Below are 68,292 nucleotides of genomic sequence, written 5' to 3'. Positions count from 1 at the left end.
CGTGAGAGCACTGCCTGTGCTCTGACTGCCCTCCTGCCTTCTCCCAGCTTTCAAAGGGCACCCACACTCCCCTGACCTCCAGAACTGTAGGAGGAGGCATCTCTCGATATGGGGTGGAGAGTTCAGTGCTCGCTACTCCTCTAGCGGCTCAGTCTTGGTGACTGGCAAGTCCGATATTAACGGTTATAGATACTTTCGGTAATGAATATATAGCAATTGCTCCTGGTTCCTGCTTATATGTTTTTTAAAAAATAAAGTGTGTGATTCACTTGCAGGACAGGAGCAGTTGATCTGTTGATGCATATTGTATCCCTCTGTATACGTTATGTATTCTTCCGTGTGGTCCTTCTAGTGGTTGACGCTGAAGCCATCCCAGGTGGCGGCTGGCAGAAGGGAGAGAGCAGAGCACAAGACCCCCCTTCTGGGGGCAAGGGATTGCTGTGACCTGCTCCTTCCTTCTCCCACCTGCCAAAGGGATGGGTCAGCCAGGCTAGCACCGTGTGCTGCAAGAGCCACCTGGACCCAGAAAACCCCGTATGCCTGGTTATATTATGATACATCACGGAACAGTGGTGTTTCATGTTAGTAAGCAAAATGCTTTTTAACTATTGTTTGTAATCTTATAACTTTGCACATTTTGTAAATTACGTGAGAGTTTGGTTTTTAATGGGATGGGATTCCTGGATGATGCTGGTTTTCCTTCCTTCTGAGGTCGCTGTCCCATAATTAGGAGTGGGCTGTTTTAAAGTGCATGGCACAGTAAAAACACTTTGGAATGTCTTGTGATCTTTCTTCTTCCTCTTCCTCTTCCTCTTCCTCTTCTTCCTCCTCCTTCTTCTTCTCTCTCTCTCTCTCTCTCTCTCTCTCTCTCTCTCTCTCTGAAGCAATAACAACCGATTGTGATGCACAAATAAAAGGCCCTGGTTGTTCACATCACTCTCGTCCCCTTAATTTATTTGTTGCAATTGTATATCCCGCTTTTCCTCCCAAGGGGCTGAAGGTGACATATGTGATTCTCCTCCTATTGTATCCTCACAGCAACCCTGTGAACTAGAAAGGTGGTGGCTGGTGGACGTTTACCCAGTGAGCTTCATTGCCAAGAGGGGATTTGAACCCCAGTCTCCCAGGTCCTGGTCCAACACTCTAACCACTATACCACACTGGCTGTCAGTGGTTGGAACCCACTGCTGCTGAAGCAAGGTGCCTTCAGGTAGAAGCAGGAGGGTGAGAGGCAGTTTCTGTGGCACCCCTCCTGACACGCCAATGCTGCCCCTAGGGCTTGTTTCCTCTGTCATGGAAGAGGGGAGGGTGTGGCTGAGAAATCCTGGACTCCTGCATCATTCCAGGCGTGGCCCATGAAGCCCCTGTGAGGCGTGTGTGTGTGTGTGTTTGTGTGTGTGTGTTTGCTGCAAGATTCTAAGAAATACATTCTCTCCATTTCCACCCCAAACTCTAGCAGCAGCTCTCGAATCATGAAATGGAGCCCTGCCTCTCCAACTTAAACCATGGAACTCACTCCCACTCGAGGCACTGAGGGCTGCCAACTTGGATGGCTTTGAAAGAGGAATGGGCAAATTCATGTAAGAGTGTCAGTGGCTACTAGCCATGATGGCTACACTCTGCCCTCCACAGTTGGAAGCAGCAATGCTTCTGAACCCCAGTTGCTGGAAACCACAAGAGGGGAGAGGGGGCTCTTGTGCTTGGGTTCTGCTTGTGAGCTTCCCATGGGTGCATCTGGTTGGCCAGTGGGAGAACAGGATGCTGGACCAGATTGGCCATGGGCCTGATCTAGCAAGCTCTTCTCAGGTTCTGACATAACAACTGAATGGCTTCAAAGTTCTCCAAAAGCCACTTTTCTGAGTTTCTGCTGCACATGGTGAGAAGGGTCCTGCTTCTGATGGATTCATCACCAAACTTCTGAGTGCCCAGGACTCCTCGTGTGCCTCCAATGCCAGTGTGGTGTAGTGGTTAAGAGCTGTGGACTTGTAATCTGGTGAACCGGGTTTGCATCTCCGCTCCTCCACATGCAGCTGCTGGGTGACCTTGGGCCAGTCACACTTCTCTGAAGTCTCTCAGCCCCACTCACCTCACAGAGTGTTTGTTGTGGGGGAGGAAGGGAAAAGAGAATGTTAGCAGCTTTGAGACTCCTTCGGGTAGTAATAAAGTGGGATATCAAATCCAAACTCTTCTTCTCCTGCTCAGCTACAAAGAGCAGAATTGGTTAATCAAGTTTTATCCGGACAAATATTTTCTGTCTCTCCTTACTTCATAAATAAACATAATTTAAACCCAAGAGGGAAACTGTGCGAGGTATGCCCTAAAAGCAGAGGGTTGTTTTCAGCTGAGGAGGGGAGAGTAAATTCCCCTCCCCAGCTGGACCCCCAAGTGCCCCCTCACAAGTCTGAAAAAAGAATAGAAATAGGAAACTGCTTCCAAGCCTAATTTCAGTGCTGGGGATGGGACTCTGGTGCCAGGCAAGGCCTCTTGAGGGGCCATGTGAACCCATGGGTGCCATGTTGGTGACCCACGATGAAACTCTTCGCCTGTTGACGTCTTGTGAGGAGAGGTTGGCGAAAACCTGCAAGGGACAGCCACAGCACTGGTGGTCAGGCATGTGCTCCATCTGCAGCTTGTCCCACGTTCCAATCTCTGGCGCTTCCCATTACAGGAGCAGGTGGCAGAAAAGAGCCAACTTTGCCTGAGATGGCAGGAAACTCCTGCCAGTCAAAAGTGGGTAATGCTGGAGCTAAATGGAGCAACAGTCTGGCCCTGGTATGAAACAGCTCTCCCAGTGTACTTTTGCTGCTGCTGCTGCTGCTAGTGGTAAAAACATAATTAAAAAATCACACTGTGGTTTTGGGGGCAGGAAATAAGCTGCTCTCTGTCTTGAGGTGGGAGTTTCCTTGTTTGTGTCTCCGCTTCGTACTCTGTACGCCGAGCTGAGCTTTGAACGTTGGACTTTCCTCATCATGGGATGTGCCCAGTTTTGTTCAGTCTCGGGGGGTGGGGGAGGCACTGGGCTTTCCTGTGACTTCAGAGGAACTTCAGCTAAACTAAAACTGCAAGCACACCTTCTCCACCCAAGGCCTGTCAGAGGTTCAGCCAGAGGCTTTCAGGACTCCCGCCTTCCTGTCCGAAGCATTTGAGCGAAAGACTCTGCATTTAATTCCTTAGCCACCAGCTCAAGCCCAACCACTGGCCCATCTACTCTCACAGTAGGAGGTGACATAAGTTTATAAAATTATGCATGATATGAAGAAAGTATATAAAGACATTTCTCCCCCTTCCTATAACTCATGGACATCCACCGAAGCTGAATGCTGGAAGATTAAGGACAGACAAAAGAAAATCTTCTTGCAGCTCACAGTTATACTATGGAACTCACCCCCACAGGGGGCAGAGATGGCCACTTTAAAAGAGGATTGCAAGTTGCTGGAAACCATAGAAGGGGAGAGGACTCTTGTGTTCGAATCCTGCTTGCAGCTTTCCCACAGGCATCCGGTTGGCCACTGTGAGAATAGGATTCTGGGCCGCATGGGCCACTGGCCTGATCTAGCAGGCTCCTCTTATGCTCTTAGGACCACAACTGATGGGAGCTGTGGTTCAAAACACCTGGAGGCTGCCAGGCTAGGGGAGTCTGCTCTGCAGGGAGTACTTTCCTAGCCCTGAAACCTGCGATCCCAGGGGTTGGAAACTTTTGCAGGCCAAGCAGGTGTTCTGCAATGCAAGGCTAGCTAACATGCCATGTTGGGACCGGTTGTGGTAGGGGAGAGATTCCTGCTACTCTTTATGGAGGTAGAACATGGGTAGGCAAACTAAGGCCCGGGGGCCGGATCTGGCCCAATCGCCTTCTAAATCCAGCCTGCAGACGGTCTGGGAATCAGCGTGTTTTTACATGAGTAGAATGTGTCCTTTTATTTAAAATGCATCTCTGGGTTATTTGCGGGGCATAGGAATTCATTCATTTCCCCCCCAAAAAACATAGTCCGGCCCCCTACAAGGTCTGAGGGACAGTGGACTGGCCCCCTGCTGAAAAAGTTTACTGGCGCCTGATGTAGAATCTCCCTTCTCCCCTCCCCTGAGCCTAGGCTGGCTGGGTGGGTGCAGAGGCAATGAGCAAGGCTCTTTCCATCAGCAGATCCTGCCTCAGACTGCCTCCCTCTCCTCCTGGCTTCCCCCACCCCACCCTCAGGCCTGTCTGGTGGCTCCCACCCTCCCAGAGGCCTCTCGGGCCTTCTCCTTTGGCGGTGCTGAACTTTCCCTTGAACCCAGCCAGTTGCACTGTGAGGGGTTTTCCCAGCCCCAGAAATCACCTGACTTCGAAGCAACTTCCTGGAGCCTCTGTGCTGTTGCTCTTGCTGCGTGGGTGAGCAGCAGGGCAGGGCTTGTTGGGACTGGTTTCAGATTGTGTCTGTGGAGACGTGAGGCAGGGAGCTCAGCCCATCACTCAGCCTCTTGGCTTGGAGCAGCTCAGTGGGAAGGCAGAAGAAGAAAAGGGCTTGCAAATACCTGCGATTTGGGTCTCTCTCGGTCTACCCATTGTGGGGAAAACCCCACACCCATTTCAGCTGGAGTTTATGTAACTGCTCTGAAATGCATTTGTTTAATTTATTGGTTGCACTTTTGTACCACCCCTTTCCTCCAAGGAGCTCAAGGTGGTGTACATGGTTTCCCCCCTCATATAATGAGCACAACAACCCTGTGAGGTAGGCTAGACTAAGAGGCAGCGGCAGGCCCCAGGTCACCCAGAGAGCTTCATGGCTGAGGGTGGGGGAGGGATGTGAACCCTGGTTTCCCCGGTTCTAGTCCAACACACTAACCACTCTAGGAGCCAGTGTGGTGTGATAGGGTGTCGGTCTATGACCTGGGAGACCAGAGTTCGAATCTCCACTCGGCTATGAAGCTCACTGGGTGGGGCCAGTCCTCATCTCTTAGCCTAATCTACTCACAAGGTTGTTGTTATGATGAAATGGGGAGGAGAACCATGTACACCACCTTGAAATCCTTTGGAAATGAAGGTGGTATATAAATATTATTATTTACATGCCACACTCGGTCAATCAGCTCCACAGGTCCAGCTGTAAGGACAGCCATTCATCTGCTCCCTGGAGCTTCAAGGAGGGCAGCAGCCAAGTAGACATGAGTGACTCTGATGGCTTCCAGGCTCCCTAAGAAGCTGCCTTATACTAAGTCAGACCATTGGTCCATCTAGCTCAATATTGTCTACACTGACTGGCAGCTGCTTTACAGGGCTTCAGGAGGGAGACATTCCCAGCCCTCCCTAAGGAACCTGGGACCTTCTGCACGCAAGACAGATGCTCTACCCTTCACTGTGTAAGGGTTGTCACATTGAAGGCAACAGAGGAGGAACTGCAGCATTTAAAAATTCTGCCGTCACACCTGTCCACGGGGCGATAGCTCCTTCAATCTGCAGCCTTCTCTTCTGCTCACCTCTCTCTGCCTTTCCAGAGACAGCTCCCTGTAGAGACCAGGAAGACAGAGCAGCCTCACCCAGTCTGAGCCAAGGTGGAAGGGGAATCCCCTCCTTCCTACCTCCCCACTCCCACCCCACCCCACCGTGATTATAGATCAACAAGGAAAGAGTTTCCTCTGGCCATGGGGACAGAGACTGGGCGCTGCTGAGCTCCAATCCCAACAGGAAGCATAATCGTAAATAGGCAAAGGTTGTCCGGCTTAGTTGGGTTCCTATGATACAGGGCTAGTGTGCTTTGTAGTCCTTACCTTGGTTGACCTCTAAACAACTCAGAGTGCTGTTGTTCCCCTTTTTGCAGATCGGGAAATAGTTACTAGTGGTGACAGATTGTGGTGAGAATGCTGGGCTACATGCGCCTCTGGCCTGATGCAGCAGCCAGGCTCTTCTTATGCAATAAGTTGAGCTTTGAACGGATGTTCCCATCCCATCATTTGATTCTCTGGACTACAGTGATATGCGGGGGGGGGGGGGTTCCCCTCTCCTTCTGCTGCATAGAAGGACCCCAAGGAAGCAGGCGGGTTTTTCCGGAGGAGAGCAGCAGGACAAAGAAAGCACAGGGCAAGCTGAAAACTGCTCGGAGTCCCCTTCTTTCCAGGCACAGGGCAAGTGGAAGTGTGGACAAGCCCAAAGTGTTTCTTCACGTAGCGCATAGTTAAACTATTGGAACTCGCTCCTACAGGGGACAGTGGTGGCCACCAACTTGGATGGCTCCAAAAGAGGGTTGGACAAAATCATAAGGTTATTGATGGCTACGAGCCAGGATGGCTAGGCTTTGCCTCCACAGTTTGGAGGCAACAATGCTTCTGAACGCCAGTACAGGATGCTGGACTAGACTGGCCACTGGCCTGATCCAGAAGGCACTTCTTACATTCCTATGTTCCTCCCTCTCTTGTGCTGCCCGTTGCCCGAGGCTGGCATGCTCACCTCCCTTCTGACATGGCATCCAGCTCATCCCCATTCCCAGCAGCCTTTCCACAGAACGAGATGCTTCCTGCCCTCTCCTGCATGACTCATCCTGTGCCTGGGGAAGGCAGCTGCCATCGGGCTGCACCTTACCTATCCTTTCCTCTGGAAGCAACCTGGGCGGGGAAATGCCCGTGAGAAGATCAGAAGCAAAGAGGAAACCTCTCCTCTGATGGGGTGTGGGAGCCAGTGGCTGAGCCCTGGGCAAGCTGGAATAATAAATCGTCATCCAGGGGACCATGTGCCTGAGCATGTTCAGAGTGCATTTCTTTCTCATCCCACCTATCGCAGTGTCATGGTTAGAGTGCTGGCCTAGGGATCTGACAGACCAAATCCCTACTCAGTCATGAAGCTCACTGGGTAACCTTGTAAAGGTAAAGGTACCCCTGACATTTAGGTCCAGTCGTGACCGACTCTGGGGTTGCGCGCTCATCTCGCTCTATAGGCCGAGGGAGCTGGCATTTGTCTGCAAACAGTTTCTGGGTCATGTGGCCAGCATGACTAAGCCGCTTCTAGCGAACCAGAGGAGCACATGGAAACGCCATTTACCTTCCCACCGGAGTGGTACCTATTTATCTACTTGCACTTTGACGTGCTTTCGAACTGCTAGGTTGGCAGGAGCAGGGACCGAACAACGGGAGCTCACCCCGTTGCGGGGATTCGAACCGCCAACCTTCTGATTGGCAAGTCCTAGGCTCTGTGGTTTAACCCACAGTGCCACCCGCGTCCCTAGGGTAACCAATCTCTTAGCCTTACCAACCTCAGGGTTGTTGTGAGGATAAAGAGTGAGAGACCATTCATGTCAGCTTGAGCTTCCAATCTGTGACAGCTATGACAGCAAGCAGTACTTTTAAAGTGGGGTTTTAAATTTACTTGAGAGCGTTTTTATAATGGCCTTAACCTGATTTCCTTTCCTGCTGTTTTACAAGTCCTTTGAATTTAGGTGCATGATCCACTACATTACTGGCTTGCTTTAATGCAAGTGTTAAGCACACATGCTTCTCTCCTTCTCACTGAAATGGGCAGGGCTAAGTTGCCCTTAGGGACGCGGATGGCGCTGTGGGTAAAAGCCTCAGCGCCTAGGGCTTGCCGATCGAAAGGTCGGCGGTTCGAATCCCCCCGGCGGGGTGCGCTCCCGTTGTTCGGTCCCAGCGCCTGCCAACCTAGCAGTTCGAAAGCACTCCCGGGTGCAAGTAGATAAATAGGGACCGCTTACTAGCGGGAAGGTAAACGGCGTTTCCGTGTGCGGCTCTGGCTCACCAGAGCAGTGATGTCACACTGGCCACGTGACCCGGAAGTGTCTCCGGACAGCGCTGGCCCCCGGCCTCTTGAGTGAGATGGGCGCACAACCCTAGAGTCTGTCAAGATTGGCCCGTACGGGCAGGGGTACCTTTACCTTAAGTTGCCCTTAGCTTGGCTAGGTGGCATCACAAATTTGCAAGAGAAAGGTGTCCCTACTCCTATGTACAAACAACAGCTCTGAGGGGAAATAATAATACAATTATAAGCAGATGGTGGAAGTTATTTCACAGCTGCTCCCTGTGATCTTTGAGAATTCTCGGAAGAGGAGTGTTGTCCCTACCTTCAAAAGGTGGATCCAGGAAATGACAGACTAGCCAGGGCTGAACTCTGCAGCAGCACTACTAAGGGGTTGGTCTGTGAGTATCAAGAAAAGAATGCATTGATTACTAGGAGCCAGGATGAGTTTACCAAGAATAAGTTGTGCCAGGGAAACTTTATCTCCTTTGCTGATTGAGTTACTAGATCATTGGTGGGCAAGGCATGCACACACTACATCTTGGTTTCAACAAAGCCATCCACAAGGGCTCTCACAATCTCCTTGTTGACAACATGGTAAAAACAAGGGCTAGATAATAACACTGTTAGGTGGATCCACGGGTGGTTGAGCAGCCATAGCCAACGCGAGCTCGCTGTGAATGGCTCTGCGTCAGCCTGGAGGGAAGTTTCAAGAGGAGTGTCACAGGATTCACAGAATCAGAGAACTGTAGAGTTGGAAGTGATCCAAAGAGTCATCCAGTCCAATCTCCTGCAATGCAGGAATCACAGCTCTGGAATCCCTGACAGATGGCCACCCAACCTCTCTTTAAAAACCTCCAATGAAGGAGAGGCCACCATCTTCCGAAGGAGTCCGTTCCACTATCAAACAGCTCTTAGCATCAGAAAGTTTTTCCCAAGGTTCAGCCAGAATCTCCTTTGCTGTCATTTAAATCCATTGGTTCACATCCTTCCCTCTGGAGCAGCAGAAAACAATCTCGCTCCATCTTCCCTGCGACAGCCCTTCAGGTATTTGAAGATGGGTATCATATCACCTTTCAGTTTTCTCCAGGCTAAACATCCCCAGCTCCCTCAACCATTCCTCATAAGGCTTTGTTTCCAGACCCTTTATCTTTTTGGTCTCCCTCTTCTGCACACATTCCAGTTTGCTGAAGACATCAGAGACTATCTTGACTGTGAGGCTGACTGACTCCAGCTACAAAAGCTGAGGCTGCTGAACAGACTATTGCACTGCGGTATTATTTAGGGGGGTGTTGTTGCAGGAGGCTGTTCCTGTTACTGGTATTATTTTTGTGTGGAAATTGGTCAATTATTTCTATGTGAAAAAAATCTGGAACTTTTTGGAGGGGCTATGTTTGTAATTATTTGATATGTTTGTAATTTTCATGTTACCTTGAGCATGTTTTGAACTATGGAAAGGTGGCATACAAATAAAAGAATGTATCTACATATGTATGTTGTGAATATGGTAGGAAAGTGCAAAGCATTCTGCTGCTTATCAATTTTCTAAATGACTTGTCTGAGCGTGTAGAAAAGGTACCTATCTAATCTGCAAGTTGAATGAAGCTGGGAGGAACAGCTTAAACCACAGAAAGAAGAATCAAGTTTCAGAATGATATTGACAGGCTGGAATGTTGGACTGAAACCTACAAGATGAGATTCAGAAGAGATAAACGTAAAGTCCTGCATTTAGGTACCAGGAATCAGGGACGCAAGTATTTTCTCCCTCTCTCACAACATCTATCTTGATCTCCCACATCAAGTATGGAGATTAGACTAGACCACCGCCTATAACCTCCACACCACACACCACCAGCTCTGACTCAATCCCTGTCACCCCATCCTTCCTCCAGAAGCTGGTCTCCATGCCCTCTTCAAATCTGAAAGCAGGGAGACCTTTTAGAATTAGCCAGCTAGCCAGCAAACAGAGAAGGCTATGGGTGCCACCTAGTGGCATCACCCTCTATAGCACCAAAAGCACCACACACCATGGTCAGAATGCAGGCAGAGAGAGGTGCCAACCCACCAGCCAAGGATACACACAAATGTTGTGTATCCCCCTGCCCCATTCCTGTTTGCATCCATCTGTTTGCCTCTTGGAGACCCTTGGAGCTTTATCTGATCAAAGCCCCCATAGCCTGGAGTTTCTTCTGAATCTCAGGCAAGAAAATTATCATGGAGGACATGACTCCAAATGGGCCTAATTACAGTACAGACCCTCCAAGTGTCGCTCTTTTCCAGGGACGTCCCTGATTTGGAGAAGCCATTCCAGTTTCTGATTTGATCCTGGAATATCCCACTTTCCTTAGTATGTCCCTAATTTCATTGGAGAAATGTTGGGAGGGTATGGAGTTATCTGACCACCACCACCCCAGCCACCTGAAGGCAACCCAGTATAGCCCAGAGGCCCCCTTGTCACAAAGGTTCTGGCTTTGGGATTATTTAGGGTTGCCATACATCCGGAATTCCCCGGACATCGCTGGGATCTGGCCATCAGAAACAGTGTCCAGTGTCTCTGGACTGTCTGAACCACAATGCACAGGATGGCTGCCTTTCTCCACCCCTCTGCTTGCCACCCTCTGGGACGCTGTTGCTTCCACATTTGAGGAATGTCAGAAAGGAAGCTCACAGCCTGCGGCGTCTACACTCTGGAATTCCCTGCCTATTGACATCAGGCAGAGGCCTTCATTGCACTCTTTTCCGGCACCTGCTCAAAAGCTCAACAACTTTTGTGTCCAGATTTTCACTTTTTGAAATATAGCAACCCCTAGATTATTTAATCCTGTTTATTTTATCAGTGAGCCTGTGCAATCCAGGGGGCTAGGAACAGAGACGTGGGTTCCAGTTCTCCTTCCACAAGGGGCTCTTTGTGCAACTTTGAGCATGCCTCTCTTGTTTTCAGCCGGCTTCTGTTCCTAGTCTGTAAGACTAAGGAGAGGGAAGCTCTGAAAGGAAGCAGAACAATATACAGGTGGTGAAACATATTGCAGGCTGAAACTCACAGCAGCAAAGCCCATTTGGGAGAAACCAGCTTCTTGCCTACTTCCACCACCCCTCCAGCATCTCGCTACCCTGCAAGTTCTCCTCCTCTGCCACCTGTCAGCCCATTACACCACCTTATAGCTTCCCCTTCCATCACCAGCTTGAGATCCCCTGTCCTTTGGGCTCACTTGCCTGCCTCAGCCTGTGTCCTCTGGCCACCAGCCCCTGTGTAGCATCCCAGGGCCTCTTGGGCATCGCTCTTCCCTTCCATGTCCTGCAGCCACAGAGTCTGGTCCTGCCTTTGGAACTGCACCAAACAAGGGCTTGATTCATTCATTTATTATTTTACTTGTTGCATTTATATATCACTTTTTTCCTTCAAGGAGCTCAAGGTGGCCTAGGCGGTTCTTCGCCCACTCCCTCCATTTTAGCCTCACAACTACCCTGTGGGGTAGGTGGAGGCTGAGAAGCAGTGACTGACCCACAAGGTCACCCAGTGAGCTTCACGGCTAAGTGGTGATACGAACCCAGGTCTTGGTCCTACACTCTTAATGCTACACCACATCAGCTTGGCTGACACTGATGCTCTGCTGTGCAGCCCGTTCTGCTCAGGAGCAGCCTGCATCTCCCACAGCAAAGCCATGAAGCAACCACAAGGGAGGTGGAGGAAAGATCAGCCAGCTGGGGAGGGGCTGGGCCAGCTGCTGACGATTGAGCAAGTGTCACTACTGTTGCCATGGATGGACACCCAGCAGGAGCAGGGTAGACTGAGAGGTGGGAGACTGGACTCAGGGTTGTTGCAGAGGAAGAAGGGTGGGATATGACTTTCAACAAAAGATGATCTGTAGGGCGGGGGGACCAGTATGAAGTTCTGCTGCCCATTAGCACAGCTTGAACGCAGCTCCCATTCTCTCCCTTTGGTGGGGCTTCCCCAGAGGACCTTCCCGCTGGCGTTCTCCAGCCTGTCCTCAGTTCAGGATGGCCTTAGCCTTTGGGGTTTGCAAAATAATAATTGCAACAATAAACCCTTGTCTTGGGGCACAGGTACGTGGTGGCCCTTCCATTAGAAGTGGCCCTCCAGATATAGAATCATAGAATTGTAGAGTTGGAAGGAACCTCAAGGGCCATCTAGTCCAACCCACTGCACTGCAGGAATCACAGCTGAAGAATCCCTGTCCATCCACCTCCACTGAAGGAGAGCCCATCACCTTCCCAGGTAGCCCATTCCACTGAGACTCCAATTCCCATCAGCCCCAGAACAGCCAGGGAGAATGGCAAGAGCTGGAAGTCCTGACAGCTTTAGGGGAGGGGTACAGATTTGCCCCCCACCCCTGCCCTACCATCTTTCCAGCTGAAGAGGAGCCTTGAGGAAGTGACTCCTGAGGAAAGGGGGGGTTTCCGCTCCAGGCCCACCTGCACAAGCAGTTCTTGCTGCTCCCTGAGCAGCTCCAGGTAGCGGCTGCTCCACAGGAGCTTCTCAGCTCGCAGCTCTTGGCTGATGTGCTGCACCTCGGCCTCCAGACCCACCAGCTGCCCCAGCATGGCGCTGCTGGACTCCTGGAGCATCTGCACCATCTTCCCCAGCTTCTCAGCACCTGGAAACACCAAGATCATAGAATCGTAGAGTAGGAAGGGATCAAAGGCTCATCTTTAGTTCAAGCCCCTGTGACGCAGGATGTTAGATACCTTGCCCCAACTGCCTCTGCCTGTGAACTTCAGGCAACCCTCAGACAAGAAACCCAGAGGTTGGTGGCAACAGAGCCTTTGCAGAAGGTCCCAACCTCAGTCCCTGGCATCTTCTGCTAACACAATCCCAAACTGTAGGGGGGAAATACCCTTCTCTCGGCCTGAGACCCTGGAGAGCCATTTGCTCCTAAGGTGGACAAAGCTGGTTTCCATGGACTAATGGGGTGGAATGGAAGGAGATGCCATTGGATCTGGCCATATGGGGGCCCATCTAGCCCAGCATCCTGTCCTCACAGTAGCCAACCAGATGTCCCCAAAGGGAAGCCCACAAGCAAGATGTGAGAGCAATGGCCAACTCTCACTCTTGCTCACCACCATTCCATGATTCTGTCCATGGAAGTTCCATTTAGGAATCATTAAAAAAAACTAAGAAGAGGCCTGCAGCAGCTGGATCAGGCCAAAGGAGGCCCATCTAGTCCAAGCTCCTGTTTTCACTGTGGCCAACCAACCTCATGCCCCAAAGGGAAAACCGAAAGCAGGCCTTGAGTGCAACGGCAGCACTCTCCCCACCAAACTATGGCACACACTCTTGAAGGCAGTGATGGCTACCCACTTGGATGGACAAATTTGTGGAGGATAAAGCTACCAAAGGCTACTAGCCGCAATGGCTGAGTTCCACCTTCACTGTCAGAGGCAGCATGCCCTGGAATCACAGGTGGGCAGGATCCTGCTTGTGGGCTTCCCACAGGTATCTATTTGGCCACTGTGAGAACGAGATGCTGGATTTGATGGGCTCCTTTGCACAGAGAGCAGGATGGAAGGCCAGCCCTTGTATGAGAAGATGTAACCCCTTCATCTCGCTCCCTTCCCCCCCCCCCCAACATGCCCATCGTAAGTCTACAAACCTGCCTCTTGGGGCTCAGGGGTTGTTGGTGAGGAGAGGAGCCCATCTTCTTGGTGGGCTTCACCGATGTCCTCCAGCCATGAAGTCATTGACGAACAAGCCTAAGACAGCAACAGAGGGTGAGAACATGAAACTCAAGGTTTTGTTGTGGATTTGGAGGGGGGGTCAGTCTAGTCCCTTCCAATTCTTGGGGTCCTGTACCCAGTGATGGTTAGTTAGAGTTTGCTAAACTAGTCAGACAAGTTAAAACAATGACCTTAGCTGGCTACTTAAGTGTCCTCATCAGCATCCCAAAAGAATGAGCCAGGTAGCAAAAGGTACAGCTGAGTGATGGTTCCCACTGGGTTAATGGGGGGGGGGGGCTTACATCCACCACCAGTCCTAGCTGCTGGGTAGGAGAACAGCAGCCAGAGTGAGCTGGAAGCTGGAGACACAGAGACATGCTCCCTCTGTGCTGGATCCAAAGCTGTGACTAATGGAGAAGCAAGATCTGTTGGGGTGTTGACATTGTGAGCCCCTCCATCTTCATCCTCAGATTGTATATATGTGTAAATAAAACTATGTACCCTAAAGACACCACAGTCTTCTCTGACCTTCATTCCAAGAAAACCGAACCCTGGGTAAGCTCCTGGAACTCCAGGATGCTCTCACGATTTGGAGACTGGGGTTGCTTATAACAGTATTTTAGACCCCCAGCCTTTATAACACTCTGACACCCCGAAGGCTGAGGTTTGTTTTTAGCTTGGATAGAGGTGGCATTGGGGTGGGGGGTTACTTGCAAGATTCAGGGCTGTTACCTCCTGCACAAGGTCAAAGGCGGCTTCCCAGCAGAGCTTGTAACAGAACAAGATAACCTGTGGAGGTGGAAAGAGAGAAGTTAGAAAGGCAAGGAAATCCCACCCACCCCATTTCTCACCTGAGGGTGCATTACTCGTCCTACCAATCTGCCTCACATTTACAGCATTATATCTGCCAGGGCTTCCCCAAAAGAATCCAGGGCATTGCAGTTTGGTGAACTGCAAACCTCTGAACCACAATGTGCAGCATGGCTGCCTTTCTCCACCCCTCTGCTTGCCACCCTCTGGGATGCTGTTGCTTCCACATTTGAGGAATGTCAGAAAGGAAGCTCACAGCCTGCGGCATCTACACTTTGGAACTCCCTGCCTATTGATATCAGGCAGGGACGTTCATTGCACTCTTTTCCGGCACCTGCTAAGAACATTTTTGTTTAGACAAGCCTATGCAGATGCTTAGAAAGCTGATGTGGGTTTTAATCTGTTTTATTGGTTTTATCTTTTGAATGTTTTGTGTTGTTTTAAAGTTGTTTTTCTGATAAATTTATTGCTGTATTCTCTTTGTAAACCACTTTGAGGGTTGTTGTTTTTTTACAATCAAGCAATTTATCGGTATTATGAAACAAATAAATAAGGAGTAGGAAGTAGAGTTTAAAAAACAAGACACAATTAACAAGGGAGTTTAAAACCCACACACAAACCCCACAGAACCTCCCCCAATTCACTCTAACCCATACCCTCCAACATTTCTCTGATGAAAATAGAGACATCCTAAGGGAAATTGGGACATTCCGGGATCAAATCAGAAACCGGGATGGCTTCTGTAAATCCAGGACTGTCCTTGGAAAATAGGGAGGGTCTGCTAACCAACATGCAAACTTTTCAAAATTTAAAAGTGAAATGTATGTACTCTAACTCCTTCCCCACCAAACGATTTTGAGAGCCAAATGTTACTCTGGAAAAGCCATCACTAACTGGAATGTTGTTTCTTCTTGAAAAACAACAACAAACCCTGTCCATATTGCATCAAGGGGTCAGTTGCAAGCCCACAACACTGGCAGAGATGGGGGTGTAGCCAGTGCCTAAATGGTGCCGTTTCACCCCTGCCTACCCCACTGCAAAAGTTCAGCAAGGTCCGTTCGTGCAAAGGCAAAACTCAGTGATCTGAAAGGCTCCTCCCCTTTGGCTGACTGATCCCAGAGGGAAAAACATGAACTGGTGTTGTTTCACCCAGTCACAGGACTACTCCCAGCCTGCTAATGGAAATCCTACACTACTCCACATATACTAACCCACACGGCTCGCCAGAGGAGAAGCAGCCCATCCAGGGCTTTTGGCACCAGCGCCAAAAGCAACTTGAAGCCAGCTCTGGGGTGGAGCAGCCTCTTGTGGGGCACCATGGCGCCTCTGCAGAAGAAAAAAGAGAAACTGGGTCTCATAAACACCAAAAAGGCAGGAAGTGCCCAGGATCAGCTAATGACTACACATCTTCTTTCCTGATATTTGTCATGGATGACATTGCATCTCTCTCTCTCTCTCTCTCTCTCTCTCTCTCACACACACACACACACAGGCATATTGTGCAGAATTTGCCTCCTGCCCCCAGGATGCCTGCCTTGACCCATCCCACCCAGCAGAGTGCCATCTTCACCTGCTCTCGCTCCACTGCTGCAAACAAAACCAGGTGCCCAAGACAGAGACTGGGATTGTGGCTTCCCCTCTGGGATGCTGCCTTGGGAGGGATAAGCACCTGCCTGACCCAAGAGGATCAGTGCAAGAGAGGAAGGGGGATTAGCCCTTTCATTAGGTCTTAATCTCGCCTCTCCTTGCCTCTCATTTCCAGGCATTGCTGGTACTCTGGGAACAGGTTACCGGGCTCCCAAACCTCAGGTCCCAGCCACACCTGAAGGCCCACAGAGCCACTCGCTTGCTGAAAGCTAAGCAGGGCTGGCCAGTGGCTGGCTAAGAGACCTCCCACAAGCCACACAGACACTGCCTGGGGCTCCAAGATGGAAGCAGTTCTTGCTGCTAATGCAGACTGGAGCTCTGCACAATTTGCAAGCTCCTAAGGGGCACAGAGGAACGTGGGTTAAACCACAGAGCCTAGGACTTGCCAATCAGAAGGTCGGTGGTTCGAATCCCTGCGACGGGGTGAGCTCCCGTTGCTCGGTCCCTGCTCCTGCCAACCTAGCAGTTCGAAAGCACGTCAAAGTTCAAGTAGATAAATAGGTACCGCTCTGGCGGGAAGGTAAACGGTGTTTCCGTGTGCTGCTCTGGTTCGCCAGAAGCGGCTTAGTCATGCTGGCCACATGACCCGGAAGCTGTACGCCGGCTCCCTCGGCCAGTAAAGCGAGATGAGCACCGCAACCCCCGAGTCAGCCACGACTGGACCTAATGGTCAGGGGTCCCTTTACCTTTAAGGGGCACAGAAGTCCTCTCAGAGGGGAGCAAATCTCCCTTGGGCATCTCTGCAAAGGAAGCCTTCATGAGGGAGGCTCACAGATATTACTTCTCTTTGGTGCAGATGCCTGACCTCAAGGAGAGCTAGACTCATTACTTGCCAAGAGCCAGGTTCATACCTCCCCATTGCAAATCCCAAACACAGTCACTCTACAAGGAGCCACGCAAGGAGGCTTGCCAGTTTGCGGGGGTGGGGGGAGTGAAGTCTCCCCACCCTTGTCCCAAGGTGAAGATGCCTCCACTTCCTTGTACAGACAAGCAACAACTCACCCAGAGTCAATGTTTAAAAAGTTTAATACAGTAGTTCCCAAAGTGGGTGGTAGTTTTTATTTTTGTAAACAGCTTTGATATACTTTGGATGATATAGCGGTATACAAATATTTTTACAAATAAATAAGGATTGATCTTCCTCTTCCTGGCTGCAATACAAAATTGCAGTAATAATAAATCAACTGAAAATATGCTGCCTTTACTTAACACCCAAGATCTTTTGCCTATGTTGGCTGCCTTACTCTGCCTAATGTCAGGGCCCAGCCCCAGAAATTCCCAATACTTCCCTTGGGAACCCCAGGGACCCCATTAGAAGCCAGGTGTCCCAGTGCATTTTGCCTAACTTGTTATCCTCCTTTCAATGGCTTTCTTGCCATCTTCACTGCAACGTAAGTTTAAATGCTAAAGGGGTTCCAATGTGGCAAAGGGAGGTGACTTGTGATTTATCTTGGTGTTGGTGGGAGGTTTGGTTGTAGGGTCTGACTTTTAACATCTAGGCTGAAGGTACTCTTGGCTGGTTACTTCCTAGCTGGATTCCTCTGTCTGAGTTGCCTTTGTTTAAATGCTGATTGGCAGGGGGAGGAGTGGCGAGAAAAGGGGATGGGCCAGAGGGGAGACTTGTCCATGAAGGTGGTTGCACACATTTCACACACTTGCCCAGCTGATGCTCCTGCATCTTCGGTCACAGAGATTTCTCCACCATTCCCGTAATTTTGAATCCTTGAAATTCAGGGAGGTGTGACAACAGAGTGCAAAACTGGAACAGCCCAAATGATGAAAGCAGAACTGGGTGATTTTCAGGTGCTTGTTTTGGAAATCCATGTCTCTGGTTCCTTTGCTCCCTGCTAACAAGAAGGTGCCAAATCCCACGACCACCTGGCGTCCCCACGTCTCAGAAGGCCTCTCCCAAGTGCTTCAGGCTGGATCCATGAACGGCCACAAGCAGGTGAGCCGACAAAACTCGCCAGCACAGACATCAGAGAGCTCCCTCCCAAGCCCCCCTCCCCAGCACTTGCCCAGGTCTCCTGGTAGGACCTGCTTGCCTCTCCCCAGAGCTCTTGGCTGCAAAAGGGCTTCCCTGTCTTGATGCAATGGTGCCTTGCAGACCACCACCAGCAGGATCTGGCCCTGACCCAGGCTGGCTGGCCAGCTAGGTCCCCCCCCCCCCCCCGAATAAGACATGCCTCCTGCTCAGAAACAAGCTCAGTGAGATGGAAGTTTGATGGCTTTATTTACAAACAAAAGACAGAAGTGTTTTTTAAAAAGAGAGAGACTCTGCCCCCACCGCCTTCATCCCTCTCAAGCATCAGGAGAATTAAATAGTCACCTTCCTGCTCCAACCCGCTACCTCTTTGAAGTAGTTCCCCCAGCATCACCACAGTCAGGCTCCAACAAGAGGGAAGAGGACCCACATAGACAAGGGGGCAGCACAGCTGGACCATTTCTTTTCTTTCTTTTTTTTAAAAAAGTTGTAATTTAATTATCAAGGTTTGTTGTTGTTGTTTTTTAAAAAAGCAACATCATGAGACAAAAAAATGGGTTATAATCAACCAGAAGAAACAGAAGGAAACATCAACAAGAGCATTTCCTGATGGTTGTTTTACACATGATGGAACAGCAGCAGTGAGGCTGGCGAATCCAAGGTGGGCGTCTGTCGCCGAACAGCTGAGAAGGAAGGAAGCAAAGAAGGAGCAGCTGCTGCTGCTGTCACAGATTGTCCCCATCAACATCATCTGAGCTGAGCCAGGACACCTGGGCAGTCTGGGATGGGAAAGAGCTGGCCTTGTGCTTATTCAGTCTCCTGGTGAGGGCTGGGATTTGGGGCGGAAGGCAGACAGGCTCTTGGAAGATTCAGCTTGGAGGCATCTAGTAATCCTGTGGCAGGAAAGAATAAGGTGGCAGGGCATCAGGACAGCTGCTCCCACAAACTGCTGCTTCAGAATCCCACCCCACTCTTTGCATTCAGTGTGCGGAGAGGGAGGAAGATTTAGCTCAGCAGGGGCAATGCCAGAGAGAAAGACGGATGCAAACACTGCCTTTGGTGAAAACATGAGAACGTAACTGCCTGCTGGTTCAGGCCAACGGCCCAACTAGTCCAGCATCCTCTTTTCACAACAGCCAACCAGATGTTGCAGTGGGAAACCAGCAAACAGGACCCAAGCATAAAAGCAGTCTCCCTTCTATGGTTTCCAGCAACTGGGATTCAGAAGGATTACTGCCTCCAATAGTGGAGGCAGAGTGCAGCTATCACGGCTAGGACAACCCTTTCCATGAACTTGTCTAATCTTTTAAAGCCACCCAAGTTGGTGGCCATCCCTGCCTCCTGCTGAAGAGAGTTCCATAATTTAATTCTATTTAGCTGTGTGAAAAAAAACATCTTTAAGCTTAACTACTTAGACACATTGCCCTCTATTCATTAAGTGGAGGACTCACCCTTTAGTGAAAAGGAGGATTCACCCTTTAGTGAAAAGATGGGATTTGTCTTAACTCCTAATCCACCCTCCCCATCCCAGAATTCTGCCATTGAAAGAAGAACTGGGTGAAGAGGGAGGGCAGGGGATTGAAAGTAGGGGGTGGAGAAGGGCATTCCAAGGTCAGAGGATGATACTTACAGCTCGGGGCTTTTTGTTCAATTTGAGATCAATCCTGCAAGGAAGGAAAGAGAAAGGAGCTTTCAGATGAGATTCAGGGAAAAGTCAGATCCAAAAACCAAGCCACAGAATGTGGTTAATTTGTCCCCAGTTGCCAATTCAGCCAGGCCAAAGCAGAATCTGCCCCCACCCCAGCAACATACCCCAACCCTGCACAGAAATGCAGTTTTCTACCCACATAATCAGAAGGAAAATGAATTAGAGAGTTAGCCAGCATCCATAGACTGAGTTAACATGTCATGCGCTATGTTAGCAGGTTAAAGAGTGCAGCTCTTTTGAGGAGAGAGCGGATGTCAGATTGAAAGAGGATTTGGCTACCCCAGCCAAATCAAAGGCCTCGTGTTTCTCTGCAGCGGGGTGGAAAAAATGCCAAGTCCAACATGGGCCATTGGCTTCAGAAAAGCAAAGCAAGAGAAATCAAGTTTTCAAAACCCCAACAGAAGTTTATCTGCTTTTAAAAATGATGTAAAGGAAGCGGAAGAAGGAAGCCGATTGAATATTGCCAAGGTTATTAAATAAAAAGTTACCTCCAATGCGCTTTTGTCTGTATTTTAAAAAACTTGCCAGCCTAACCTAATATACATACCTACAATTAAACAGATAAACTATGGGTTAGAATAGCTTTGACCAGGCATGGCGGGAGGGAGGAGTAGGGGGGGGGAAGGGAAGAGATGAAAGCAGGGGAGGGGGGGTTGGTGTGGAGAAAGGTCTACGGACTATAAACACAGCACAAGAACTAAGTCAAGTCAAACTTACTCAAAGTCATAATCAAACATGCCAGACGGGCTGAGGGGGCAGCATTTGAAAGGAAGAAAGCAACAGACATTAATATACTAAGGAATTAAAATTAATTAGTCGATTAGCCACCCTAGCAAGTTTATTCAAAAATAAAAACAGAGCCAGTGGCAGATGAGCCGAACCTCAGAATACGGCATCTGATGACCAAGCACCGGCCTTTAAAATCCCTCCCTCTCTCCCCCCGCCCCACTCCCAGCCTCTCAGCCTGGCACCCCACAGATTCCACCTCCCACCCCACAAGCTCTGTGGAGCATTCCTATGGGGCTCAAGGGGAGAAGAGCTGCGGGGGGGGGGGGGAACAGGCAGGTGAGGAGGAAGAAGGATGATGGGGAGGGGGGCAAAGGCAGCTCTTAAGGGCAGAGTAGCAGTGGGTGGGAGGGAGCTGACACGGGAAGGTGGGAGAGCAAAGGCAGGAATAAGCAGCACCAGAACGGATTCGGTCCCAGACATTCACGCACATGCCAGCCTCACTCACAAACCCCAGTCTGGATTCTTGGGGGGATTGGGATTTTCAACAGACCAATCAAACACAGCATGGCTATGAGACTCCCGGTCCGGAGAACCCAGGAGGAAGGGAAAGCCTGAAGTGCCCCACAACATCAGTGGTGTTTAAACAGAGGTTGGAGGGCCATCATCTGTCGGGGATTCCTGAGCTGCAACTCCTACACAGGAATCCTGTCCAGCTCTATCTACTCTGTAAATCTTTGATTCTACCCAGCTGCCAGATATTCTGAATGCCCACCTAGGATGTGAAACTATGGCAGATTCCCATTTTCCACCCCTTGTCCCCCTCTCCCACCACTACCTTTTGCACTTTCCTAAATTGCAACCCCTGTGGGGCAGGTCCCTGCCCTCTCACTCTTACAGAGCAGCCTGGACTCAGATGGGGCTATGCCAATAGCCATAACATGCTGCAGTTAGAGGTGACATTTCACCTGCATTTTCCATCTCTCATCTGCTCAACGGAGGCCTCTTTCCTATTTGAAGATGGGCCCTTGGCAAACGCCCACTAATTTAGGAGCATCCCTTGCTGTGGACCTGAACTGCATCCCTGGGGCGGCTTCTTCCCCACCCCCCCTGCAACCCATAAATGGGTTTGCTCAAGAGGGTCAGCATGGAGCAGTGGTGAATCAAATGCCCGGCTCCAAACAGTGAGTCACCGGGTGAACCATGCCTAACCTACTCCCAAGAGCTGCTGAGAGGATAAGAAAGAACCATAATTGTCACCCTGAGCTCCTTGGAATGAAGAATCAAAATTTACTAAAATAAAGCTACCTCCCTCTACATTACTGGTGGGGAACTTTTGGTCCACCAAGTGATGCACCATGCTGTTTTGGGTGCCGTTCCAGCAGTGGGAGAGCTGAGAAGCAGAGAATGATTGGCTCTGCTGGGACAGGCCAGCCCCATCGGGCCTCCTCTGCCCTCAACTGTCACCTGCAGGCAGCCATTCACCCCAGGCTGCCTCTGTGGGAGAGATGGGTACCAGCAAGGCTCATTTCATCAGCTTTGCTAGAGGCCTAGCTCCATCAGGCACCTCCTGCTCCTGAACTGTGCCAGCTGGTCAATATAGGAACAGCTGTGCAGAAATTGGTGTCCGAGTTTTGGTTTTAATTTTCCTCTTCCCTCCCTGTTCCGTTTCCCTTGTGTTTCATGGTTTGTTTGTTTTTAATAGACTGTAAGCCTGCAGTTAGGGATTGTCTTGTCTTGATCATATCTACTCTAGTGGCCAAAATTGTGGAAACCTTTTGGGAAAAGTGTATTTCCGAGGTTTGATGGCTCATAACACCACTTCTTTTTTGGAGTAATACCATAAAATTCTATATCAATGTAAAGATCATTTAATGAAGAATGTAATGTAGTAACTTTTATGAAGGATTATTTATTACAACAGCAGTCATAAAGAAGAAATGTGAAACACATAGAAAAAATGAGATATGCAAGAGTTCTCACCATGTCAGTTAATACTTAGTTGGGTAAACTTTAGCTTTAATTACGGCATTACGATGCCTTCCCTTGGAATGAACCAAGTTTTTTAGTTCTGCAGCTGTAATAATGTGAAACCAAGATTGAATTATTGCCTGTATTAATTGGGTTTTATTGCTGGGTTGCTTCTGACTAACAAGTTTCTTTAGTTGGCTCCATAGGTTTTTGATTGGGTTAAGGTCTGGGCTATTCCCAGGCCATTCCAGCAGTGGAATATGATTATCTTGAAACCACCTTTTGCAATCAGCAGCAACATGTCATGGAACTAAATCCTGTTTAAATATTAAATAAATATTTCTATAAATGCTTCATTGTCTATGAAAAGATCACGTGTGGAACGCTTCAGTTCGGGCTCAAGTATTTCATTTATGTATTTTGGGGCATTTACATTCCCATTAATGATGCAAATTCTGCCCACAGCTTTTGCTGTCATACAATCCCAGATCATAACACTAACTGGGTGTTTCATGGTAGGTGTAATGCAAGTAGGATGTAAATCTTCTCTGATTTTTCTCCTCACGCAAGGAGATTTTGGTCTCATCACTCCAAACAACACTGTCCCACTGTTCTGCTGTCCAGTTGGGTTTTAGCCCAGTTTAATCTTTTCAGCCTTTGTTTGAGAAATAACCGTGGCTTTTTCCTTGGAATTCTAGCATTTAGAACATATTCCTGCAGTCTGCGCCAAACAGTCCTTGAACTCAACTTCACATTACATTGCGCCATGTCATCTTGTATACACCCAGATTATTTTTCTGCCACGTAGCCACAAGTCTCTCAATTCTTCTGTCGTTACTTGCTGTTATGCACCTTTTCCTGCCTTTACCAGTCTGATTTTGTAGTGACCTTATAGCTCTTCAAAAATTTAGAAATGCCACCTTTAGTTAAGTTTCCACCATTTTTTCTTCTAATTTCTTCATAACTGTAGCCTTGTTCACTTAACAGTACTATTTTACATCACTTTCTGGGTTACCAGTCAACTCTTTGCGCCATTTGTTTAATTTTATTACGTTTTACAAGCTCACTAAATGAAAGAACACACAAAAAACCAACCAACTTGATAGCAATCATCTAACACACTGACCAATGTCCTCCTCTCAGCTCCAGTACATAACATCAACAGCTGAATCCTACTGTGACCTGATTGGATCATTGCCAAAACAAGACGACACCTGATTGGCTCTCTAAACACTCATGCTCATTGGCTACATTCAAATGAAGGAACGCTACTGCATATCAGCCTAAGGAAGTTGTGCTTCTCTGTTCTGGTTATTTGGGTATAACTTTTTACAGAATACAGGTAAGTGAACTTAATGTTGCATTCTTCATTAAATTATCTCTCCATTGATATATAATTTTATGGTATTACTCCAAAAAAAAAGCGGTGTTATGAGCCATCAAACCTCGGAAATACACCTTTTCCAAAAGGTTTCCACAATTTTGGCCGCTAGTCTAAGCTGCTCTGGGAGTCTTTGGGGCTGAAGTGCGGGACGCAAATGCTCCAAACAAAACAAATAAAATAAACCACGCCTACCTTTCTCAGCCCTGATGGCAGGTGAATCAGGTGTAAGAAAATTCAAGGCAAGGCTTGAGACCTCAAGCTGGAGCCCCCTCTAAGTGCTCTCACCCCCGACTCTTCCTTTACAGGCAAAATGGGCTGCTTTTTGACGGAACATCTTTTTCTATTGCCCTGCACAGTAACAGGAAAGGGGCAGGATTTTGCCTGTAAAGGAAGAGTCAGGAAGGCACCTTCTCCTGCTTCCTCTTCCTTTGCAATCACACCTTGAACATCCTATGACCTGACATGTATTTTTATTTATGAACAACAGTCCCACCCCACCTCCTTCCATCCAAGGAATTCAAGGTGGCATTGGTTGGTTCTCCCTCTGCACATCTTATCCTCACAAGAACCCTGTGAGGTAGGTTAGCCTGGGAACAGTGACCAGAGCCCCCAAGGTCACCCAGTGGGAACTTCATGGCTGAGTGGGGATTTGAACTCTGGTCTCCCAGAACTTAGTCCAACACTAGTGTGATTCCTTAGGGGGGCACTAAGAGGCAAAGGGGTGGCGGGGGGTGGCCGCTAGAGGTGTAAATAACTCTCAGACTTCGAAAAGCTGGTATCAACGTATCAAGTTCATCAGTTTTCTTGAAATAATTAAGCTAAATAGCGTTAACTGGATTTTGAATAAATGTGCAATTAACTGTTACAGTTTTGAATTCTAGTGTGTTATTATCTAATTACCTTAACGGGTCATGCAAACCGCTAATCTGAATAATTCTTTTTACAGAGTAGGGGGCACTGGGGATGAGGTTATGGAACCAAGGCAGCGGTGGCCTGAAAAAGTTTGGGAAGCACTGCTCTAACTGCTGCACTGCACTCCCCCTGCCCACCTGTCCAAGTGGCCCAAAAATCCAGTCCCCCAGCCCTGCTCTGTGCCACCAAGAGTCCTCTTCAACACCCACCTCAAAAGAAAGATTTGGTAGGGCGAGACTCTCCTTCACGGGAGGTTTTTAACCAGAGGTTGGACGGCCATCCCGCAAGGGTTCTTTAGCTGCGATTTCTGTGTCACAGGGGGCTGGACTAGATGCCCTTTGGGGCTTCCAACTCTACAATTCTATGATTCCAAGACCAAAATATGTGCCAAGCCAGAGGGGGAAATCCTCTGGCAGGGTATTTGCCCTTCAAAAGAAGGTGCCCTCTAAACCCCCCAACTCCAGCTCAGCCCACACACTTGGCCCTCGCCCACCTCACCTGTGTCGATTTTTGTTCTTCCGTTTTTTGTGGCTACTGTGGTGGCTGCCCGAAGTGGAGGATGCTGCCTTCTGGGGCTTCACCCCTTGGACGGAGCCGTCCAGCTCTTCCGCTTCTTCTTGGCTCGGTTCGTTCTCCTGGTTGTGGAAGTCTGGGGAGGTGTCGCTCTCCGTCCCGCTGCCAGGCTCCCCTGAAAGAGAAATCCGGGCACGCCTCAGAGCTCAGAGAAATAGCTGCTCTCATTGGCTCTGGCCAGAAGGCCAGCCCCCAGGGGTCAGGAAGGAAGCCCCCACAGCAGGGAGGAAATGCGCTTTTTGCACCCACACCTGAATCAATTATCAATTTACTTTTCTTTAAAAAAAATTAAATCATTATATTTCTTACCTATTCTTATCTTAGAAAACTCAGAGCAGGATGGAAGAGTAAATAAGTAAGAAACATGGGCTGATTTGGGTGATGCAAGGGTTGCCCTTCTCCTTGATGCACTAGCCTTCCACATGAAAGGCCTAGTGTCAGTCAAATGTGCCAAATTAGTAGATATTCTCACTGGTCTGTTTTATTAGGCTTTATACTTACACAGCAGAAAGACCTGCACACACAATGGATTCTATGTGCTATGGTCATCCAAATGATATAAATCAGCCTCAGCTTACATGAGGGAGTGTTCTGTGAAAATCCTATGCAGATGCCAGATGTGCCTATGTGATGCCAGAATTCTTAGTGGGGATGTGGGGAAAGAAGCACCTTCCTCCACCCGTGGTGGGACTGCCCACAGACATTCAAATGCTGGACAATTGGTCAAGAAATGACCAAAATCCTCAAATATCCCAACACCACTGCAGATTTATCTACTAAATCTGTAGGAAGAGCAACTCAAAGTTTTCAACTCTCAGGAAAAACCTTGCAGGACTTGTGACTTCTGCTTTGGTATAAAAATATGTGAAGTTTAGCATTAGCTGAAAAAATAACTTCTAAATTACTTGGTGGCAAAAGCTTAGAGGACCCTAGAAGTTTTTACGCTGTTTGGTGAAATATTATATTATATATAATAAGCACACGGGACTCTCTCTCCACAGAACAATATGAAATTCAGCTTTCCTAATGGTCTTAAGTATTCCACCAGTCTAACGTTGGGTCTCACCTAGATATACTGCACTTATTTTGATATTTCTATTATTTTTATTGTATTGGGTTTTCTATTTACAGTACTTCAATAAAATAGTTAATTATTTCTTTTTTAAAAAAAGCTTTCCACATGCAGGGAGCTTTTGGCATTCAATCCTGTTCTCTTCCAGAAGTGGGACAGTCCAACTCTGCACCTTCTGAGTTGGATTTCACAGCATCTGTGAAGTGAGCAGTGTGGAGACAAGTTCACAAGAGAGGAAGGGGGCTCAGCAGGAAGGAAGGCCAACTTACGTTTTTCAATGAGCTGGTCCTGAACTCCTGCCAGTGCGCTGACCGCCTACGAAACCGAAAGAGACCAGATTGAGGAGGATTGTGGGAACTTCTGGGAGACTCCACCCCATCGCCTCCTTCTCAGGCCACTCAAAGAGGTGCCACATTTGGCTGGACTTCCAAGATTGTGCCATAGGACAGGCACAGGACACAAATCCCAGCCCACTCCAAGTACCTGCCCTACTTTCTATGCTTTGGCAGTATCTCCCTTGACAGGATCTCAGGCATCTAGTGATGGGGGAAAGCTTCCTCTGCCCCAGGAGGGCTGGCATTGGTCCTCCCTCAAAGAACAGACTACACCTGAATAAGACAAGGTGGGAAGGAAGGAGACTGGGAGAACCCAAATGGTGTGTGTTGTGGGAGAGGGCCGGCCAAAACTGGACAGGAAGAACTCCATGCTTTAAAAATAACAAATAAACACAGAGTTTGCTCAACCTGAAAGATGTCTAGAGAAGCTGAGGGATCAGTTCAGTGATTTCTTCCTGGCAATAGGGGAGGATACAGGGAGACTACCTAGAGGAGGACCAAAAGTTGGAGGCAGCAATGCTGCTGAGTACCAGTTACTGGAAATCATGCAATATGCTTTTTCCACATGTTTGGGTGGAAGGAAGGACATAGGAGGGGGAGGCTTCAGAAAAACAACAGAGGCCACCCTCGCCCCCAGCTTGCACTCACAGCAGCTGATGTGACTGAAGACTTGCTGAAAAGGCGCTCGGCTTCTTTGAACTTGCGGTTCCGTCGGTCATTCTTGCTGTTGGAGTTCCTGGAAGCAAGAGAGGAGAAAGTAGATAGAAACAAGTTTTTCTCCCTGACTGGACCTTCAACTGAATATTTAGGACAGCTACACAGCATATCGTTAAACTATGGAACTTGCTCCTGCAGGAAGCAGTGCTGGGCACCAACCAAGACAGCTTTAGAAGAGGATTAGGCAAATTCATGGAGGAGAAGGCTATCCACGGCTACTAGCCAGAATGGTTATGCTCTGCCTCCACGGTCGGAGGAGGTAAATGCTACTTAATGCCAGTTGCTAGAAACTACAGGAGACGAGGGGGCTCTTGAGCTTGGGTCCTGCTTGTGAGTTTCCTGTTGGGGCATCTGGTTGGCCACTCTGAGAACAGGATGCTGGACTAAAAGGATCATTGGCCTGATCCAGCAGCCTTCCTATTGGCTGGTGTAAGTCAAGGGCAGACCTGTGAAACTGCATCTCCCCACCACCACCTCAAATAGGGAAGCCACCCCTCTCTCTCTTTTCAAGAACAAGTGGGAGGGAGTGCCCTTTTGCAGGATGCCTTCTGGACTCTAGAATAAACTGTGGCTGCTGTATGACAACAGATTAAGGCCCATGCCCAGTGGGTGAGACACACACACAACCGGACCCCAGAGAGGTGGCTGTAGCCCCTGCCCAAAATCAGGGGAGGACCACTGGTGAGGCAGGAGATGGAGGGTGGGGGGAGGAGAAGGAAGGAGTAGCTCAAAGCGGAAGGGGGGCAGCAGGGAGTCACCTGCAGCAGTCCAGGCCATGGGACACCCCCCAGAGGAGAGCTATAGGGTTTATCACTTAGAGCAGGGTGGACCTGGCGCAGTTGCAAAGTGCTTTGCTAGAGGTCTCCTGTTGCTACCCATGACGCCGGTCCTCTTTGAGGGCAGCTTTTCCGTTTGGCACCCCGCCCTCCACTCACTTCTGGTTGGTCAGGTAGCGGTCCCAGCCTCGGATGATGTTGCCGTACATCTGGGTATCTTCCAGGTAGCTGCCCTCGAAGGCGTAGATCTGACGCTCCAGGTTGGCCAGCGTCTCCTGCAAAAGGGCAGAAGGGAGAGAGGAAACATCGAGCGCGCGGTGGGGAGGGGCGGCAGGGGAGCCTCGCGGTGGGTGGGGGCTTTTGGAAGAGCAGGGGCAGAGAAGACACCCCTCCCCGCGCCCGCGCCCACCCACGCTGCCCGGGCCAGGGGCATCATCATCATCATCATCGCCCAGGCCTAGCCCGCCCCTCCCCTCCCCTCCCTCGGCGTCGGGGGGCTCCTACTCACGGCCAGCTCCTGCTTGCGCTTGACCAGCTCGGCCAGCTCGCGACGGGTGTCCGGGATCTGCGGCGGGGCGCCGGCCTTGGTGGCCGCCCCGTGGAGCGCCGCCATCGCCCGCGAGAAGGAGGAGAGCGAGCGGCAGGAGGAGAGGCGAGAGGAAGGCCCGACCCAGGCAGGCGAGCGGGAGCGCGATGCCGGGCGGAGCCGCTGGGAGCAGCAGAGGCTGGAGCCTCCTCCTTCTTCGCCGTCGGGCCAGCCCTTGCGCGGAGGCGGACGCAGCCAAGCGGCGGTTGGGCGGCCCTCAGGCGGCAGTCCCCGCCCCGCCAGCTCCCTCCCTTTCGGCGGGGCTTCCACTCCGCCGAGCCGCTCTCGATAAGCAGCAGCAGCAGGAAGGATGGAGGGGCCGGAAGGCTCCGCCCGCGCTTCCCTCTTGGATCTAGAAGCGTCTGCCGGTCCCAGTCCCGAGTGGGTGGGCGGGCTGGGAAGGGTCGAGGAGCCGACGGACGCAGGCCCACGGATTCCCGCCGCCCTTCCACCTGGGGAGGTCTCCCACCCCGCCACGAAGCCAGTTCACAGTTGGGCTCCCAAGCCTCTGCCTTTCTGACGTTACTTGGCAGAAGAGGGGACGGAGAAGAGTTGCACTATCGCCTCAGTACAGATATATTTAGGGAACGTCAACAGGCGAGAAGTTCCTGGGATTCCTTCAACGGGGCAATGGGTGCAAGATGAACCAAATATTTTGTTAGGAAGCAGAAAGCAATTAAATTTTGAACCAGGTCTGAACCAGGTGGCAGAGGCCCCTCTGTCTTAGGGAGTGAGTGATGTGTGACCTTATATCCCTTTTCCTCCAAGGAGTTCAAGGCGGTGCACATGGTTGCCCTTCTTCTATTTTTGTCCTCACAGCAAAACTGTGAAGTAGGTTAGGCTGAGAGGCAGTGACTGGCCCCAGTTCACCCAGTGAGCTTCATGGCTGAGTGGGGATTCAAACCCTGGTCTCCCAGGCTGTAAACCGGCACTCTAATCACTGTCACACTGGCTGTCTTTTATCTCCTCTGTGCCAGTAGAAAGATCATCCAAACCTAAGCTCATGGTTTGTACACCCCAGACAAACTGTAAGCCGGAAACTATTAGGACAACACATTAAGTGAAATAACTGCTAAGCTGACAGCAACTGTGAACCCACAGTTGGGTTTGGCATTATAAAGTGGGTCATTCAGTTGAATGTACATGGGCAGAGCCACAGAACACATTCACCTGCCCATCTCAGACCAGGTTGTCTAATATGTTCTTTCATGGATTGGTTAAGTCCATTCTTTGCTGCTCTTCCTTTTTAAAAATTGGGGCTGTGTCATCCCAATTTTGTGATTTTGCCACCTGCAGTGTTAGAAACTGAGATATGAAAGCTAGGAGCTAAATGGCACCTTAAACCTAGGTTATGGGAGCAACAACAGAATGTCTAGGTGCATTTTTTTATAACAAGAATACAAAGGCAAAAATGAATGAACTGCAGCTCAAATATTCTGTTCACTTTTCACATGGTCTAGTCCTTCCCCTGTTCACCCCCCCCCAACATTCTTAAGAGGGTCACAATGGCACTGTATTGAAAATAAATATTTTGGTATTGGATTATGGGGCACAGGCTCTAAACAGCTTACAGTGAGACTCCGCAATAGTGATAGAATGGTTTGCCGTGCTTGCTGAATGCCATTTAAAAAAAATACACAGAGCTTTGTAAACTCTATTTTTGCTGCTTATCTGTAATGTCACACCAGCCCACCTGTTTTTATTTAAAAGTTAAGTAGGAAATAACATTATCAATTTGGAGAAAGGAAGAAAAAACCCACACCAATATAAACATGTTCAAGCTAAATTTACAAATCCTTTATTTAAAAAAGAAAATAGGGACTTCTGGGAAAGGCGATACTGCTGTCCAAAACCATCTCCATCACCTAAAAGCTTGAAAATCTGCATTTTGGCCCCATATTTACATGCTAAACTTTATCCTAATATTCTTCTAGACATGCACACAACCCTATGCACATGGTACATTTATGCAAACAGGAGGTGCTCTCAGAAAGTGTGGGGCAGTAGGAAAAGTTACTACCCCTACACACAGCAAGTTGTGTTTCCTTTATTGTAAGGCAGCTACACACAAAACTGCAGCTACAGAACCTGTGCAAAAGTTTTCAGAGTGCAAAAGGGTTGTGGGCGAAGGTCTCTTCCACCTCCCTTCGTACAACACTAATACACCTCCTGCCTCTTGCTATCAGTAAGACAAAAATATAGTAGCATCCACATTGAAAGAAAGGAAACTAAACTTACTTAAATGTTTTTTGGAAACTATCCACCATGCTAAGTTTAAAATTATTCATGGGGTAATACAGGTGCCTGAGAAACAAACTTAATGCTCCCTTCCTCTCAGTGGTAAGAAAGCCAGACAGAGGAGACAGAAAACTTCCTTTTCACTCCAGATTCAACTGCCAAGGATCTGGAAAGTATATCCCTGAAAATGTATTTTGATGCACAATTTCCTACATGAATCTCAGAAATCTACACAATTTTTTCCAAGTTCTTTTATCTCAACACATCAATAAATCGAACTGCTAGAGACATTACAGAACATCCACCAGGCTTTAAACCAAAATTCTACTTTTTTAAAAAAAGTTGCATCTATCATTTTTTAAAAAACAGTGTGCAAGCAAAAAATAAAAGGGGTGGGGAGAAGCAAAATAGCCTGTTTGTTTGGGAAAGGCAATTTTTGTACAGGGTGGTTTCTTGTTTCAGTCTTAAATTAAAAAAATACATTGAGAAACTCTAGCAACACAGCTGCGATGTCAGCTGGGCATCAAAAGTGACCTCGCTTTCCTAGCACCTTCTGATTAACCCAAACCATTTGAAAAGCAACAGTTGGCTCTACTTCAGTGCCCATAACCATCAACTGAGTGTGTGAGAAGTTCACAAATTAACATGACTAGCCAAAGGCAGCAGATTTTAAGGCAGTGAGAGGCATCGGGGCAGCAATGCTTCAGTCCACACAAAGGATCTGAGGCTCAGCTGCAGAGAAAGGTTAAGTCCACCCCCTGATGGGCTGTCAGGTGGATTCTTCCTCCTCTTCCTCCTCATCCTCCTCCTCTGCCTTCTGGTCCACCTCTGAGGTATCTGATGACTCATGGAGCAGAACATACTCCCTGCTACTGAACCCAAATTTCAGGACATCCTTCTCTTTCAGTTCGTAGTAGCGCTGAGGCTCAATGCGCTGGTTGTTCAGAAATGTGCCATTGCCTGAGCCAAGGTCAATAATGTAGGGTTTTACCTTCCGGCCCACTGTGCCATCAGGGCGGGTGTATTCCACAAGCCTTGTAAGAAACAAGAGATTTGTACTGATTAACAGCATAATATATGGGAGCCCAACTTCGTTAAGATTTCTCCCAGCTTCCAGCATCCCACAACAACCCTGTGGAGCACATCTTAAAACATAAAACTCCTTTGAACATAACTGACAGCAGAGACCTTATTCAGGAAGAAGAGCTATTTAGTTGTGACTGCTTTGCTCAAGGAGATCAGCTGTGGCTCTTTCCGCCTTGAGAAATTTATAGCTGCCCTAATCTTTAGTGGAACTATTGATAATGAACTTAAAGCCCCATAAGGTCTGCTCTGGTTTTAAACATTCAATATGCCCCATAATTGCAATTTCTGATCATTCCCAGTCCTCACACTATTCAGCATGCCAGGGATGGGGAATAGGAACCACCCAGTGAGCCAGATCCTTAGGCAGGAATTCAAAGTCATGCTCTTACGACTGTTCTGTCAGCACAAATATTTCTGCTTGCCAAGCTGTACAACCCCCATGTCTCCTGGGTGCTGCTCTGGGGGTTCTCCTGACCCTTAAGAGATCTGGAGGAGGCATAGGGAGGGTAAGCTCTGTTGCACTGGCTTCCATTAGCTTGCCAAGTTTGTCAAGGCTGGCCCTTAATTCCCCCACCCCCTGCCAACGTCATAATACTGCCAGATGACTGGCACATGCACATGTTGAATTCAAAGGAGCATGCCTTCAAAGGGACTTGCTGTAACCACTGATTGGCAGTCAGAGGGAGATCCTTTGAAGTCATTCTCAAGAAAGTGGTTTGGGTTCAAGCTGCTTTCTCCATAAACAAAGCATTTCCCCCTCTGCAGAGGAAAAAAAAATTCTCTGTTCCAAGGTTTGAATCCACACCCCTTCCTGCAAACAATGCAAGTCCCCTCAGCTATGCTAGGGTGTTCCTATCAGCACCAACAAAGAACCCGCTTGTAAAGGAACAATTGGGGGCTTAAGTTAAATCCTTTATAACCGTGTCTATACCTGCCCCACACTTCACATCCTCTATGTAAGTACAAATGGGGAGCAGGTGACTGTAGTCTGTGGGGAACAGTTTCATGGACCAAACTGGGACCTGTGCCAGGTTTAATTAGGTCCTTGGGCTAGAGGCTCCCCAATACTTGCTTGGGACTTGTTGCTTGTTTGTCCCAAATTGAAGGAATTAGAAGGGTTTTACTAGGTGATAAGGCTGGCATCAAATTGCAGGCAAGGAGCTTTAAAGCAAGGACTACTTTCTCAATAGCGACATAGTGTGCCAGGAAAGAGGAGCTACGGTCAAAATGAAAGCAGATAAGTGTATTTGGCATAAATATGCTGGAGAGGGGTAGGGCAACAGGGAGGTAGCAATTACAGGGCATACTTGTCAACAAAATGATGTATCCAAAGTCCTTAATACTGTCTCTTGCTGTATGCTGTATAGATCCCAGCCAGTAAGTGGGGAGTATTAATAGCTAACTTGGAACTAACAGCTACTCATAGTTCATAGAGGCTCCTAATCAGCTACATATCCACACCCACACCTGGGCCAAGACTTACCGGTACTGAAAGACAGCGTGTTGTTTGGAGCAGGAGGGGTGGTCAATAGGGATATCAGCAATGCGTCGGTGCCTGCCCAGCAGGTAGGCACTCTGCCTGTGAATGTACATAACTGGGAGAACTTCGTCGTTCTTGAAAGGATACAAACGCCACCGCTTCTTGGGGATCCGTGCTTCCGGGGGCTCGCTGTATTTGATCACAACACCACGGAACGTATTGGAATCCTCCAGAAGTGCACCAGACAGTTCAAAGCTCGGTTTCTCTTTATTCCCTGGCTCTTTGTCTGTGCTGTGTGACCCCTCTGCCCCTGGATTCTCTTCGTCACCGCTGGCTTCTGCCTGCTCCCGGCGCTCCCGTCGTTGCTCATTATATAATTCCCTCTGTGCCTGCTGAACCTGGAAGCGATGACCATCCCTCTCCCTTTCGTGGCCCCCAGGCTGATCCCGGTGGGGCTTCCTTCGGCCAGAATGGTCCCGATGTCTGTCTCGGTCATTGCTTCTTTCCCGCCTGTGGCCTGGCTCAGAGTGGTCTCGATGTGGACGCTCCTCATGCTCCCTCTGGGAGCGTTCATCTCGCTCCTACATTAGGGCAATAGCAAAAGGCAAGTTTTAAAAAGTTCTGTTCATGAGTATAAATAAGTAAAATGGTTTCAGCTTTTCATATATTTTCTAAAACTGTAAAACTGTTATCCCAGCATGCTGAATTTAATAGCCACACTACAAGGTCTGCTTGGAAAAATTAAGCAATTGCACAATCTAATGGCAGTGCTAGTGTTTGTTTAGCTTTTTTTTTTATACCAGTAACTTTTGTTTCCTCAAGTTGTCCATACTTGCTTTAATCCCAAGTGTGCAATACAATACAAAGCTTCTGTCAATTTTATCTGGTATGCCCAGTTACCTGCTTTACTTTAGGTATCACATGATGCGGACTTCGGCTTCTTTTCTCTCGGGGGGATTTGCTTTTTTTGTTTGAGGACTTGTTTTTTCTTTTTGACTGTGACCTTTTAAAGATATGAAACCAAGGTTAAGCACATGAATTCCCATCAGCAAAAAAAAAAAGGCACATGCAAGTCAACACACTTGATCCACTGTGGTCTGGTATACAGCAATTCAGAGGTGAGAGTGGGGCATCAATAAGGAATATATACCCGACATTTGCAGAATCATACAAGGCAGCTTAAATAAAAGTTAAATCAACAAAGTACAGAAGATAAAAACGCAACCAGGAAGCATAACAAAACAGCAAATAAAGCCAACAACTATTTAAAGAGACAGCAGGTGACACAAAGACTGGGGGCTGTGAGGGCTTCCTGTATCTTTCCACTGTCTGCAATTCCTCCTATGCTTAACCAAGATCTGAGGTGAAGGCCAGTGGGATAAGGAGACCTTCACAGTTGAGGGGGCATACTGTACTTGCTGGGAGTTGCAGTGCAAAACATCTGGAGGGCACCACGCCGGCAAAGGCTAGTATGTGTAGCACAACTCTCACAGTCAACAGGTGAAACTCAGTTTCCCCAATGTGTGAGTTATCTAATCAAAGCCCAATGCCACTACAGAAGCACTTAACCCACATTTCCCATAATTGTCATTCTGCCCTACCTCACCTTCTTGCAAAGCCAGTCAAGCCAGACTTGAATAGGAAAAAGTTGCCAGGAGACCATTGTATTATTCGTTGTCTTCATATCCCACCTTTTTAAGGCATGGAGCTCAAGGTGGCAAACATGGTGCCAGCTACCCTGTGGGGCAACTTAGGTTGAGAGAAGGCAGTGGCTGGTCCCAAAGGTCACCCAGGGAGCTTCATGGCCGAGCGGGGGTTTGAACCCCGGTCTCTCCCATGTCCTAGTCCGACGCTCTTAACCAGTACAGCATACCGACTCTCGGTTCTTCAAGGCTCCTTTTTATAAGGCAAAGGGCAAATAAAGCGAGTCGGCCCACGGCCTCGCCCCACCCCCCACTTCCCAGTGGAGGGGGAGGCGGCGCTGGGCCGGGCCCCTTCCCCTCACAAGATACGGGAGCTTCTGAGCCCATTCCCGCCACCCCCGGGCATCATCACCTGCCGGCCCCCGAGTTCCCCGGCGGCGGCGAGTGGCTTCCGCGCGGGCTCCGCTTCCGCCGACGCTGCGGCTCCTCCATAACACCGCCGGCCTCTTCTCCTTCTTCTTTTCCTCCCGCTTCCGCTTCCAGGTCGTCGCCGGTGTCACTATCGAGAAACACTTCCCAGCCAGGCTCGATGCCGCTCTACTTACTGTGCGCTCTATGGCTTGCCCTGTGGACGGAGTTGTCTGGAGGACTAGTCGCGGTCAGACGCCCCCTGGTGGCCACTGATAAGACATTTACTTAGCCATGCAGTGATGGCCAAACTTGGCCCTCCAGCTGTTTTGGGACTACAGCTCCCATCATCCCTAGCTAACAGGACCAGTGGTCAGGGATGATGGGAATTGTAGTCCCAAAGCAGGTGGAAGGCCAAATTTGGTCTTCACTGAATGGGTTCATTTATTGCTTTTTCATAACAAACGAGAGAGAGAGAGAGAGCGCGCGCGAGCAGGAAGCTCCCCCCCCCCCAAAGCCGTGTGTGAAGCGCTGAAGCGCTGCAGACGGAGGGAGGTGCGATAAATACGGAATTTATCACTGGGGGAAAGGAGATGCTCCTCAATCCTTTCCGAAACAGCTCTAGACGTGACCCAGAAGTGAGGCTCGCGACTGCGGGGCCACCACGTAGAATGCCCCGTCGCTTGTGCTCGCCAGCCGCGCCTAACTAAGCTCACAGACCTCCAGGCGCTTTCCATGACGGGCAGGGACAGTCGGGGGCGGGGGTTGAAAACAAGGACAGGCTCATCCTGAGCAGGTGATCGCTCCGCTCCTCTCTCTCCCTTTCTCCTCTCTTCTAGTCCCAGCCTCAGGGAAGCTGCTTTGCAGGACAGTTTTCGTGTGCAAAGCAAAATAGCAAGAATACCCGCACTGGAGTATGTTAAGAAGGATTCAAGCAAGAACAACCCCGTGCTTAGCCGGGAGCGGCTCTTCTCTGCTTGCCTCCGAAGTTTCCTCCAGGCAGCTCTCGGGAGGAACAGGGCAGCGGTCCACGGTACCCGGAAGTCGGCGCAGGCGGCGCTACTCTCACGAACCCTTTCGGCTCCTGCGTGTCTCTAGGCTGCAGTGTTGTAGATGGGGCGGCCGCGGTGCTTTTCTGCGCAGGCGCGGGCTGGAGCGTGTCATGTGACTGGGCTTCCTGTCCGAGCCCGGTCGCCGTCGCTATGCCAACCTTAGCACAACAGGTCCCGGGGCGAAAGCCGGGCCCGCCCGGAGCAGGAGAGGAGCCGCCGCCGCCGCCCCCGCCGCCATCATGATCCCGCCCGCGGACTCCCTGCTCCGCTATGAGACGCCGGTGCTGGTCAGCCGCAACACCGATAAGCGTTCGCCCAAGGTACGTCCCGGGGGGATGGGGGCTGGGTCTGAGCTCCGTGCACGGAGCCCCTCCGCTCACCCCAGCCAGCCCCGCTCCACTTGCCTCTGTCTCCGTCTTCTCCTCCTCCTCCTCCTCCGCAGGCGCGTCCGCTGAAGGCGAGCCCGCAGGTGGGGCCTCCGCCGGGGCCCGTCCCGACGCCGAAGGGCAAGACCCCGCCGCCCACTGTAGACGCCACCAAGCAGCCCGAGGAGATCCTCAATGCCATCCTGCCCCCCAGGTGAGATGCAGGCTCTGAAACCAAGTGGCTCCTGGGCAGGGGCATCCCGAGTCCCCTCCTCCTGCTGGGGCCGTAGGGGCAGCTGAGCTACCAGTCCTGGAGGGCTCCCCACCACAGTAGAGGCCAGCAAGGAAGCTCTATTCTTTGTTGGGGGGGGGGGGTTCCAGTTCATTCCAGACATGACAAGCACCTACTGCCCAGCTGCCTCGCTCTGCGCGAGAAGAAGCCTGCCTCTTCTCTATAGTGGCAACAGCAAATAAAACTTTGTTCTGCAGATGCATGCTGAACTGGCAGCTTTAGAGGGTTATAAACATCCACACCCACCCCAAATACAGTCATACATGTAACGTCCGCTTCATGTTATGTTCTTTCAGGTTACGTCCTGCGGCAAACCGGAAGTACCGGAAAGGGTTACTTCCAGGTTTCGCCCCATGCGCAGAAGCACAAAATGATGTCATGCGCAGAAGCGGTGGATTGAAACGCACCACTGCGGGTTGCATTCTTTTCATGTTGTGAACGGGCCTCCAGAACGGATCCCGTTCGCAACCAGAGGTACCACTGTACTGAGCTGCGGCGCCATCCTGCAGTTACAGATCTACTCACAGTGCACTCAGATCCAAGCAGCTCAAGTGGAGGCTACAGTGTTCTTAATGCCCTTGGACATGGGGCCATCCATACCTCATCTTAATGTGGATTATAAACCCCTCCCCCGTGCCCCCTTTAATTCCCCCTCCTCCATGGGCATAGCCAGGATTTCAATTAGGGGGGAAGGCTTTGTGTTGGGGGGAGCTCAGTTAAGTATTTTTATTGATTTAAGGGGTCAGCTGCCCCCCCACCTGGCTATGCCCATGCCCTCCTCTACATGTTTTTCTCCAACTGCTGCTGTCACTCACTTTCTCTTCCCTAAATCTGGAGTTTCCCTATACAACTGATGTAGCTCTTGTATTCAAATTTTCAAAGCATGGGAATCTCTATTTAGGGAGGACTAGGTATGGGGCAGCAGTAGTTTGAAGAGGACACTTTAGGTTGGGAATGATGGAGGCACGAGGAATTCACAATCCATGATAAACTGAGGTTTGAACAGCCTTCGGGTTGCTGTCTCCTTTCTAAGATTTAGAAGCCACTGGAAATGTCTCTTTCAGTACCAAAACATAAAGTGAGCCTGCTTGGTCTCCTTGAATCCTAGCCTCTCTCTGCTTGCTTTGGTGTAGAGAATGGGTGGAAGAGAACCAGCTATGGATCCAGCAGGTGTCGAGCACCCCCAGCACACGCATGGATGTGGTGCATCTGCAGGAACAGCTGGACCTCAAACTCCAGCAGCGCCAGGCCCGTGAGACAGGCATCTGCCCTGTGAGGCGAGAGCTGTACTCCCAGTGCTTTGGTGAGTGAACAGAGCCAGCCCTCTCCGCACGTACAATCTCATCCAGAAAATGAGGGCATGAGTCCCAGGCCCTCGTTTCAATGATTTGTCACATCCTCACCCCCAGTTCTAGTCCTACACCTCTTCCAATTAAAATGCAGTAGCACCTCGGGTTACATTACCCTCGGGTAACGTAAACTTCAGGTTGCAAAAGTGGCAAACCCGGAAGTGCTTCGCCGCACGCTTATGCACAGAAGCAGTCTACCGCCATGCGCATGCATATAACAGTGATCCTCGAGTTGCGAAAACTCAGGATCTGGCCAGACCTCCGGAACAGATCCCGTTCGCAACCACTGTAACACACTATGGTGTTATTTCCCATCCCACCCTCACCCCCCAAAATACACCCCTTTCTGCTTATCCATTTCTTTTTAACCGGCCTCCTAAATAACTGTAGTTCATCTTCCTAGGAAAGCCTCCCTGATCAACTTTGTTGCTGCTACAAGTACAGCTTTGAAACCTAAGTTAGAGCCATTAACTTGCACGCAAGCTGGAACACCAAACACTGAATAATTCTTGTCCTTTAAGGCAGTCTTGAGTCCCTAGCTTCCAACCTCTGGAGGTGGGTGGGAGAAAGAGCATCAGTCCAGACTTTTCCCAGGCACAGCCTCATTTGCAACTCTTCCCTTGCAGATGAGCTGATCCGGGAGGTGACCATCAACTGTGCAGAGCGGGGACTGCTGCTGTTGCGAGTGCGAGACGAGATCCGGATGACGATTGCTGCTTACCAGACCCTGTATGAGAGCAGTGTTGCCTTTGGCATGAGGAAGGCACTGCAGGCTGAGCAGGGCAAGTCTGATATGGAAAGGAGAGTAAGTGTGGAGGCCAACAACTCCCACCGCTGCACGATCTTAGTTGGGGAAAGAAAAGCACAGTTGCTTTGGGCCTCAAAGCTTCTTAGCAACCATGAAGTCTACCACTTGCTTAAAGTTGTGCAGTGCATCTTATTGCGACTTTGCGAAGGAGAATCATCAGCTCCGAAGCTGAGCTGCCTAGGGTGAGCAAGCTGTGGGAACCACCTGAATAGTAATTACTGTCACACATCCTGCCTGCTTCTACTAGGTGACAGTAAAGAGGCCTGGAGAAGTAACACTACACTTCTTGTGGCCACTCATTAACCTGGTGGGTCTGTTTTTTTGCCCCAAGATTGCAGACTTAGAGGATGAGAAGCGGGACTTGGAGAGACAAGTGAATGAGCAGAAGGCCAAGTGTGATGCCATTGAGAAACGGGAACTTGAAAGGCGGCAGGTGGAAGAGAAGAAGCACACAGAGGAAGTCCAGTTCCTGAAACGAACAAATCAGCAGCTCAAGGTTGGTTAGAGGGGACAGGGGCTGGATTGGTGCATAAAGAAACCACTCTTTCTTGGACATCCAAATTCTGTTGGGACTCCCAGCTCCAGTCGGCAATGATGGAAGTTAAAGTCCAGCAAATTCTCCACTCCTAACAGGATTCTGCGTTTAGACTTTAGGAGCCTTCCCTCCCCATCACCTATTGGTTTCTGACTTTGGGAGGGTTGCTACATCTTTCCTGCTCATCTGTTATACACAGGACACACCCAAGTTGATTTGGTCATGTCAGTTTCTAGTTCCCAATTTACATGGCCTCCCAGTAATGTATGTATCATACAGAGCTGAGCAGGTCAGTTGATAGGGTGGGATATTTTACCAAGTTTCAAAGGGCTACTTGTGGGAAACCGAGGCCTGTTTGAATACTTCACAATGGGTATTGTGTGCTTAGAAATCTTAACACCCCTAAATTACCTAAGGGACAAGGGGAAAGAAACAAGTTATGATTGGGGTGGAGGGACAGAAAACACTTTCCTCTTACCAAAGATTGGTGGAGCCTGCTTCTGGCATGCAGGGAAGAAAAACCAGCAAGAAAATTGGATGTGGCCCCCAGTAACCCTTCCTTGTTCAGTGGCAGCCAGTGGTGTTTTTTTCTAATTGGGCATCAAGTTGCCTCTAGTCACTGTTGTGAGCCTGAGTCCCAGAAATGATGTTCATAGCACAGCCCTCAGACAGCCAAGGGCTTCACGGCCAGTCATGAAAGCAGAGAATGCAAACCACTGTTACAGCAACTTTGATTCAATTTCCTCTTTAGTACTTTTACATTATGAAATGAGACTTTTGTAGCCAGGAAACAGTGCCAACTCTCCACTTTCTTCTCATAAAGCAACAGATTTCCATGCCAAGAATGAAAGAAACTTAATTTATAAAACATGGGATGAGGAATGCAAGAACAAACAACACCCCCCTCTCCACTCCAACTTGTTTCAGCCCCCAGCACTGCAGCAGCCTCCAAGTGAAGCAGTGGGTTGTTAGATGTGCACCTTCTGGCAAAAGTGAGAGACTAATTAATTAGTCTGTCTTTTTCTGCTTTTCAGGCACAGCTTGAAGGCATCATTGCACCAAAGAAGTAGTGGACCTTTCCAACAGCCCAGGGCTGGAGGGGGGAGTGCCTCCTGAGTGGCAAACAAAAGAATATCTTCCAAGAGTTCTTTAAAAAAGGTTCAAGATATAAGTTGCACCCCCTCTCTCATCTGGATCAGCTCCCCTTCTTTGCTTCTAGTGATTTCTCAGCTGGTTTGGGATTTGCCTCACCAGTTTACCCTAAGTGGAATTTTTTAAAGTATTTTTTTATGTAGTAGTACTTCAGTTTGTTATTACTCGGCAAGCCTCCGCCCTGCAGCAGGACAGAGGTTCTACAAAGTCACATTAAACTAAACAATTCTGAAACTTGGTCTGTTTGCTTAATTGGCATGAGTTTCCTTGATATTTAAATATCCAGTCAGCCTCTTTAAGAACATAAAGGTAAAGGTACCCCTGACAGTTAAGTCCCATTCACAAACGACTCGGGGGTTGCAGTGCTTGTCTCGCTCTACAGGCCGAGGGAGCTGGCGTTTGTCCACTTCCAAAGACATGGCCAGCATGACTAATCCGCTATTGGCGAAGTACATGGAAACGCTGGTTACCTTCCCACCGGAGTGGTACCTATTTATCTACTTGCACTGTGTGCTTTCGAACTGCTAGGTTGGCAGGAGCTGGGACCGAGCAACAGGAGCTCACTCTGTCGCGGGGATTCGAACGGCCAACCTTCCGAGCGGCACAGTGGTTTAAACCACAGCGCCACCAGCCTGCTAAATCAGGCCAGCATCCTGTTCTCATAGTAGCCACCCAGAGGCCCCAGTGGAAACCCAGCAAGCAAGATTCCAGCACAGGAGCCCTCTCCCCTCCTGTGGCTTCCTGCAACTGGCATTCAGAAGCATTGCTGCCTTGAACTGTGGAGGCAGAGCATAGCCCCCGTGGCTAGCAGCCACCAATAACCCTCTCCTCCTCCATGCATTTGTCTAATCCTCTTTTAAACCCATCCAAATTGGTGGCTATCACTGCTTTGTGTTTGGGCGAGTTCCATAGTTTAACTTGGGAAATGTGCAGTTTTACTTGCTGCTGCTTCATTTCTTAATTTCCTAGCCAGAGGTTTAACAAGGGTCAAACTCTTCCCACTGAAGCAGAGCTAACTGATCCCATCTCCTTTTATGGCAGGTTTATTTATTTACATGCAGGTATGTGCTCTATCAGTGATTTGTAGCTCCAATTACAGGAGCATCTGCAAGTTCAAGGTTCTATATAAAAACTTCTCCATCTGCCAAAAACACACAGGAAACATATCCCTTAATATTAGACAACCTATAATTTGAGAGCACAGGAATACTGCATAGACGCAACTTATGCGGGATAAAGCTGAATCCCTATTTTCAGTCAGAAAACTGGACAGAAAGGCGTCTAGATCAGAAAACTATTACTTGTGTTTATTTCTCTTAGTTTTTGATTTCTGCCCTGCTGAGTTGGGTTTCTTCTTGTTCCTGTTTTTGTTTTTGACATTATGTGTGTCATAGTATCGGACGCCGACTTTCTTTGAGTGCTGCTGCCGCTCTGCTCTTCTCCTCTGTGAAAGAAGCAAAGAAAGTTTGTGCTACCCTCTTTGGCAAGGTTTTTAATTGGACAATCTCACCCAGCAGATGCAGTGGGGACACAGGAGATCCTCTTTGCACAATGCACAATGCAAAGAGGTCCTCCTATGACAGTGGAAGAGGAGACATGCCTTGACCCCTCCCCAATTTAGTCAGTCAAAGGAAAGCATCACCACTGCTGCCACAGCCCATGTCATTTTGCCATGTGCAAATGAATGGGCAAATTCTTGCTAAAGAGAACTAGAAACTTGTTATTTAAAAGGAACAAAAGGTGGGCTTACATAGTGAATATTTTCCCTTCCACGTAATATGCTGTACAGATTTTTGTGCATAAGCTGCAAAAGCCCCCCTTGCCCTGAAACTGTGGGAGCTGCAGAAAGATTCTGTTGGCACCTACCTCTTTGGAACTCTGTTTCTTGCAAACCTTCACTGGACTGGCACCCTGGTCCTGTTCACCATCCTCTTGCCGTCCTCTTTTCTCAGCTTTCCTCGGGCTCCCTAAAAGCAGCATTTCAAGAATGTGTGAGGCAAAATGCTCCAGAAACTTGTGGTTCTGCTCAGGCCAATGGCTGGAGCTTTTCCAAACTGCCACGCACTGCAGGGTGATGAGAGGCTAGGGGTTCCCAAAGACGTAAGGCCTTCCTGCAACTACTTATGCTGATGACAGCCCAATCCATAGAATATAAGAGGTCCAGAGGGCGGCAACACAAGAATGGACCTTTTCTGCTGTGGCTTCCCATCTGAGGAATGCTCTTCCCAGGGAGACTCGCCTGGCACCTTCATTATAGATCTTTAGTCGCCTAGTGAAAACATTCCTCTTCTCCCAATCCTTTGACTAGAGAAACAATTTATAGCCTTATTAAATGGGAGTGGGTGGGTATTGTTTTGTTTGTTGATTGCCTTTATACTGTAAAGCGCCCTGTGATCCTTGGAAGAAGGGCAGTATATAAATTTAATAATATTATTAATAATAATAATTGACCCCACCCTTGATGTAGAGCTTTCAAGTGTGTTTCCCAGCCACTCAGGACTGCGTAGTGGAAAAAGGAGCACAGCCAAGGACAGCCGGGAGCAGGCCATCCCCTCCCAACATGGGACTACAGGCAGGACAGGCCTCTTGTGGGTGAGCTCTCAGATGGAGACCTCCCAGTGCTGTCATAGAGCCAACCTACCTGCAGCTTCATCACTTGCAACTGCACCAGAGTCCAACTGTGATTTTGCAAAGACTTTTTCACTCAGTCCTTTGGGGATTCTGCAAGGCAAGGAGGTGGGCATTTAGGCCCTTGCAAAAACCTGCGCACAGCTGGCATTCTGACACAGACACACACAGACCTTGCCATCTAAGCAGGCATATCATCTGCGACAGTCACAATTTAGCAATACCATCCACTTCTGCAGGAGTCGCACACATCACATACTTGGGGAGAGAGATACACTGAAGGTTGTGGCACAAGAGCACACTAGCCTTGTCGCAAATGCAATTTTGTCCCCAGAAGAGTACTCGCTGATGGAGCAAGACCACCTCCCAAAATCTAGGCTGGGGGGAGAGGGGGCCCAAGCAATGCCTGGGACAGCACAAGCCTTCCTCTGCAGTATGTGGCTGGGCCAAGTCATCTAATCTCTGCTCATGGCATGTTGCGGCCAGCTGGACTGCCTCAGCTGCTGCTGGGTAGGAAAGGCAACATAATGGCTGGACAGAATAGTCCACTTTTTGGACTTTTACACCCATGTAACTATCAAGCTTAACCAAGCTCCATCCCACTCCCAGGGACAGTGCAAAAGCAACAACCTTATTGCCGAGAACCTCTTGGCCTTGGCCTTGTCCAAGAATTTCTTGTACTTGGCAATCTTCTCATCCAGGGACTTCAGCACTGCCTTTGGGTCCTGCCTGGCGCTTTCCTTGCCAGAGGGCCTGTTATCTGTCTTGCCAAGCTGGGAGTGCCCTTCCTCCTCCCCATCTTTCTCCTCCTCCTCCTCATCTTCTGGATCACTGTCCGACCCATCAACATCAAGCACATCCACGGGGATCAGGTCCTCCTTCAAGAACTGAGGGGCCACGTGGAGCTTCCCAAAGTTCTGCCGCACATGGGACAAGGGCCATTTCGTTGCCTGTGGGGGGCCCTCCTCACCCCTGGGCTCTGCTGCGGCTGTCTCCATCACAACAAGGCTCTCCTCAGGGCTCTCGCTCAGATTGGCAGCTGCGGGCACTTCCAAAGCAGCACCTGTGGGCTGGAAGATGAAGGGAAGGAAGCATCTCTGGGAGCCACAATTACCAACACCCACATCCACATGCCAATGTGTCAGTTCCACTCCAGAACGTCTTACTTCCCACTGCTGGGTCTATAATTGCACCTCAGCAGGGTCCAGCTTCAAAAACTGATCAGAATGCAGATTTTCCTTCCACCTTAAACACGTACCAAGTGCTCCTCCCCCTACATCTCTAGGATTAAGGGCCAGGGATTCCAGATTAGAGTTTGGCTTGACCCAAATCTCCTTTTAGAAACCATCCCTTTATATTTGCAAAAATCACCTGAACTTATTTTATTTGGGGAGGGAGGGAGGTCTCCTGATTTTCTCCATGGTTTTGGTTTGCAGCAAAGAACTACTAGTAAACAAAACAGCAATGACTTCTGTTAGAATTAAAGAAAGCATCACCTTCTACTGTGATTTTAGAAGTGGACGTTGTATGATGTAGGAGCCCCCAAAACACTGAATCAGTGGGACTAGCCTGGTCTTAAGTGCTGTCTCATTTTCATTTGCCCTGTCCTTTTTACCATGAGGGCAGATGGGAACGTTTTGCCCCTGCCCCCCCTTTTGAGTAAAATCACTTGGCCAGTAAGATCATCCTGTTTTCTGCCATGGCTGATGGACAAGGGTGATTTATTAGTCCAAGAGTTGCTTGCCATCCAAATGAGGACCAGGGAAAATCAATTCTGCTCCACTTGCTTAGATATTGCTCACCAGTTTACGTTACACGTTGTTCAAAATAATAAAAAAAATTTTTTGAGGATTTATATCCCATCTTTTCTGTTTTCCAAAGAATTCCAGCCGCGACTGCACTGGGACTGAGAAATCATATGGTACCTTTACTCACCCACCTTAAATATGCAGCTCTTACCTGGGGGCCCTGCTCCATATTTGGGGGCTTCACGAAGAAAGGAATGCGGCCTCTCTGCCAGTCATTCAGCACCATTTTGCTCACTGTGCTCACATCAGGCTCTCCTCCCTGAAATGGCAGTGGGACAGTTTTTTCAGACCCACAAAGCATAGACATTTGTGAAAAAAGGGGCCTCTGCTCAAATTCTCTAAAGGGAAAGGTGGAGTCTCATTACTGAGATCACAAGGCAGGTTATGACTAAATCAAGAAGGTGGGGATACTTATGAGGGATAGATTGATACCCCATTTTCTCTAGAACCCCACAAGCATACCTTTCCCCATGTAGCCATCACCTGTCGCTTGGATGGATTGACTCCTGGAACGAGACAAGTCACCAAAGAGTGCCTGCTTGCTCTTCTCATTCTTCCTCTGATGAAACACCTTCCTATTATTGACAGTGCTTCCCAAGTACATATATGCCTGGCCTATTAATCACAGGAACCTAGGAAGGTGCCTTATATTCATTCTGTCTAGCTCGGTACTGTCTACACAGACTAGCAACAACTCTCCGGGGTTTGAGAGATGACATCTTTCCCATGCCTACTTGGGAGATTCGCTTGGGGATTGAACCTGGGACCTTCTTCTTGCAAGACAGATGCTTTGCCACTGAGCTACAGGGTTTCCCCAATCAAATTGCAGTTCAGCAGCTAGCTAGCCCAAGCAAGTGACTTCCTCCATGACAACCTGGCCATATAACCCTCCACCTACAATCCCCAGGAAGAAAAGGCAGGCTCTTGTCCTTCACCTTGAGCAGCTTCCCCATCTGAAAGGCCAGCTTCTCAAGGAAGTCCTCTGCATTCTCCCAGAAGTCCACTTTGTACGTCTTGCTGACGTATTCCGGCTTGGCCCTTTCTAGCACGGCAGCGATGTGGTCTTCCGGGCACTTGATTTTTTCCACTTGAACCTGGAGATAAGAAAAGCAGCTCATTACCACGGCATTGGGGCATATGGGGCACAGCTGCAGCAGTGAGAACGATGCAGGGTGGCTCCAACGAGCAAAGGCAGGGGTTCTGATGGGCCTGTGTGTCCCCTCCACCAGATGTTGAAGAGCCAGGAAGCCTCTGCAAAGACAATTCAAGCATCCTGATCCTCAGCACCTTTTGGATAGTGAAATATGGTAGACAACAAATATGGAGAGTGTTGCACTAGGACCTTGGGTGACCTTGATGGCCAGTCACTGCCTCTCACAGGGTTGTTGTAGGAATAAAATGAGGCGGGTGAAAGCCATATATATGCCACCTTTAGCTCTTTAGAGAAAAAGGTGGGATATAAATTCAGAGAAATAAATAATAGACCATGGCTGGGCTAGGAGAGAAGCACCTGCTCCTTTCAACGCTTGTCCCTTCCACTACTCACCACTCCCTTCAGCACAATGTCCGTCTCTGTGTCACCGGAGGGGTACACCACACCTGGGCAGTCAATGAGGAAGATGCGGCGCATCAAGGTGATGTACTGCCACACCTGTGGGAGGAAAGAATGGCATCAACTTGGCCCTCCTTACTCACCTGAAAATGAATGTGGTAGCAGCTACTTTAAACTGGGGCTGCTCAGCGGAGATTAATTAATGTGCTCTCCCTCTCCCTCCTCAACACTGCTGGAGCAAGGAGAATCAAACACCTTCAGGGGTTGCTCCCTGGAGATTCAGAGGCAGCATTTCCTCCTCGATGACAGTAGGGATTGATTGATTGATTGATTGATTGATTGATTGATTGATTGAAGGAGGAGGGGGAGAGCCACCTTTAGCAACTCGCCCTTGCCTTTGCCTACTGGAGATTAAACATGAGCCCCCACCCCCACTTTTTGGGAATGATGAAGAAGGCCACTTGCCTTTGTCTCGCCAGCAATGGGAGCCACATTGCAGACCTTCTTGGAACGGAGTGTGTTGATCACAGAGCTCTTTCCCACATTGGGGTAGCCAATGAAGCCCACACTGATCTGCTTCTTGTCTATATGCAGCTGTTGGGAGAGAAGAACATGTGTGTGGGCATAGCATCCATTGAGTGTCCTCAAACAGGAGACGTCCAACCTGGAGAGGGCCGTTGGTTTTCTGAACCAGCTGGTGGGGACAGCTGCTGCATGATCAAGCCAGTGGCCCTCCAAGGAAAAGGAGTCCACCACTTCCTGTTCCACTGTCAAGCAGCTCTTACCACCAGAAAGTTCTTCCTCATGTTTCACTGGAACCTCCTTCCTTGTTCGTTTGAATTCACTGATTCAGGTCTACCCTCTGGAGCAGCAGAAAAGAAGCTTGCTCTAGTGCAAGTGTGAAAGAACAGAGGCTTCTGGGCTTTCGGGCCGAGGGAAAGAGGTTCTCAATGACAATGGGCACACACAAACACCTACAGTCATCTGCTAGCCTAGCAGTTCAAGTAATCTACTTGCCCCACCAGCAGCAGCTGCCATACCCATGCAGTGCAGTCAGTCCCCAGCAATGGAAGATGGTACCTGCTGGCATCTCTCATGTGAAACTTAATGGCTTCCTCCCAGGTAGAGGGAGGACGCTCCCAGGAAATCAGAAAGTCCACCCCCCACCACCAAATCCCATGGGGATTTCTGGAACTGTATCTCCTGCCGAGGACTGCATCTCAGCAACCCCATCCCACCCCACCCCCCAAGATGCAAGGCTCTTCACTGACAATGCACCAGTGGCGTGCAGTGATATTTTTCATAGGGGAACACTTAGGGCCAGAGGCGCCAGCTTGCAAGGGAGGTGGGGGTGGTGCCAATATCACACATGTGACATTGTGACACCCTGATGTCATACACGTGAGCATCATGCCTCCCTCCCTAAGCCGGTCAGAAGATTCCCGGGCTTTGCAAAAGAGGTACCAGGCCTCTGACAGGATGCTGGAGCCCTCCAGCCTGCTTTCAAAAACCAGATGGGCTTTGGGAAGATGGCAGGACAGATCATGGACCCATTGGAGCCTCGCACCTCCCTCCCTAAGCCAGGCAGAAGCTTCCTGGGCTTTGGGAAGGAGGCACCAGGGGAACATTTAGAGGACTAGCCTAGTCCCCTTCGTCCAATGACCATGCACCACTGCAATGCACCTTTGAAACAAAGATGTGCCTTACCTTTCCGAACTGTCTCAAGAGTTGAATGAAGGCCCCTTTTCCAAAGGGGTTTGTGAGGCTGGCGTGAAAGGCCAAAGTTGGGTACTCCTGGGAGAGAATAGCCACCCAGCGTTTCTAGGAGAAGGGAAGAGTGTGCCATTCAGCATCCCACCTCACGAGGCACAGCTGCTCATAGAACCACAGAATCATGGAAGTGTAGAGTTGGAAGGGAGCCAAAGGGTCAACTAGTCCAACAGCCCTGCTACGCAGGGATCATAGCGAAAGACTCCCAGACACAAAAAGCCTGCTCTGCAGGTCTAGCACTTTGGAAATGTTCAAATCCCCCTTCCAAAATTGGTTTCCCTGCCAAGGAGCCCCCACCCAGGGGAGCTGTGGCCTAACCCTTCGCTCCACTCCAAGGAACTGTTTCAGACCTAGCAGCTACCGGGGGTTGACAAGGGCGTTTTCAGGGGAATTTGGCAGGAAACCATCGAAGGGCAGCCTTCTTTCCTGGCTCTGCCAGCAAGCACCCCTCCTTCACGAGACTCACCGTGGCCCATGTGGGCACAAGGTCACACTTGTTCAAGACAAAAATTAGGTGCTTCCAGGGCTTCTCCTTCTTCAGGTAAGTCTCCACGTGCGGGGAGCGGGTTCCCAAGGGGTCTCTGGCATCCAGCACTTGCACAACGACATCTGATGAATCAATGACCTGGAAGGGCACAGAGAGGGCAAGGGACACACATTAGACTAGAAGGAAACTTTCCACAAAATCTCAGCGACTAGGGCTAGGCAATATCTGGTTTTCAACATCATGATATATCACCAGCTAAACATCACGATATCTCAACATATCACAATATACACTTGCAGCGGTGGAGGGCCTTGCTGGGCCTCCCTTCAGCAGCAGAGGGTCCCGCCATACCTCCATGCAGTGGCGGAGGGTGGGCTGTGGTTCCCTGTGACAGCAGAGGGCCTTAAAATGTAAGGAAGTAGTAGATTTAATAAAAATGTTAAATGAACTTCCATATAATATACTCAATCTATTTTCAACTAATTTAAGAGTAGTCTAAGTGATTTACTAGTCAAGTTACATCTGCTTCCCCACTCAAAGGTCTAAGTGGAATCTATGCATGCATTCAACTAAGCTTATTTCCACTTTCATGGGAGTAAGGCCTGTTGAATTCAGTAGGGCTTGATTGTGAGTAGACATGGATTTGCTTGCACCGCTTACTGAAAAACACCCTCCTCCATCATTCTCACATAGTACCCAACCTCCCATTTCAACATAAGGCAGCCAGCTAAATATTCTCCCTTTCATTCCCCCTCCCACAGGGCTCCCCCAAAAGCCCCCATCCCACCAATCTCTCCTGTTTCGTTATCAGAGGGAGGGAGAGAGGGCAAGCAAGAAAAAAGATAGTCTCCTTTAAATAATTTTTTTTAAACCATCCTTTTTAATATGGAGGAAAGCTATTTAGGGGAAACCAACAACATAAACACCACCAGAAAATAAAAATTAAAAACTCTTTCCTCCTCTTTTTTTTTCATGGTGGGGGTGAGTGAGTGAAGAAAGAAGCCTTCCTAGTTCTTTGTTTATGCTGGATCTTTGATTGGGGGGGGGGGGGGGGTGTTGCTTCTGGATTGTTAGCAGGCTCTGCATAATTAGCTGAGCTCTAAGTGGAAAGATAGGGATGCGCGTGGCACTGTGGTCTAAACCACAGAGCCTAGGGCATGCTGATCAGAAGGTCGGCGGTTCGAATCCCCGCAATGGGCTGAGTTCCCGTTGTTCAGTCCCAACTCCTGCCCACCTAGCAGTGGGAAAGCACGTCAAGTGCAAGTAGATAAATAGGTACCACTCCAGTGGGAAGGTAAACCATGTTTCCATGAGCTGCTCTGGTTCGCCAGAAGCAGCTTAGTCATGCTGGCCACATAATAATAATAATAATAATAATAAATTTTATTTATATCCCGCCCTCCCCAGCCGAAGCCGGGCTCAGGGCGGCTAACAACACTAAAACAGTACAACATTATAAATACATTCTAAAAATTAATTAAAATACAAATTGATGGCAACCATAGACTAAAACTTTGTAGAGATTGCCAAAGGAGGGAGTCAGGCTGCGCCCTGACCAAAGGCCTGGTGGAACAGCTCTGTCTTACAGGCCCTGCGAAAAGATGTCAAGTCCTGCAGGGCCCTTGTCTCTTGCGACAGGGCATTCCACCAGGTTGGAGCCGCAGTCGAAAAAGCTCTGGCTCTAGTTGAGGCCAGCCTAACCTCTCTGTGGCCTGGGACCTTCAAGATGTTTTTATTTGAAGACCGTAAGTTCCTCTGTGGGGCATACCAGGAGAGGCGGTCCCGTAGGTACGAGGGTCCTAGGCCGTATAGGGTCACTCACATGACCCGGAAGCTGTCTGTGGACAAACGCCGGTTCCCTTGGCCAGTAAAGCGATATGAGAGCCGCAACCCCAGAGTCATCAGCGACTGGACCTTATGGTCAGGGGTACCTTTACCTTTTTTTAAGTGGAAAGATACCAGTGGAGCTGAAAGAGTGAGGCACTGCCTGCAAATTATCTGTAAAGTATCTGTAAAGTATGGGTTCAGCTGAGGTGCCCCCTGGGAAGCCTACTGCCTGCCTTGTTTAAACATTTATTGCACAGCCCTATCAGCAACCCAGACCCACTGCCACAGACTGGCTCAGGCCACCACCAGGCCCCACAGTCTAGCTACCTTCGGCAGCCCTCGTACTCTTCCAAACAGGAAAGAACAAGGAAGGGGAACTAATTCAGACTGCTGACTTTTGCAAGTCCAGCATGGAAAGGGGGAAAGATCAGGCTCCAGGATCAGGACCATCTTAACTTGCAGAAAACACAAGTGCATCTATTACAAACAGGTCCAGCTCCCACACTCAAACTGCTGAAATTCACCAGGCTTGGTTCAGAGGTTAGTGGAATGTGGGATAGCAGTTCTGCTCTGGCTGTTTTACATTACCAAAGACTTCTGAACAAAGAGGTTGTCTGAAAACATAAGTGCACATTCTCTCTCATACACACACAAACAAGTGCATGTGCAAGCTAAGGGAAGTGGCTGAGTGCTGCTATGAACACAGAACTCTGGACACAGCAGAGATGAGAAGGAAAATGCAGCAGCAACAGTTTAAAGGAGAGGTCAGAGGGCCTCAGTAAGCTGAGCTGGGCCCAGAGCTGCTGTTGCTATTGATTGATTAATTGCATTTATAGCCCCCTTCCTCCAAGGAGCTCAAGGTGGAAAACATAGTTCTCCTTCTCATTTTATCCCCACAACAGCCCTGTGAGGCAGGCCAAGCTTCATGGCCAAATAGGGATTTGAGCTCTGGTCTCCCGGGCCCTAGATTGAAACCACTACGCCACACTGGCAGTTCAGGGCCAAATGTCATCACGCCTCCCCTGTATAAGCCTGAAGTCATAAGGAAGGAAGCAGCACACAGAACATCACAGCAGGGATTACCTCTGCAAGGCCCTTCCCAGAAGCAAATGGATGGAGAGCAACTGAAGGGACCTATTGGGTCACGTTCTGGCAGAGAGATGGGAACTGCCCTCCTTCCCACAGTTCCACAGAGCCTACCTTGTACAGTTCTCCCCAGATGCGCTTGGACTGCCCCTTCTTGTAGATCTCCTCTCGCGCCTCCTCCCTGCAAAGAAGCAGTTGAAGGTGTCATAACATGCCTGTGAGGTAGGTTAGGCTGAGAGGGTGTGACTGGCCTAAGGACACCCAGTGAGATGAATGGGGATCTGAACCCTGGTCTCTCAGGTCTTAGTCTGATGCTGTAACCACTAAACCACACAGGCTCTCAGCTAGTGAATTAGCTAGCCTGTTCTGAGGGAGTGATCCAGCCCAGTCCATGAGACAGGAAAAAAACCAGTTAGCCCTGCCTTTGACAGGGCAAAAAGCTCCATTTCCTGTCTTGCTAACTCAGCCAACAGGGCCCTTGAGCGGAGAAAGAAAAAGAGAAGGGAGAGGGACCCCCTTCCCTAGGAGGATGCTCCAGGGGCTCACCTCACTCCAGTATCTTCTGTCACCCGATCCCTGTCCTTGTCTTGGTCATAGCTGCTGGCTCCAGCTGTGGCGTTTTCCACCAGGGACTGCACATCACTTGCTGAGAGGTTGGGCCGCTTCCTTTGTGCTTTGGGGCCAAATGTAGTTTCAAACGTTTCTGTGTCGAGAATGTGGACTTTCGAATTCTGAAAGGAAAGGGGGGCGGGGTGGAGGGAGTCACACCTCATTTGCCCTGGCTCAGAACAAGACGCCCAAGTTAAACTAATTTGGACAATGTACTGCCCCTGTTCTGTTGTTGTTCAGGTTTTTTTCTGAGAGCAGCAGCCCAGCAGACCTGAGCCACAGCCCTGGGGCTTGCCAGAAATACCTGCTACATTTCTCTTACTATTAAGATTACCATTCTCTCAGTCCAACGCAATTAAAGCTACAAGGGTGAAAATCCCACTGCTCTCTCTGCTCGGTTCTGTCAAAGAGGGCTCCAGATCCAGCCAGGGCCCAGATTTGTCAGGGAGAATCTGCCTCCCATTTTGCTTTGTTCTTTCAAAGTCCAGCTGCAAGGGCCAGCCCTTTTCTTGGAAGCGAGTCTCCTACAGAGAGCAAGGCTTGCTCATTTAAGTGATGTGCACTCAAGTTACAGAGAACCCTTTTCTTAATTTAGGATGTTTTCCTTTTATTGGAGACACATGGAAACTCGTGAGAAAACAAAATTGTCCTGCGAGAGCTCAGTATGCGTAGAAGAAAGAGCCCGGCTCGTGGGCCAGAGCAGAGGGAATGTTGGGCTTGAGATGAAAGGCACAGGCTGTGGGGCGGACCTAAGAAGCCAGAGGACAGAGCCAAGCGGCCTCCTCTTCAGTGCCAGGCCTGGGCAATGGCCCGGAGTTGGGAATTGGCACATCTGGCTACCAGAGAAATACCACAGACCGCATACATGTTCCACATGAACACACCTGGCATGCAACAGAGGGCAGCAATGGCCTGCAACTTGGAGGGCTTTAAAAGAAGATTAGACAAATGCATGGAGGAGGAGGGCAATTGGGGGCTACTAGCCATGATGGCTTTGCTCTGCCTCCACGGTTCAAGGCAGCAATGCTTCTAAATGCCAGTTGCATTTAAATCCCTATGCGGCCTAGGAGGACCACGTACCTACGGGACCGCCTCTCCTGTTATGCCCTGCGGAGGACCTTAAGGTCCACAAATGACGACATTTTGGAGGTCCCAGGTCGCAAGGTGGTTAAATTGGTCTCAACTAGGGTCAGGGCCTTTTCAGTACTGGCCCCGACCTGGTGGAACGCTCTGTCACAAGAGATTAGGGCCCTGCGGGACTTTACATCTTTCCGCAGGACCTGCAAGACAGAGCTGTTCCTCCTGGCCTTTGGTTTGGACTCAGTCTGACCCTTATGTTTTCCCTCTCTTTATGGTTTTGATCTATGGGCTACTTTTAAAATGAGGCTGCATTTTAAATTGAATTTTAACATGTATTTTAAATTGGGTTTTTTTCCTATTATGATTTTACTGTAATTTTTATTGGTGTTAGCTGCCCTGAGCCTGGCTCTGGCCGGGGAGGGCGGGGTATAAATAAAATTTATTATTATTAAGAAGGCACAGGAGGGGAGAGGGTTCCTGCAGCTTTCCTCTTTGGGCAACTGGGAGGCCAGTACAGTATAAGAACACGGTGCTGGAATAGATGGGTCTAGAAACACCCCTCCACAAGTTTACTGAGCCCTTGCATGTTGGGCACTTCCTGGCAAACAGCGAGCAGCCACACTGCAGCTCAGTTTACATCTATAAGTTGCAAACATAATCATATTCTACAGGGCCCTCCTCCAGCCAATCAGGCGTGGAACCAAAGGAAGACTCCTACTCACTCGGAAGCAGCCCACAGGCACTGGGGAGTTTTGCGGGAAGGGAGAAAAGTCTAGAGGGGGGTTTACAGAGACAAGCAATTCAGCAGGTGCAAATCACAAACTGACACACCGATTGAATGGACTAAGATGGGGAGGGACACGAACACTCAGGCAACAAAGCCTAACAAAGGCTGCCCATCTCCTCTCTGGGCATGTCAGCATCTGTGCACTGGTGGGCTAGAGAATAACCTTTATGTGCAGTTACTTTGCAAAGTCAATTTGAACACCTTCACTAGGCCTTTAATTGCACCTACTGCAATTCTGCCTACTGGAATATGCTTTTCTCTGCGAATGCATGGGAAATGCAACCCAGAAGTCTTCCCCAGAGTCCAGCATGCATACAACCACACCCAAGAAAATTGGGTCCCTGGATGCTGTGGGGAGAGAAGAGTCCCCACCACAAGGTGGTAAGAGGAGGACTTACATGAGGCTTAATTCGGTCATGGAGGAGAGAGAGTGGCAGCTTGGTTTGCTTCATGACAACTCTGTAGGGGTCCTTCATCACTGTCTCCATCTCCTCTTGGAACTTCTGGAGGGACGACTGCTTGATCACCCTCGTGTTACCTGCATTGAGAGAACCATAAATAGGGGCACCCCAGGCCCAATGTGGTGCCTCCCACACCTTGGGCTTGATGAAATAAGCAGTTCTTTAGGAGCAGGTGCAAGGTGGCCTTTATCCAAACCCAGCTCTTTGACTAGGGTCCTTGCACGTCTGCCTTTCACCCAAGGAAGAAATCCTAAGAAAAACTGTGCCACAGCACAGCCAAAAACAGTCTCACCAAACCATTTGATGTTGGGCTCCACTCTTGCCACCGTGCCGGGTGCCACCGTGGACTGGAACTGCAGTGGCCGGATCACTTTCCCACGATTGTTCCTGCAGACAAAGAACAGCCACTGGAGAGCTGGCTTGTGCTTGATCCTGTCTGAGGGAAGCTAGTCCCTTTCAGCTTCCGTTTCCCCAACCCTGAATTGGAAACAGCAGTGGCAGTCCTCAGGGAGCCAAGGGCTCAGGAGCGGAGGAGACACTTTGCATGCAAAAGGTCCCAGATTCCTTCCCTGGAAGAACTCCGATCAGCTGGTGCCAATTAGTGTGGACAATAAGGAGCTAGATGGACCACTCAGCCGACTCACAGATTCCAATGTATTAAGAGGGCGAACACAGCTAGGATTGTAAAACATGTTGGAGGACTGCAGAAAATGTACTTGACAGAAACAAAACCGTACCTATAAGGGCTCCCAGGGGAGTAATAAGCTGGTCCCTCCATCCCGCCCCTGCTCCTTGGCTTGAAGGAAAGGCCAAACGCTCAAGCGAAACACAAGACAGAGCAGAAGGGAGCTGATTGTACGGCTCCAGGTGAACAACTGGAAGCAATAAGGGCTCCTTGGCTGCATGTCAGGCGGGAGGGCAGGAGGGTTACCGAGGTGGGGGCAAGAATGCCTGTTACCCAAGGCTGACACTTTTCCACAGGCCGCGCCAAGCAATGGAGCAGAGCCTCTGAAAAACACATCACTAAGAGGTTCCACATTTTGCCCTTGGCCCCCTTTCACAGGCGGAGATGTTTGGGGAGACACAGCAAGGCTGCTTCCATTTAGCACCTGCTCAGGGGTACAGAGCACATGCCGGCTGCACAACGGGGCATGAAATCGACTTGTTTACAGACAGTACAGAAGCAGGCGCCAAGTTTGAGGAAAACAGGAGGCAGCAGTGACTTCAGCCTCGCAGCTGAGGAAGGGCAGCTTCACCCAGATCTAGGTTTCCGGCAAAGCGGCTGTGACTCTCCTCAGCAACACTGGCGTGATGCATGTCTGCCAATCCCATATTTCAGGGCAACAGGTGAGGGAGCAGAGGGGATGGCAAGAGGGTCTTGAGCCCTGTTTATTAAGAACCTGTATCTGAATCAGCTTACAGAGAAAGGAGGACTTTCAAAAACAGTGGCTCCCGGGTCTCAGTGATGGGGGAAAGACCTGCATGTCATGTGGCCTCTGCTGAAGTGCTGAGTCAGCACGAAACCCTTTCCTGCCAAGCGCTGAGGTGTTTGAATGGGCAATAATAGGTTAGTTGCTCTCAAGGTCAGCTCAGAAGCAGAAAAGCATGGGAACATGATCTTGAGGGAAGAGCAGGCAAGAATGGCATTAAGGAAAGGTGGGGTAGCAAAAGTTGTGTCTCAACTAAGTGGGGTGGGGGAAGTGCCCTTTTAGCAGTGAATAGCTGACCCAAGAAACACACACACCACAGTAACTAGCTTGAAGGAGAGCCCCACAACCACTTCTGCTTACTAATCTCTTGCTGCGACATGAAAAGGATGCTAATTAAAGCAAATTCTGGGAATAACTATTAATGCTAATGAACCACTTTTCATTTTTACTTTAAGAAAAGAAGAAACAGATTGGGCGTCTCCAGCTATTCAGCAACTTACAGAGGAAGTAGATTTATTACTTACAGGATTTAAATAAGAAAAACTAACAGACCAACAATTGGGCAGACAACTTCTTTTCATGGAATCATATAACCATAGAGTTGGAAAGTAAAAAAAAGTGATCTAGTCCAACCTCCTGCAGCAACAGCTCCCTGTGATGCACTGATGGGTGTTGTAAACTTACAGGGAGAGTCCATACGCTGAATATTTTCCTTGATAGAAGTTTTAAACAAATCTATAATCTTTTATCCTGAGTATGTATGTGCTCTTGCTTAAGAGGACACAAGGATCTACCTAGAGCAGCCTTTTAAAACACACACACACACACACACACACACACACAAAACAGTCATCCCAGCAGGAATGAGGCAGTCCACCAACAAATTGTGCTTTAGCTTATTGGATTTCTGATCAAAAAGTCAGCTGCCAGGAGTCTGCAGGAATTCAGACTGCAAGAACCACAATTTGATGTCCACATGCAGTTGCTTGCTTTTATTTATTTGCATAACCAGCACTGCTTCTTGCAGGAGAGCATGGCTTTCATAGGAGGCAAAACTGAAAAATCACAGGGCTGCAACCCAGAAGAGAACTGGAGGACTGGCAGGCTTTTCGCTTCCAGATGGCAGTAAGGGAAGACTGTTCTGTTCTATTGCTCTCTCAAAATTAGGGAAGGACTTGGTTGTAAAACTTTTTTTGTTTCATCGTTTGCTTTGTGCTTTTATACTTTGTAACCCACAAGACCTAATAAACATCCTCACATGGTATGAGCAAACCATACATGGTATGACAGAATATTGCAATATTCTTATATTAGAAGAGTTTGGATTTGATACCCCGCCTTTCACTCCCTTTAAGGAGTCTCAAAGCGGCTAACATTCTCCTTTCCCTTCCTCCCCCACAACAAACACTCTGTGAGGTGAGTGGGGCTGAGAGACTTCAAAGAAGTGTGACTGGCCCAAGGTCACCCAGCAGCTGCATGTGGAGGAGCGGGGAATCGAACCCGGTTCCCCAGATTGCGAGACTACCGCTCTTAACCACTACACCACACTGGCTCTCTATATATTACAAAAAGCAACCCCGTGGAAGAGACAATTTGGATCCAGGTCATGCTGCCGAAGGCAGGAAGCAACCTAACTCTGCCCTATGTCACAGCCCTGGTCAAAATTCTATCCCAACCCAGAACTTCTATTAACAATGGAGAAAAAGACTTAAGGCCTTAAGCGCTTAAGATTGTACTTTTTCCCTTATGCATGTTATAGCAGCTGGCAAGAGAAGATGATTTGGATCTAGGCCACTGTACAGGGGCAAAGGGTTAGAACTTCCTTCGTCCTGCATAGACCCAATTCAAACTGTTCCCTCCTGTGGCTGCTAACAAGTTTTTTTCCTTTCTTTCCCAGAAACCTCCATGGAATTTGCTTTGAAGATGTGACGCAAAACTCTAAAAACTCATTTTTTCAATCAGGCTTTTGGTAAGAGGGGAGAGCTGAGCAAATACTTCACTAGCTACTAGTGCTGCTCTGCTGCATTCTTATCGCTGCATTGATATTTGTTCTACTTTATCTTGTTAAAATAGCACTGCTTTATAGCGTGTTGATATGTGGCTGAGGTATAAATAAATAAATAATTATTTAAAAAAAACCTGCTCTGAGATCAATGGAACTGATGAAGTGTAGGGTGTAAACTGAACCAACTAATAAATGACTCCCTTTCCTTTTACTGACTAAAATGAATTTCTGCATCAAGCTTCCTCATGAAACATGATTGTGAAACATTTGCTGGTCTCAGGAAAAGTCCTCTTTAATGTCATTTTACACAAGAACATATGTAGAGCCTGGTGGATCAGGCCAATGGCCTCCTGTCCAGCACACTAGTTTCACAGTGGCCAAACAGGTGCCACAAATGGGAAACCCAGGACCAGAGCACAAGACCACTCTCTCCTCCTGTGGTCTCCAGCAACTAGTATTCAAAAGTATTGCTGCCTCCAGCTGTGGAAGCAGAGCATAGCCATTATGGTCCTCTCCACGAATTTGTCATTTCAGGAACCTCAACGCCCTGACTAGGAAACCCTCCAGCCAGTACTGTGTTTATTGCAGTTCATGGCATACACACACCCAGCCTCACCTGCGTTCCTTCTGCCTGTACATGTTGAGGCGCCGGATGGTTGCCCGGTCCCGCATGTTGTGGCCTCCAGCGCCATTTGGCCGATCTAACGTGATGAGGGAGAGAGAAAATGAAATACATGGTGACTAAACGGTGACCAAAAATTAAAAGAACCATCAGTCAGTTCTAGTGTAAGTGAGGAATTGTACAAATGAAGGAACCTGTGTCAGCTTGTGTGGACACAAGTAACCAAAGATGAAGAAAAGGAACTGTTAAAAGAAAAACATTTTTCCCCTGTGACATCTATGCTACCATCTTCTGTCTCCATGGACCTAAGTGGCTCCACAGAGCTTTTCAATGTACTACTTCACCCACCTGGTGCCTTCCAGAAGTTTGAGGCTATAACTCCCACCCACCTCAGCTAGCTGAGGCAGATGGGAGTTGTAGCCCCAACCTCTTGAGGGTACCAGGTTGGTTAAGGCCATACTATAAAACCTGGTAGTGCAATGCTCAGACACGGCCTGAACAGCTATGTCAAGATCCATAAGAATAGCTTGCTGGATCAGGCCAAAAGGGTTCCAGCTAGACCAGAATCCTGTTCTTCTCACAGCAGCCAACCATACAGGTGCCTATGCAAAACCCAAAAGCAAGATTCAAGCACAAGAGCACCTTCCTTACTGTGGAATACTAGCAATTGGCATTCAGAAGCATTGCTGCCTCCAACTGTGGAGGCACAGCATAGACATATTGGCTAGTAGTCATTGGTAGCCCTCTTCTTCGTGAATTTGTCTAATCCTTTTTGAAAGCCACCCAAGTTGGTGGCCATCACTGCCTCCTGTGAGTGCGAGTTCCAGAGTTTAACTCCGTGCTTTAATAAATACTTCATTCTATGTGACCCAAGTTATCCAACATTCAGCTTCTTTGGATGCCCATGAGCACTAGTGTTATCAGACAGGAAGAAAACCTTTTCTCTATCCGCTTTTCCAGGCCATGTATACTTTTATTAACTTCTATCATGTCACCTCTTACTCACCTTTCCTAAAGTCCCAAGCACCGCAACCTTTCCTCTTGGGGAACTGCTTCATCCTCTTGATCATTTTGGCTGCCCTTTCTTTGAACCTTTTCCAGTTCTACAATATCTTTTCGGAGGTGAAGCAACCAGAACTGCTCACAGTATTCAATGTGAAGTAGCACCATAGTTTTGCATAATGGCATTATTAGATTGGCGGCTTCATTTCCAATTCCTTTTCTAACGATCCCTAGCATGAAATTCACCTTTTTCGACATCCTCATCGTGCTGGGCCACTACGACCCTGAGGTTCCTGGTCACTTTCCGCCAGTTCAGGAGAAATTAATACCTTTTTTTCTTCTTTCCTTCTTTTGCCCCCATATGCATCATGACGCATTCTTCCAAGTGCGGCCTCACCTGCAGCTCTGCTGCGGACCAGCGCCGAGGCCCAGCACCCCGTGGGGAGAGCGCAGGATCCAGCCCGGAGGGGCTACCCCCACCTGGCGACCTTCCCTCCTTTCCCTTGCCCGCCCACCCCACTCACTCACCGGGGTTGGTGCTGGCCCGCGAGGGGTTGATGCTGGCGCGGCCTTTGAATCCCGGCTTCACCATCGCGGCGGCGGCGGCGGCAGTTCCTGCTGCAGCTCAGGCCACGTTCAGACGGCCGGAAGATACTCAGCAGCAACTTCCGGGAAAGGCGGTGACGCACTTCCGCCGCCGGTGACTCGGGCACAAGCGCAGCTTGTCAGTTCGCTGCCCTTCGCCAGCACCGCTCCGAAGCTGGCCGTGACGTCACGGCGAAAGGTTTGGTACGATTCCCCTTACCACACACAAACTCCCGCTCCTGGAAGTGACCGGCGGGGAGCTCTTGTTGGATGACGTCGGTAAAGCATGAAGGCGGCGTGACTCTCCAGGGCGGGCCAGCTCCGGCCACGCCTCTGTCCTTTGTCCACTCAGGAGTAAGTCCCTCCGGTCCGTCCGTCCAATGGACTTCCTCCTTGCCTAGCACGTGGGTAGTGCTTGAGGAAGGGGCGGGAGGTAAAAATTCGATTGGACTCCAATTCCCATAAGCCCCTGCAAGCACCGTGGGGAATTGTCGCGGCGGGATGGGTGGGGGTGATGGGAACTTTTATGGGGAGAAGAACCAGGGGATACAGGACTAGAAGGAGGAGGAGGAGATCTGGGTTCAAATCCTGTCTCTGCCCTGAAGCTCCCAAGGCAGCTCCGCTCCGCTTTCCATCAATCTAAGCCGAAGGCAGGGAAACAAACGTGATGCAAGCCATAGTTCCTCTGTGCCCCCTTAAGACCCCCGTGGACTTCTGTGCAGAGTCAGCTCAACGTATTTTGGAATAGCCATGCTCACCAGCACAGACCAGATAAAATAAGAGGCTACATCTCCCCCACCACCACCTCTCCCCTTCCGTTTTTGATATTAAAGGCGAATTTAGAATGTGGAGGTAAAAGGTAAAGGGGCCCCTGACCATTAGGTCCAGTCGTGACCGATTCCGGGGTTGTGGCGCTCATCTCACTTTATTGGCCAAGGGAGCTGGCGTTTGTCCGCATGTGGCCAGCATGACTAAGCCGCTTCTGGCGAACCAGAGCAGCGCACGGAAACGCCGTTTACCTTCCTGCCGGAGTGGTACCTATTTATCTACTTGCACTTTGATGTGCTTTTGAACGACTAGGTTGGCAGGAGCAGGGACCAAGCAACGGAGCTCAGCCCATCGCAGGGATTCAAACCGCCGACCTTCTGATCGGCAAGTCCTAGGCTCTGTGGTTTAACCCACAGCGCCACCCGCGTCCGTGGAGGTAGACCTCACTGACTGCGGAGCCTTTAGAAGGGGGAGCGTTATAATTTGTTTCTGTAGGTCCACAGTGGCCTTATGAGCATCACAGCGTCCCTTTGAGCCACTGCTGAAAGCATCTAATCTGCTCATAATTGCCTGCTTCCTGGAATTGCACTCTCCCCACCCTCTTTGATGCCAGGTACAGGGTCATGGCTAATGCCAAACATTTTCACATTAGAGGAGAGAAGTGGTGCTCATGGTGTTTGCTAAAAACATAACACTCCTCAGACTTTGATCTCCAGGTGGTGATGGAACTGCAACTCCCACCATCCTTGACCAGTGGCCAAGTGCAGTAGGTTAGATTCCAGCCATGCAAGTTTCTACACACACACCCTTTTTCATCCAAGCAAGCATTATCCCAGTTCAGGACTCCGTTGAATGGCTGGTAGAGTGGAAGGCAGAGAGACCAACAGGAGGTGAAGCCAAAGCTGTGGGAGGCAGAGACTTTTTAATTCTTCTTTTATCCCCTTCCTCCTCCTCCTTTTCCTTACTCAGTTCTACAATAGCAACACTGAGACAAAGGGCAGTGGCATACGCTGGACTGGATGCAAGAAAGAAGACAAGCAGGTGTGGGGTCTGGTTTGCGCTAATAGATCAGTGTGATGTAGTGGTTAGAGTATCAGACTAGGACCTGGTCAACTAGGGTTCAAATCCCTACACAGCCATGAAGCTCACTGGGTGACTTTGGATCAGTCATTTCCTCCCAGCCTAACCTACCTCACAGGGTTGTTGGGATTAAATGAGAAGGGGGGGGGACCATGTACGCCACCATGAGCTCCTTAGACAAACATGTGGGATGAAAATTTAACAAATCAGTTATGGTTCAATGCGCCCAGGACTTCGGCTATAATATCCAAATGGATGTGTAGGAAAGACTCTGGAAGGTAGACATAAAATTCACTGCATGTTATAATCCGAACAAAAATCTGATGAAAATGTTTTACAGATGGTAGCTGACCCCAGCCAAATTAGCCAAAATGTATTATTAAAAAAATAATAATCGAGCGTTTCCTGGTGGTGTAAGAAGTCAGAAGTTACAATGCTACATATGTGGTGGAACTGTGTGAAAGTTAGAGAATTCTGGGACATTATATATAATGAACTTTTAAAAATCTTTAAATTTTCATTCCAAAACACCAGAAACCTTCCTGTTGGGAATCATGTACAATGAAATCCTGAAAAACTCTAAAAGAATTTTCATGTATGCAACAACGGCAGCTAGAATTTTGATAGCAAATAATTGGAAAGGAGAAGTGATATCCATCAAACTAGACTGGCAGGTGGAGATGATAGAATATATAGAACTAGCCAAAGTGACTGGAAGTTTAAGAGATGATTCAAAACAGAGATTAAATAAAGAATGGAATGTCTTTAAAGAATATTTACAGACACATTGTAAAAACTTAAACACTTTGACAAGTCTAGACTGAACCTTGCAGGACAATAGGGAACACGAGTAAAATAAGTGATAATTAAAATTAAGAAGTGATAATACAAAGTGTGAAATTGAAAATGAAGCCTAGAAAACATAGTGGGATGTATGGAAGTCAAAAGAATATGTGGTGTTTTTTCTTGTTTGTTTGTTCTTTGATGCGGTTACTGCATTGTTTTGTTTTGTTTTGTTGTTTGTTTGTTTGTTTGTTTGTAAAATATTGTTTCACTAAAGTAATTTTTAAAAGAAAGAAAGAAAATTTAACAAATACAGTAAATAAACAAACTTGCTGGTTCAGGGACACATTTCAGCCAAGCAAAAATGGGTGTGGCGTGGGGAGAGTACTGGGGGTCTGGTGTGACCACCCTTTGCCTCTCGGTCCACACAGGGACTAGCAGCCCCTCTCCAGGGTCTCAGGACTGTTGCCTCTCCAACCCCTTCCTGGCAATGCTAGGAATTGAACCCAGGATCTTCTGCATGCCTATTCTGTGTTCTACCACTCCAAGCAACAGCCTCCGCGGAATCTCACCAGTGAACACCCTCTCTGGTCTGAAGTTGGTTTCAATTAGTGGGAGCTCAGTAGCAAAATGTAAGAGCTGCAATTTTCATTCTTTTTTGGAGTCTGTCTCCCCACCCCTTCCTTTTATCGTGATAGATTTATCTGTGCGCAAAGCGCTCACTCCCCCAGTGGGATTTTTTAAAGATTCAAATTGCAGCTAATTATTTAAGCTCTTAGACTAGAGGCTTAGACAGAAGGCCTCTCCCAGCCTCGGTGTGGTTTCTATTAAAGGCGATATCCATCTGTCAAAGGGCTCTTTTGATTTCTGAACTCTCAGACTAAATAGTTGAGTAATACTTGCTCTCTTCACCCTGCGCTCTCTCTCCTTTTCCGTAGAAAAACACACTTTGTGTGTTGTTTAAGGGAAGGGGGGGGGAGAGAAACTTGGGATCTTCCCAGGAATCTGATGTCCAGGCTCTGCAAGAGCAGAAAAAGTTAGCTTCAGGAATGCAGCTCAAGCTGTGGCCAAACTGGCAAAGAGACTGCACAGAGCAGGACATGTAAGATGACTGCAGCAGTCTGCTCCTGTGCTCTTTAACACATAAGAAATAACAGGATAACTTGTTCCAGGGCAGAAGCGCACACAGTGGGATGGAAGCAAAACTAATGATGAGGAGCAGGTATTGAAAGAGATCCGAAGAACCAAGAAGTCCCCCTTGCTTTCTGAGTGGTGTTCTCCTTTGATGCTTTGTGTCCTTTTCCATCTGCGCTCTCTATCTGCTTCTACTAATTTCCTTCTTACCCTCTCATGTGGGTGCTGCACCCTCCCAGTCTCTCTGGGCAGAGTCCTCCTCTTTCTCTCCTGTGTGTTGCACACCACCGGGGCAGAGTGCCATGGCCTCATCATGCCACATGTCTTAATCTGTGCTTTCCTTTTACAGCCCCCACAAGAGTTCCATAGAAGAAATGAGCATTTCTCAGCCAAATGGAAGCTCTTGAATGGAGTTTTGCCCCTGCTGCTTTTTGACAAAGCAGAGGCTGCCAAGGTGAAATGGAAAGCTTTGACCTTTTCCCCTTCTCCCCTCCTCTTCCTCTCCCCACTCACCTTGGCTGTGCCTGCCTGGCAGATACTGGGAAGGCATACCTGCCATGACAGCCGCTAACCTGGACGACTTTTAAAAGAGGACTAGACAAATTCATGGAGGAGAGGGCTATTGGTGGCCACCAACCACAATGGCTATGCTCTGGAAGCAGGAAGCTTCTGAATACCAGTTGCCAGAAACCACAGGAGGTGAGAGTATTGCTCTTTTGCTTGGGTCCTCCTTGCAGGTTTCCCACAGGCATTTGGTTGGCCACTGTGAGAACAGGATCCAGGACTAGGACTAGGATGGGCCATTGGCTTAATCCAGTAGCATCTTCTTATGTTTTTATGATTTCCAGTGTTCTCTGGCAGCCACCACGTTTTTGCATTTGGGTTCTCTGTTGTTCTTGATGTCATGTATGTGCACTCCTCCCAGAATCGCCTCTGGCAACCAGATGGACATGCCTTTGCATCATTTCCATGCAACACAAGAGGGAATATGCACCTACGCACACCATGGGAAGTAAAACCTATATCACAACAACCCTTTGGGTTCTTTTGAACCCTGTTCTCTTTCCCCTCACCTTCCTTCCCACCCACCTACCCTGCTTCTCCAACTGAGTGTAGAGATCCCAAGCTGCAATATATTATGCTGTGTATAAATACCATCAGAGTGATTAATCAGGAGTAGCTGCTTATATAAATCTGGAGTTTCTGATACCTCAAAGGAGACCCTTAATAAAAAAAACCCAAACCCACAAATTTCACAAAAACAGCCACTTCTGCAGCGTTCTAGAGAAAGACCACGAAAGAATGAAGGGCGAAGGATGCCTCACACTTCTGAGTGTATAAACTGGGATTTCTTCAGAGCAAAGAGTCATTTTAATGTAAACATTAACAAGCAAGGTATATACATTCTCTAGGTTGCTATGGAGGCAGAAGGCTAGTAAATTATTATTGGGGGGCTGCACATGAGCATGTTAAACTTGGCTTGCCAGGGAAGCTGGCGAAAGTTGGGATTTATATTAAACATGGGAGGGAGAAGATAATCCGTACAATTTGTCACTGTGGTGGGGGGTATGCTGGACTTTCAGCTGAACTCTGGGTGGGTTTCTTTGGAAAGATAAGAGTGGGCAGAGAGACAGAGAGCCTGGCGTTGTATGTGATACAATATTTTTCTGGCAACTGCTGATTCTCTACCACTCAATTTTTTATCACTAGCCTTGCTAAATATACCTGGGTATGACTGCTCCTCGTCCTTTCCTACTTATTTGCCATGTTCATACTACTTAACTATTCTGCAGGACCCTTTGTGCCTTGAGATCATGGCTCTGGGTGGCACAAACTTCCCACAACAAGGGGCTGGCCTCTGGGTCCCCAAAAAGAGAGGACATGGGGTGAGGTTGATTCCTGATCTTGGTTGAAGCAAAACTCTCTGGTTCTGCTGGGGCTCATCTCAGCTGCAGGTTACGGGGGCTTTCCATTTGATGATGATGATGATGCCAAGGTACCAGCAAGGAAGGGCTGCAAGCAGTACCACTAACAACTCCCCGTCACAGCATATAGAACAATATTTCACCTATGAGATCACCTTACCCTGTATGTGCCCACTTGACCACTTCAGTCAATGGAACTGGCAGTGTTAGAGGTGCCACATAATATCTCTTCCACATTTAGCATGGCGACTGCTACACTTTGGAACTCCCTGCCTGTTGATATCGGGCAGGAGCTTTCACTGTACTCTTTTCGGCACTTGCTAAAAACATTTATTTAAACAAACCCACCCAGATGTTTAGAAAGGCAGTATGAGTTGTCATCTGTTTTTGGACCGTCATTATTTAACTTCTTGAAAGTCTCAAGTTATTGTTAATTTTTTCTTAGTGATAATTTTATTTTGTCTTTTTTTGTAAACAGTTTTGAGGGTTGTTGTTTTTTAAAAGGAGGAGGAGGAGGAGGACATGCTTTTATCTGTCCTGAATCATCCAACATTTAGCTTCATTGGATACCCATGAATTCTAGTCCATGGAAGAGGGAGAAAAGCTTTTCTCTGTCCACTCTTATCTGCTGCAAAGGCACAGGGCAAGGGAGTGCTCTCCTAAGGTAATTGTTCCGACAGAGTCAGTCTCATAACAGAGCATCTTAGCAACTTGAGGCCCCACTCAGACAAAGGCCCTTCTTTTGCCAGGAAGCTTTCGGAGTTCTGGAGGGTCACGCGGCCCACTGCTGAGATGCCGCAGCAGAAACAAGCTGCTTATCTCTCACTGGCCGGGGGGAGAAATTTTAGAAGGAGCCGAGAAGACCTCCTTCGGCTTTTGCCTCAACATAATCTCTGCGTGGTTCAAAGGCTGAGCCTGGAGGAGCTCTTGCCCACTTGTGGCCTGGTATGCTGCTCGTTTATCATCGTGCTGAAATGGAATCCCCTCTGAAAGATATAACGGCGCAGTGTTTACTTAAGTGCAAAGTGGATGATGGGCCTGGCAGCCCTGCTGTGAACAAGCAGTCCGGGAGAGCTCGGTACAGCTCTGGAATTGACACAACTATTCCGCTCCCACACCCCTGCTGGAGCCAGGAAGGCAATCCGGTGAGCCTTCCCTAGAAACGTAACTGCCCAATCCCCTTGGCTGCAAACAGAAACCAGGGTGGAAATTCCTAGCAGGACAATGGAACTGCGAGAGGGAACCGGACTTGGCTGGTGTACACCCACAGGAGAAGCCTTGTGTTCCCATGCTGCCGGCCTGACGCTCGTCCCTCCAGGGCTCATTGCTCAACAGCCGTGTCCAGTGCATAAATCATAAAATCATGGAATTGTAGAGTTTGAAGGGACCCCAAGGGTCATCTCAACCAACCTCCTGGAATGCAGGAATCACAGCCAAAGATTCCCTGACAGATGGCCATCCAACCTCTGTTGAAAAATCTCTGATTTTTCAGCCACCTTCCAAGGAAGTCTGTTCCCTTGTCAAATAGCTCTTACTCTCAGGAAGCTCTTCATTGTTTTCTGCTTCTCCAGAGGGTAGGACCCAAACCATTGGATTCAGGGCTTATCCACACTTAACTTTTCTCCACTATTTCCAGGCACAGTCTGCACATTAAAGCTTCATTTCCAGAGCTTTTTCTGCGAAAACCTGCTCTTTACAACTAAATTGGCACAAGCAGCAATCCGCTAAAAACCCAAATTAAAGTTTTCTCTGACTGAGTGCTAAAGAGTGAGTTTTCATGGGGGTAGCTGTGGGGCAAAACAAACAAAACAAAACAACACAGAGCTTTTAAGCTTGGACTTCTGCCTGAAAAGCGCAGGGCAAA

The 68,292-nt window shown here is 48.9% G+C and overlaps 5 protein-coding genes across 9 annotated transcripts in view; 2 read left to right on the top strand and 3 right to left on the bottom strand.

Annotated features, from left to right (window-relative positions):
• Positions 1-936, top strand: part of ZC3H12A (zinc finger CCCH-type containing 12A) — a 14,952-nt gene extending 14,016 nt beyond the window's left edge. Inside the window, exon 6 of the mRNA XM_028739215.2 lies at positions 1-936. This exon is cut by the window's left edge and continues 1,329 nt beyond it. The gene's annotated coding sequence lies outside the window, so the exon portion shown is untranslated.
• A 17,127-nt stretch (positions 937-18,063) lies between these two features.
• On the bottom strand, positions 18,064-28,768 carry MEAF6 (MYST/Esa1 associated factor 6). Of its 4 annotated transcripts, XR_003707816.2 has the most exons (9): positions 28,514-28,768; positions 28,165-28,280; positions 27,161-27,248; positions 26,447-26,492; positions 25,031-25,220; positions 20,257-20,286; positions 20,028-20,086; positions 19,462-19,495; positions 18,064-18,724 (listed from the first exon to the last, which is right to left on the bottom strand). XR_003707816.2 is itself a non-coding variant. In XM_028739216.2 (8 exons), exons 1-8 carry the CDS (start codon positions 28,616-28,618, stop codon positions 18,716-18,718), a joined length of 618 nt encoding a protein of 205 aa, XP_028595049.1. In that variant the 5' UTR covers positions 28,619-28,768; the 3' UTR covers positions 18,064-18,715. The 4 variants fall into 4 exon arrangements, 2 of the variants coding, with proteins under 2 accessions (XP_028595049.1, XP_028595050.1); XR_003707817.2 differs by lacking the exon at positions 20,257-20,286 and having other exon boundaries at positions 28,514-28,767; XM_028739216.2 differs by lacking the exon at positions 20,028-20,086.
• Positions 28,769-30,366: 1,598 nt separating this feature from the next.
• On the bottom strand, positions 30,367-35,767 carry SNIP1 (Smad nuclear interacting protein 1). 2 transcript variants are annotated; one of them, XM_028739219.2, is made up of 4 exons: positions 35,451-35,767; positions 34,296-34,398; positions 33,399-33,976; positions 30,367-31,863 (listed from the first exon to the last, which is right to left on the bottom strand). In XM_028739219.2, exons 1-4 carry the CDS (start codon positions 35,528-35,530, stop codon positions 31,599-31,601), a joined length of 1,026 nt encoding a protein of 341 aa, XP_028595052.2. In that variant the 5' UTR covers positions 35,531-35,767; the 3' UTR covers positions 30,367-31,598. The 2 variants fall into 2 exon arrangements, with proteins under 2 accessions (XP_028595052.2, XP_028595051.2); XM_028739218.2 differs by lacking the exon at positions 35,451-35,767 and adding an exon at positions 34,997-35,434.
• Positions 35,768-36,597: 830 nt separating this feature from the next.
• On the top strand, positions 36,598-41,233 carry DNALI1 (dynein axonemal light intermediate chain 1). The gene is made up of 6 exons (XM_028716366.2): positions 36,598-36,818; positions 36,941-37,077; positions 38,289-38,458; positions 39,131-39,309; positions 39,644-39,808; positions 40,882-41,233. The coding sequence occupies exons 1-6, from the start codon at positions 36,738-36,740 to the stop codon at positions 40,915-40,917; spliced, it is 768 nt and encodes a 255-aa protein (XP_028572199.1). The 5' UTR covers positions 36,598-36,737; the 3' UTR covers positions 40,918-41,233.
• Positions 41,234-42,281: 1,048 nt separating this feature from the next.
• Positions 42,282-61,054, bottom strand: GNL2 (G protein nucleolar 2). Its single transcript, XM_028739221.2, has 16 exons — positions 60,682-61,054; positions 59,146-59,230; positions 55,387-55,481; positions 55,032-55,171; positions 52,704-52,888; positions 52,272-52,338; positions 49,224-49,382; positions 48,695-48,808; positions 47,453-47,581; positions 46,982-47,086; positions 46,371-46,529; positions 45,587-45,694; positions 44,258-44,697; positions 43,641-43,720; positions 42,866-42,966; positions 42,282-42,443 (listed from the first exon to the last, which is right to left on the bottom strand). The coding sequence occupies exons 1-16, from the start codon at positions 60,743-60,745 to the stop codon at positions 42,297-42,299; spliced, it is 2,178 nt and encodes a 725-aa protein (XP_028595054.2). The 5' UTR covers positions 60,746-61,054; the 3' UTR covers positions 42,282-42,296.
• Positions 61,055-68,292: the final 7,238 nt, after the last annotated feature.

The sequence above is a fragment of the Podarcis muralis genome, chromosome 7, assembly GCF_964188315.1.
Source record: "Podarcis muralis chromosome 7, rPodMur119.hap1.1, whole genome shotgun sequence".
NCBI lineage: Eukaryota > Metazoa > Chordata > Lepidosauria > Squamata > Lacertidae > Podarcis > Podarcis muralis.
This window is presented reverse-complemented; position numbering and strand designations above follow the sequence as displayed.

What these genes read in the sequence shown, in the direction of transcription:
- DNALI1 (XM_028716366.2), top strand. Translation starts at nt 36,738, where the DNA reads ATGATCCCGCCCGCGGACTCCCTGCTCCGCTATGAGACGCCGGTGCTG. An exon ending in CCGATAAGCGTTCGCCCAAG is followed by an intron (nt 36,819 to 36,940) that starts GTACGTCCCGGG and finishes CCTCCTCCGCAG; the next exon opens with GCGCGTCCGCTGAAGGCGAG. An exon ending in AGTCTGATATGGAAAGGAGA is followed by an intron (nt 39,310 to 39,643) that starts GTAAGTGTGGAG and finishes TTTTGCCCCAAG; the next exon opens with ATTGCAGACTTAGAGGATGA.
- SNIP1 (XM_028739218.2), bottom strand. Translation starts at nt 35,079, where the DNA reads ATGAAGACAACGAATAATACAATGGTCTCCTGGCAACTTTTTCCTATT. An exon ending in TGATACCTAAAGTAAAGCAG is followed by an intron (nt 33,977 to 34,295) that starts GTAACTGGGCAT and finishes GCCCTAATGTAG; the next exon opens with GAGCGAGATGAACGCTCCCA. An exon ending in CACGCTGTCTTTCAGTACCG is followed by an intron (nt 31,864 to 33,398) that starts GTAAGTCTTGGC and finishes GTTTCTTACAAG; the next exon opens with GCTTGTGGAATACACCCGCC.
- GNL2 (XM_028739221.2), bottom strand. Translation starts at nt 60,745, where the DNA reads ATGGTGAAGCCGGGATTCAAAGGCCGCGCCAGCATCAACCCCTCGCGG. An exon ending in TCTGGGGAGAACTGTACAAG is followed by an intron (nt 49,383 to 52,271) that starts GTAGGCTCTGTG and finishes GTGCCCTTCCAG; the next exon opens with GTCATTGATTCATCAGATGT. An exon ending in TTGTGCCCACATGGGCCACG is followed by an intron (nt 48,809 to 49,223) that starts GTGAGTCTCGTG and finishes CCCTTCTCCTAG; the next exon opens with AAACGCTGGGTGGCTATTCT.
- MEAF6 (XM_028739216.2), bottom strand. Translation starts at nt 28,618, where the DNA reads ATGGCGGCGCTCCACGGGGCGGCCACCAAGGCCGGCGCCCCGCCGCAG. An exon ending in AGCGCAAGCAGGAGCTGGCC is followed by an intron (nt 28,281 to 28,513) that starts GTGAGTAGGAGC and finishes GCCCTTTTGCAG; the next exon opens with GAGACGCTGGCCAACCTGGA. An exon ending in AAGAACAAAAATCGACACAG is followed by an intron (nt 20,287 to 25,030) that starts GTGAGGTGGGCG and finishes CTGCCCCCTCAG; the next exon opens with CCCGTCTGGCATGTTTGATT.